This window comes from Lonchura striata, chromosome 4 (genome assembly GCF_046129695.1).
Source record: "Lonchura striata isolate bLonStr1 chromosome 4, bLonStr1.mat, whole genome shotgun sequence".
In the NCBI taxonomy this organism is placed as follows: domain Eukaryota; kingdom Metazoa; phylum Chordata; class Aves; order Passeriformes; family Estrildidae; genus Lonchura; species Lonchura striata.
The window spans coordinates 19,173,029-19,245,117 of NC_134606.1; the positions used below are offsets into that span (position 1 = coordinate 19,173,029).

The 72,089-nt window shown below is 36.5% G+C and overlaps 1 long non-coding RNA gene across 1 annotated transcript; it reads left to right on the top strand.

Moving 5' to 3' along the window:
• Nucleotides 1-2,467: 2,467 nt before the first annotated feature.
• On the top strand, nucleotides 2,468-40,160 carry LOC110484012 (uncharacterized). The gene is made up of 4 exons (XR_013339799.1): nucleotides 2,468-2,581; nucleotides 28,623-28,716; nucleotides 29,778-29,901; nucleotides 39,852-40,160. It is a non-coding gene; the product is annotated as an uncharacterized LOC110484012 (long non-coding RNA).
• The last annotated feature ends 31,929 nt before the right edge of the window (nucleotides 40,161-72,089 follow it).

Genomic DNA, 72,089 nt, shown 5'->3' on the forward strand with positions numbered 1-72,089 from the left:
AGGAGATGGGAAACCTGAGGAGGACTTACTTGTAAAGAGCCTGTATGGATGGTGGGGTTTAAAGTTATGAACCCTTGCCAAGATAAAATATAGACACACTTAGAGCTCATTTAGATACTGGAATCATCTAGTGGGCTTTGAATGTATTCCCTTAATGCTAAATCATGAAACAATTGAGAAATCATCTTTTAGTTAGAAGGTTAGACTTCAAAGTAAGAGATGTCTTTTCATGTCCTGGAACCACTCTCTGGTGGCTTCAGGTAAGCACATTTTCTTATTTTTGTTTTTTGTGTGTTAAATGGAAGCAATGATTACTTCCTGAACTGCAAAGTTGTTGAAGATTCAAGACACACAGTTCTGGGTGAGGAGGAAATAAAACCTCTGAATGAATAAAAATGTGTTCAGAAAGGGAATCAGAAAAGACATGATATGATTTCAGAAAAAAATGAAAAGAGATGCAGAGAAATTAATGTTTTTTATGTAGTAATAAAACCCCTTATATTTGCCCCTGAAATATTTTTAGTGTGTGTCTTTCAGGAAATTCTAGGAAATTCTGAAGGGCTTAAAAAGTATCCATGTGTATTTAAATTAGGGAAAAAAAGGGGGAAATTATTATTTTTCAGAGTAAGAAGGATTTACATTTTCTATTTTTATATTTATCTATATATTTAGCTCCTAAATCTAAATGGAAACATGATAGGAATCAGACTGGAAAACTAGGGTTGCACCATATTGACGCATGTTCATGCACATGTATGTTACCATGCAGAGCTCCTTGAGAAGCAAATTTCCCTATGCATCACACCTTTTCTGTTAGTTTTTGTGTCCCATCTTTTATCACCAGAAGAGCCAAATCAAATGTATGCTTACAAAGAGGGTGTACTGAGTGATTTACACATGAGCATCCCATGAGCAATAGGAAGCTGGGCTCAATTTTACAGTTTTCTAGATATCTTTTCTGAGATTCTGAGTATTTCCATTTTCTATAGAAGTTGAAGGGAACGGAGCATGTTGTCAGCATGAGCTAATTGAAATGTAGATTTGTAAGATAGGGAAAAAGCAACTCATGCTGTAAAGTCCTTAAGTATTATAATGGAGATGGATATTTAAAAGCATTGATTAATGAGAAACTAATAATTGCTCAAGGGAAATGCATCAAATATTTTGCACCATCAAGGGCTGAGCACAGATCATAGTCAATATTTTTAGTGTAAACAAAACAATCAGATTTTAAAAGTAAATAACAGCATTCTCTGTAAAAAAGAAAAGCTGTAAAAGTAACTGAATAAATCCAACACGAGAAATAGACAATTAATATTTCAAAGCATACTTTGTGACATTTCAGACCCATATTCCCTTAGAAGGATCATAAATATTCCTGTAAGATACTACAGCATTGCAGTTACAAAATATGGCATCTTATATATTTTGATTTTATTCCTGATAGAGCTTCATAAGAATATAGGAAGAGAAATGACTGAAATGCTTTTCTTTAAATAACTGTGATATTTCCTAGAAGTCAATATAAAATAATAATATTTTTTTTTCAGCTGGAATTTCAGATAATTAAAGGTATGCTTCTGTTCTTACACTAATGAAAAAAGATTTTTGCCATGTAAAATTCCAGAATACCTAAATGTGGAAATACCAAATTTTAGAGAGTAATAAAATATTTATTTTCTTGGAAATAAAAGATAAATTACCAAAGACATTTCTTCTGGTCTTAAACAAAGCTTTCCTTTTTCAGCTTTTTGTGATTTTATTTGTTTTTTTTGATAGCAATTTAGTAAAATGTAGAACCAGGAGCTGCACTTCCATTTAAATGCAAAAAAAAAAAAAAAAAAAATCAAACTTCTGATTTTATAGCAAAACTTTTGCTTTTCTTGGACATTCTACAAATAGAGGAGGAAACCTAATCCATTCATTATGACATGAGATTGTGGTATACATATCAATGAAATCTATTGAAAAAATACATCTTTATACACATAGCCTTGCAACCTCTATTAAGAAACTGGAGAAGACACATTATATATGTCCAGATCATGGATGTATTCCATCAGCAAAACCTAAACTTTATTTCAAAAGTACATATGTGGGTTTATAAAATGTACTCAAATATACAATATAAACATTAATTTAAAAAATAATATAGCACTACAAATACATTGCCAAATCCAATGCAGAATTTAAAGCTGATATTCAAGATGATTAATGATTATGAAGATTTCAAAAGAAAAATATTAATGGAAATATTTATTAAAAAGTTACTTAAAGATAACTTTGTCAGTCTCAAGATGGTATCTGTAAGTTAGTACACACATCAGCATTCTGCAAAAGCTGAGAAGAAGAGAAATAAAAATAAATCAAAATTATGTTCACTGTGTAAGTGGTGAAAAGTAGTAACCAGATTGTGAGCTAACACTAGAGACCTATATAAAAAGGCTTAAATGTTCTAAATTTATCTCCAGCTATCATAAATTAGACTACGCCAGAGCTGTACCAAGAGGAAGAAAAATATGTTTTCTACACCCTGCCTTTCATGCTGAAGATTCTGCAATCTGGGTTCCAGATAAGCAATGTAAGTATATTAAACCTGAATGCTCAGTCCTCTAGTTGTGCTCGCTCTTTTTTTTTTTTTTTTTAAAATATCTGATTTATAAATAGAGTGATTTGCTGCCATTGATGGAAGAAAGGTGTAGTAAAGTTTTGAAGTGAGTAAGAAGTTTGCATGAACAACAGGAGAAAAGCTGCTGAGATGACAACCAGCTCTTCCATGCACCTTTGGATTAAGTATACTACTACTTTGCCCACTGGTATATGGTATGAAAACAAGAAGCTGTAGAAGAGAGTGTCAGGAATAAATTCAAACTAACTGACATATCTGTATTATCCATATTGTCTGATAAGGAGAGGAAAAAGAAGATATGGCCATAAATCACCTCTGCGACAGAACAAAATATATAATTTAATGTGTGTGGGAACTAAATATAGCGTACACTGACACCACGACATTCCACAGTGCATGAAATGAACAAATGTAGACTCCAGTAGTGTGAATAAAAAACTAATCACACGGAGAGAAAATAAAAGAAATAAGATCTATAACTAATTGCAAAAGAGGAATGATCTTTCTAGTTTACTTAGCTGAATGCACAGGAATGCATAACTGCTTATCGACAGGTGTGAAGCAATATATTTCTCATGGTGCTTTAGTTCATTACAGAGGCTTTTTGACTACTTAATCTATATATATTTTTCTGCATCTCTTGAAGACTCTGTACTAGCCATAATGGCATTTTGAATAAATTTAGAAGACGTGAGCATTCCCAGGCTATAATGAATGTTATTGGACAAAGCAGATGGCCCAATAAAGGACCTGTGTGATGAAATCCTCCTAAAGAGATAATTATTACAGAGTTTTAAAGCTATATTAATATTGTGATTAAATTTGTGAATGGGGCTACTTTTCTAACAAATTTTAATTTAAAAAATTGTATAACAGTATCTCTTTAAACTCTTGAAAGCTTCAAAAAGGTGTAAGCAAAGCTCCATATGAAACAAAAAGTTGTTTGTCACAGTATTTGAAATAGGTAGGATCACTTGCTAGGTAATGTGTGAAGACAGTAATGTTTGCCTTCATGGTTGACAAGTAGTTGACTGAAGATGAACTTATAACCCTTGTATGCATGGATGCTACAGAAGAGAACACTACCTCATTCCTATTATACTATTTTTCCCTCCTTTAATAAAAATTGTTGTTTAAAACACTAGAGAGTAAAATACTGAGAAAATAAGATGGAGTTTGTCAAACAATCCTGGTATTCAAGATCAGTCTATCTTCTAATGAAAAATATTTTGTAATTCTTGATGGTTAGGAACTGAATTCTCATCCCAAGCTCATACATAGCCCCCCTGCTAACATGCAAAATTCATCCACATTTAATGTATTTGAACTGAAAGACAGTAGCTACTCTTTTGTGGTGACTGTTCCTTGTACTAGCTATGCAATTTAACTTTGCTGGGATAGGGAACAGAAGAAAAAAACACTCACACCTTAAGCCATGATCTCAGCTGGAAAGCAGGCACCAACAGCTGTGAAACTAGTGCAAGATGTGCCCCTTGTCAGAGAAATTCCTGACTGAAGGAAAGCTTCTTGACTTTATGTCAGTGCAATATTGAAGCCTAAGCTTCCAGCTGTTTGCTCTGAATGGAGCTGGGCAGAATTTTAATCTAAATAGGCTTCCTTGCTTAGCTTTAAAATTATCTCCTTCTGTAATAAAGAATATGATTTTTTCCAAAACAGATCTGATAAATTTCTAATTTTGACTTGCAAGGTAGAAAGTGGTGATTGCTTTTCTGAAGTTGCAATTTTCCCTTTGGAATATACACATCTAACTTTTGTACGCATGTAACTGGTTGTAGGCCTGTTCGCATGCACATATATTCCCTAACTTTCTGATTTATGAAATAAGGGGGAAGGACAAAAAAATTTTGATCTGAAATGTAGAACACAGAAGTCCAAAACCAAATAAGTAATCAAAACATTTTCTGAAAAATGTTTTCTACATTTTTCATTTTCTGAACTTAGATATTGAGCTTAGTCATACCCAAGGTATTTCTAGGATAATTCCACTGACACGGGTGTTCTTCTGTCTTTGTACTTATGAGAATGAGTAAAATTTTGTCTCTAGACTTTTTCTCTGAAGTTATTGTTTCTAGAACAAAAATTGTGTGACATTTGCTATTGGCCAGAAACTACTGTGAAGTGGCTACTGAGCATATTTGTTTGTGTTTGTTTTCCACATTTTCTTGCATTCAGCATATTTGGGCTTTTTTTTTTTTTTTTAATTTTCCTTGCTACTTGTGAAAATTTAGTTGAATATATTACACAGTATTGGACAATTTATTAATCCCATGTTATAGGAAATGAGCAATCTCCAATGTCACCTTCTAGCATACTCATGTAGGTCAATCACAAATTATACAAACAGCTACTGTCAGGAAGTAATTTTTGTATATACTAACAAATACAATGCAGTCTGAATACTGATACCCTGGAATAAAACTGTGTTCTCCTCTGTAGTTTCATTCTTTTGTGTTAATACCGTTATCAGCTTGTTTTATGAAGGAATAGAAGTTGAAAAAAAAAAAGAATGCATTAGCTTACTTTACTGTCTGGACATATGGTAAGCCATGGGATCATTAACAATAACACATTAGCCCCAATAATGTTTTGTGAAAGCTCACGGGGATTTAATCTGTTGTTGCATATTAAAGGTATGCATATTGTTTCCTGTCACCTTACAGATCATACTGAGTCTACAAAAATAGCAGCCAAGTTTTATTCACCTGGAAATTTACATGGAACAGCTGCATGCAACAAGCAGATCATTTCTGTCAAAATGTTCTTGATTTATCCATTAGAAATATTCTCCCTCCCATAAGGCAATAGCCATTCATTCACTCTGAAACTAGAGGATCTAACTGTGTTCTGATCTAGCTGTAGGGTGTTTCCATAAAGAGGTTTATTTGTATGGATAGATATCCAGGAGGAATATTAGGTTATCATATTGTTGTTATTCCAAAAAAATACCAGGATTGACTAAGTGGTTGAAAAATATATGCTACTGTAACCATTAGATCAAAAAACAACCTTGTTTGTTGGACTTAACTGGTATTGCCAATGAGTTACCTCAGCTCCCTGGCACAGTTTGGGCATGGTAGCACAGGCTAGGTAAGTCCTGTAAAGGTACTACAGGTTGTTAACAAAAGGTTCAAATATTTTTCTGCTACTTTGGGTTCTGCTGTGCTAACACATTCTAGATATAATGGCTCAAAATCCCTAAAAATGGGTTGTTAAATATAAGGAAAATGTATGGGAAATAAACAATCATGGAATTTATATAAAAAAATATTGTGGAAATGAGAGGAAGATTCAGCACTGGGGAAAGATTAAAAAGGGACAGAGAGTGACTGCTCCTGCTATAGTATATTCTTTCCTGGGGCTGGGCCCTAAATCTCTTCCTATATATCAGTTATTTGTAAAGTTATGTTTATCAACAGCTAGGTAATACAGAGGCATACAAGGTTTCACATACTCTGTCTTTCTGACAGATAGCAAGAGACATTCTCTATTTTGGCTGTTCATTCCTCCCTACATCCCTCTCCCTCCCCATCCTGTTGTTTTTTCCTTAAACCAAGATCATGGCTTTCACTTGGTATACAATCATATGCAATGTTTTTTTTAACATATACACACAAACCTACACAAATGTTCTTACATAAAAGTTATGTAAAAAACATAGAAATATAATTATAATATAGAAATACTTTATATATTTATATGGATTCACTGTGGTAATAAGTAGAAATACTTGGACAATTGAACTGGTGGCAGATTGTAACTGATGAGTGGGATGATGGCTTCTTAAATCAGCTTCACCACCAAGAAAAGGTGAATGGAACTGCAGTCTGATTCTGAGTATCTCATCATGAAGTGATCCACAGAGCTAGCTTAGCACCACAGGTCCAGCAGATGAGGTCAGATGAAAGAATATAAGATGGAAAGAAGTTATTATTTATAAATGATAAGATTCTTGAACATCTGTCAATTTAACACACAATAAAATACAATTCACTCAAGGCATTTATTTAAAGTGCAGTTTTTTGTCTGAATTTCACTAAATCTATGATTTTCTTTAGTACCTTTAATTTCTTCCATAGGGACTTTAACTGGCCTGCATGGTCATAAGGTATGAACTAGAGAGTGGTATGTGGGGTACAAATTCTGGTTAATGAAGCATTTCAGATTGTTTCCATGAAATCTTCTCTTCATGAATTATTTACCTAAAACTAAGGCTAGATACCTGGTATCTTTCATGATAGCTGGTATCCCCTTTGAAAAAGTATTTTTAAAAATCCTTTAGTGTAAGTTGAAAGTTACTATGCTGAAGTAATTGAAGCTAATTGGATTAAATTATATAATGAAAAATTTTTATTTGAAGTTGAATGTGCAATTTAATTGTATTTTTCTTTCCATTTAGAATTAACTAGACAAGCTGAAATTAGTATGTATGCACTGGTATCAATGATATCTAAAAACCTACATAAATGGGTGTTGACTGTGAAGATCAAAATACTTATTAGGCAGGACAGCACTTCCCAGTGATTCATTGCACTTCTTAAATCTGTGGACAGCTTTCCATTAATTTTAATGGAGCCTGAACCAGGCCCTTGTAGAATTATATAAACACCTAATATTCATAATTTCCTAATTCCTGAGAAACCTGTGTTTACCAGCTATTTCACTTGAAAGCACAGAAATGCTTTCCCACTGCTTGTAAATTAAGAATGACCCAATCTTGCGGATGGTTGTGATAATAAAGTGAGGAATAATAGCATAATGATATTTACAATTTTCAGTCCATCCACAGAAGTATGGCTAGAAATGTCAATACAAAACTATCTATATTTTGCATAATATCTTTTTAATTAGGTTGCTAACCTAGGAAGTAGAATCTGGCTTCCTAATCACTGTTTCAGCCTGAGAGGCTTTCATTCACCATTCAATAAGAAAGAGAGCCACAATGTTTATTTACCTGAATATATGACAGGGAGAGACTCATTTCTAATACCTAAATCACTGAGCACTAACCTTCTACTACCTTCACATGGGTTTATGTCCTTTAAACTTATGTTTTCTTTTCTGTGGGAACTCAAAATGTCTCTCAGACATTTTTAGAGGTTCCAGGCCTTGGTCAGAAGCATTCTAGACCCTGGCAGACAGCTGAAAAACAACTGTGATTTTGAGTTTGAGCCATGGAATGAATTACCAACTTTGGAGGTGGAACGAGCAGTCACAAAAGGTTAGATAGTATAGTAAAAGTAGTTACAAAGTAGAGGGGAAATTTTTTTAGTATTGTACAGGGGGGTTTTAGCACATGTACAGGGGGGTTTTCACTTTGTACATGGGGGTCAGAAGTTCTAAGATGGAGGAAAGTGGGCTGAACCCATCCTTCTTCCTTCTTCTTCCTTACCTCCATGTTCTTGGTGATGTTGGCACTCACAGATTGGTTTAGAGTAGAAAAACACTTGGCAACGTAGGTAGTAGGTATTGGGGAATAATTGTAAACATGTTATACGTAATATATCTTATAAAAGATAGCAGCAGCCCTGGGCGGAGAGAGAGACGAAGAAGACAGCAGACAGAGAGGATGTCAGGGGGTGTGTGTGCCTCTACCCAGGCCGCTGATCAAACAGCCGCAGTCCAAGAACATAATCTGTTAGATAACTAGCAATAAACTGCCTTGAGACTGAACAGCTAAGCCTGCGGAGTTTTTCTTTGGAAGCACGGGTTGGAGGAGGAATTTCACCACCACATGTGGCCCCAAAACAAGGCTGGGGTTCTCACACTTTTCCATTATGTGGTCTGGGGTAAAGGAGGATGAGGGAAGACCTCATTTCTTTTTATAACTACCTGAAAGGAGTTAGTGAGGTGGATCTCAAGTCTCTCCTCCCAAGTAGCAAGAAACAGGACAAGAGGAGATAGCCTCAAGCTGGGCCAGAGGTGATTTAGATTGGATATTAAGAAAAATTTCTTTATGAAAAGAGTTGTCAAGCACTGGACCAGGCTACCCAAGGAAGTGATGGAATCACCATGCCTGGTGGTGTCTGAAAGATGTGTAGGTGTGGAAATTATGGCCATGAGTCAGTGGCAGACTTGTCAGTGAATAATGATTGGATGATCTAAAAGGTCTTTTCCAACATAAACAGTTCTATGATTCAATGAGTGCTGTGCCTGAACTAGAGGCCTGCATCCTGTCAATGGACATGGAGGGACTTCTAATCACTATAATACTAAATGAGCACCATCCTTAGGAATTTGTTTAACTGAATAAGTGTAGGGAGAAATTTCCAAGATAAATGCTTAATAATTTGCAAGATTTCTTGCATCTTGCTTGGTGTTCTCTCTTATTGATTTGAATATCATGGCTTTTCACATGATATATGCTGTGTCTGGAGAGTTGTTGCTTTTCTCCCTCTTATATCTCACATCTACTCTAAGAAGCCTAGTCTGAGAATTTGGTGCTATATATCTGACCACTAGGTGCTGTCTTGACTAAGGTAAACTTTGTAGTCTGGCTTTAGCTGGTTTTAAAGCACTTATTCTAGTGACTATCAGTTTTACTGTTTTGCTGATCCTGGAGGTTGATATAAATATTGAATTAACCTCTTTTAACATCTGTTTCTTATGCCAATACATATGAATAAAAATACACTGTCTGCCACAGGGGTTTTTTTGCCCTTTCATCTTCTTTTTCACTACCAAATACTGCCTGTCACCATCTTAGGTTAGGCATGCTTGCAGCTATTTTGCATTTATGTAATGAAAAATAAATATGTAGGCCATTGTAAACTGTTCTGTTTTTTTCTTTTAAATCTAAACGTAGTGAAATAAACTTTGATGCTTATATCAGTTGCATTAGTTTTACCCAATTTTTTCAAGCCCAGCTCCAATTTCAAAGTTCATAGTGTAAGAAGGAAGTTACCCTGGGGAAAGTTTCTTCCAGTTTGTGAGATAATAGCTGTTCAGTAATTATTATAACTCCTTAACCTGTTTTGAAATCATTTGGTCTCCTACTGCTCACTTGGTGAAAGTAGCTATAAAGTCTTTTTCCAGCAACAATATTTTGAGTTAATCATTTTCATTGGTTCAAGAGAGGATTGTGTTAAAGCTTTCATAACAATTAGTGTCACATCCCAGGCTTGTGCATATACATGTATTGGGATTTTGGCATTGTTAATGTTTGTATTTCTTCAATGATAGTCATAATTAATGGGTACAAACTAAATTTACTAGAGAATGGAAGTTGAAGCTGCAGCTAAATGAGTTCTATTAAGCCTAAGCAGAACAACATGAAAAAATTATACAATGCAATTAAGAATTACAATTACTTGACTGGTTCTAGGTGTTTGTTCTTTTCCCAGACAGAAGCATGTAGAACTTTTGTATTTCCAATGAAGATGTCATCCAAAATTTTACTTTTAATATCCCAAAATTTTACTTTTTTTTCCCTAATATTTTATTCCCAAATTGAACTTTTCCATAAGCCTCACATTTTGTAAGGCTTTCAGGGTTTTTTTTCCCAATATATTCCTGAATCAATGTGGTATAGAAATACTTTGTAAAATATGAGTGGGAATAAAGTTCTAGTTGAAACATAGTAAAATTTATCAAATGTTTTCTTGTAGTTCCTTAGGAAAAAAAATATAAATTCTTTCATAGCGGAAGAGTATCTGAAATAGACTTTATGAAGGTTGTTTTATTTTTTTATGTAGCTTTCTCTTTTGTGATGCAAGCAATGTTCTCCACCATTGCTTGAGTAGAGTGATGGCAAAATATAATGTAGAATGCAAAAAGACTATATGAAATATGTGATATTATATTAGATATGCTTCAGTGTGTGCATCATAGTTTTAGTATTTTCAACTGTTAAAACTTGGTATCCACAAGTACATTACTCACTGCAGCTCTTTATTTCATTTTCTAAAAGACAGAGGAATAAATTCTTAGAGCATAGTGAACAAAAGTAAACAGAAATATTTGCTCAGATGGTTACCAAAGTTATTTTTTGTCATTACTGACTGGCCATGAACCCAGTAGTATTGCCACTGCCTGTAACTTCTGCAGGTATTTACTACTATATTGAACTGTAAGTAGTTATATACTACAAATGTGTAAATAATAATTTTGCAGAAATACAGCTAAGTCAGCTTCTACTGGAATTTTGGCATACTCACAAGACCCCATGTTTCTTTCAGTTACACAATACTTTTAATTATCCACTTAATTACAGCTTTTAAAACCTTGAAATTCTGTGGTAAAATGGAATACGATAAACCAGCTGAATGTCAGTAGATCAGGCTTACAGGGGGCATACATGCTTTGATTATTTTCCTGCTGCGAAGGATCTTAGGTTTGAAAGTTTCTAGAATTACTTCATAATTTTATCAGGTATTCTTTGAAGCTCTTCACTATACCTCACTGCATATTGCTTGCAAAAATCTGCAGTCTAATGTGCAATAATCTTGTCAGCTAAAGACTGACAGATGATATTCCTTCCTATTCTATAATTTAGTGATAGATGTGCTTTATATTGTATAAACAGCTGTAACTTTCTTTTAGCACATTTCATAGAATCACACAATTACAGAATGGTTTAGAAAGGACCTTAAATGTCTAGTTCCAAACTCTATACAGGGGATATCACTGATGAGTGTAAGAAAGCAAAAGTTTTACCCACTTACAAGAACAGTACTGAGGAATATACAGGCCCATTAGCATTATCTAAGTACCTGGAAAAATAATTGTGAGTCCTCTGTTGAAAAACTCGAAAAATGAACAAAGCAGATGATTAGTAAAAACCAGGATGGATTTACCAAGTACAAATGAAAAAAAAATCTGTTAGTGTAAGGAGAACTGTAGATGTTGTTCACCTGGACTTCAGTAAAGCATCTGCCGTTGTTTCACACAGCCTTCTCCTGGCAAAACTGAGATGATACTGGATAGGCAATCTGCAAGGTGGGTAGAAAATTGACTGTCAGGCTACACTCAGAGAGTGGGTTTTACTCAGACTGGCAGCCTGGTACAAGTGGGTCCCCAGGACCACATGCTGTTCAGAATCTTCATAAATAATGTGTATGGTGGGATTGGAAGCACCCTCACCATGTTTACTGATAACATCACACTGGGTGGTAAGGTGGATGTGAGTACTGGTTTTGCATGGCCTGGTTTTGGTAGCAGGGAGCTACAGGATTGGATTTTGTCAGGAGGTCCTGGAAGCTTCTGCCATGTCTGGCAGAGCTAATCCCTCATGGCTCCAACAGATGGATGTGCTGCTGGCCAAGTCTGGGCCAATTAGAAATGGTGGTAATGGCTCTGTGATCACATATTTAAGAAGAAATCAAACAAAAAGTTGTTATGCAGTTTTAATTTCAGCCTGAGAAGACTGGAGTGCAAACGTGAGAGAAATAACTCTGCAGGCACCAAGGTCAATGGAGAAGGAGCAGGAGGAGGTGCTCCAGGAACCAGAGCCAAGATTCCTCTGGAGCCTGTAGTGAGGGAGCTGTGTCCCTGCAGCCCATGGATCCACGGGGGATGCACAGATCCACTCGCAGCCCACGGGAAGCCTGCACATGCTGGAGCAAGTGGATGCCTGGAGGAGGCTGTGGGAGACCCATGGAGAGAGAAGTGCTGCTTCCAGACTGGAACAGCCTGTCCCTGAAGGACTGCATCCTGTGAAAGAGCGACCCACGCTGCAGCAGCTTGAGGGGGCTGTTGCCTGTGGGAGGGGTCCCACTGCAGCAGTTCTCAGGGGCTGCTGCTCGTGAGAGTGGGCCTGAGCTGAAGTTCATGGAGAGATCTTTTCCCTGGGAGGCACCCCACAGTGTAGCAGGGGAGCGACTCCTCTCCCTGAGCAGTGGGAGAAACCACAGGGGATGAACTGACCAGAACTCCCATCCCCTACCTCCTTGCACCACTGGGGTACGTGGTAGAGCTGGAAAGAACAGGGAAGTAAAAAGGTGTTTTGAACCATTATTCTGCTCTGATTTTCTTAGTGATAAATTCACTTCATATCTCTAAGCCTGTTTTGTCCTTGATGGTATTTGATGAGTGAATTCTCTCTGTCCTTATCTCTACCATGAACCCTTCATTAAATTTTCTCTCCTCTGTCTAGTTGCAGCAGGAGTGAAAAGCTTCTCTGGGTGCCTGGCATCTGGCCAGTGTCAATCCATGACAATGTGTCTGAAGAAACAGACATCTTACAGACCTGGACAGGCTGGTAGAGTGGGCTAGAAGCAGCAGCATGAAGTTTAACAGAGGTGGTTAAACTTCATGGTCCTGCACCTGGGACAAATAGCCCAGTACTGGCTGAGCTCTGTGTGGCTGGGGAGCAGCCTTGCTGAAAGAAACCTGGGGGTCCTGGTGAACAGTGAGCTGAACAGAAGTCAGCAGAGCGCTGCTGCAGTGACAAAGGCAAATCACACCCTGGGGCATTGCTAGCAGAGGTACAGACATGGTCATTCCACCCTGCTCAGTGCTGGTTGGGCTACATCTGGAGTAATGTGTGCAGTGCTGGTCCCCACAATCCAAGAACGACAGGGAGAAAACAATAGGATCCAAAGAAGGGCCATGAAAATGATCAAAGATTGGATATCTGCCCAGTGAGGAAAGGCTGAAAAACTTAGACCTTTTCTGACTGGAGAAGAAAAGGCTCAAGAGGGATTATCTTCACAGTATTCCAGTACTTAAACGGTGGCTACAAAGAGGATGGAGGCAATCTCTGTGGAAAAACCACATGAGGATGACAAGGGGCAACAGGTATCATTTGCACTGGAGAGGTTTCATCTTGACATAAGAAAGAATTTTTTTTTGTAGCTAGAGCAGCCATTCACAGGAACAACCTTTCCAGGGACATGGCAGAAAAATTGGTAGGTTTGTTGTTAATTTTACTATCTGGAGTGAGTGCCCTGTAGTACAACTACAAAGATCTTGGGATATGCCTTTACTTTCATTTAAGGACATCTCTGCAAGTTCGTAGTCACAAACACAGCATAGTGAGTCTGGGAAAAGCAAGGCATATTTCAATACAATTGACTTTAAATAGTTGCAGGAACATCGAAACAAGCTTACATGTATGTATAAAGTCTTATCCTACAAGAAGACATTCTCTTTCACTAGATTAAAAAAAACAAAAAATACACCTAAAATATTTGCTAATATGAAATTAGTTTCATTTAATTGTAACTGGCCCCATTTTCAAACATGAGGTTCAGCAATACTGATTTATGAAAACCAGTAATAAGGTATTAAGTGGTCCAAGGTTGCATGTCCAGGATCAATTACTAAAAAGTTATCTCTTTTCATTAATACTAAATTACTTTAATACTTTAAACCAAAGCATGTATTACAAGATAGGTAATCATTCATGTAGAATCTGATTGGGGCACAAGGGTATGTGTTTGGCTTTCAGTAATTCACATGGGTCAATTCTATCTGCAGTGAAAGCTTTAATGAACTTGGCTGCACCTAACAGATCTCTTGACAGCAGATAAAAGCTGGTAGTAAAAGAGACAAAAAAAAAAAAATCCCTGAAACATCAGGGAGAAATAAAGGACTCAGACTTTGAACATAACACCAGGAATGCATCACACCCAAGATTAATGCAAGACCTTGTGTTATTATATTGAGTTTTGTGAACATTCAAATTTTCAGCACATTTTCAAGTCTCTCATTTCTCACAGTTATTTTTAATCCTTACCCTTTCCAAGAATGTCTGTTAGAGGATACCTGGAAAAGAGTATCTTCCTTCTATTTTTCAGTTTCCACTTTGCAACACAGGGGACTTTGAAATATTTATTATTTCCCAGTGGAATTTTTTCTTTGATTTTTTCTCCCTGGATCTCATATATACTTCCATCACAAAAAAAGAACCTTTGACAACAATCTCCTAGGCTACCTGCTGTGTAAATTATTAGTTTTAGTTTTAATTGTTATTTTTGTTATTATTGTTGAATCTGTTACCTTTCTTTGATTCTTCATAGTTATTTTATTGTACAAGCTGGGGAACAACCTATCCAGTCAGCTCATGAAAGTCAGATCTCATACACCATACTCTATATTCTTTTCAGTCTGTGCTATAATTAATCTCTTCTTTCAGATTGAAGAGTCCTTAGTCTGCTTAGTAATTTCTTGCACAGAAGCTGAATGTTATCTTTGAACATTCTTGTCTGAAACTTTTACATATTAGCTGTCACTTCAAATGCCTTTGTCAATTATATCTGAGGTATTTTAATCCATGAACTAATGCTGACAAATCTTTTTTATTTCATTGCTCAAGCAGTGCTGACCGAGTGATTCTTTCAAATATTGAAGGACTCTTCCTTCATGACATCACATGATAACATTTTTAGAATTTATTGTTTAAACTCATCAGAGACACCTGAATGAAAATCCAACCCCCTGTCAGTTTTTAAAAGGCTAATGCTTTTTAAAGCATTACCTCTTCCAGATCCTGCCCACCTCACCAGCTGTAGTTTTGCTTAAAATATTATCCTACAGTGATTTAAATTAGACATAATCCATTGAATTAAATGTATTGTAATAAGTCCACTGATTTCAAAATAGACAATGATCTGAGCTGTTATTCATAATATATATGACAAATTCAGTATTATAAGAGATTCAGTATAAATGTAATATGAATACATTTATGTTTGCCATTTTTAGCTATGTAAAACAGTCAGTGCTTGAGTAAATGTTGCACTATTGTGTTCTGGGTTTTTATTGTGTGACTGTCCTTAATCTCAAGATTATGACTAGCTCATTTAAACTCCTGCCTCATAATGGTTATTTAATGTCTGTGCTACACTGAAAATATCCAATATGAATGAATTAGCGAATATTAAAAATGTAATCAATTACTGAAGTAGGAAGACTTCACCTTTAGTAGAGAATAATTTTTACACAGCAAAATACAGTATGTGGAAAGGGTAACTTAACATTGGAGTACAGGAGAAAAGTTTTATTAAAGCCATTAAAGTTCCATCTCCTCTTACTGCAGTGAAAAGAATCAAAAACACAACCTCCTTTTGTCTAGGAAAAAAAAAGAAAAAAAGACTGAAAAGCATGCTTGGATCTATGGAATGGAGAGTTGATGGACAGGTAAAAGAGGAGTTGGAAGCTAAAAGAAAAGAATATATTAAGTATAAAGAGACTGCAGGGGAGAATGTGAAGGACGTACTGAAAAGAAAATGTTCCTGCACCAATACTTTGTGATTGTAACAAAAGTAAATATATGGCTTTTGAGAATGAAGAGGTCATATAAAATATTAGTTTGTTTTGCTCATATATTTGAAGGATGTAATTATGTATTTCTGTTTCATGAGTCCTCCTAGATTTGCCTGCCTGACTGAGAAAGTCATTCTATAACCCAAAATGGCAAACAACGAGTCACATAATGTTAGAAATTTGTCATTTCAAATCACTAAAAGAAAGTAAGGAAAGAGTTTTAGAAATCACCTTATCCCTGGATGAGAGGGAAAAGGAAGGAACATGGTCAATTTACAATTGAGGGGTTTTTCACTCTCTTCTTTCTGGAAGGTTGCTGTTCTGTTACATGCAGTATGCTGAAGACCTCATTTCTTTCTATACCTCATTACTCAACATATTTTTTTTAGATCTATGTCTTATGTACCAGGTATGGCAAATTAGTTTAAAATTATTTAATATCTTAAAAATAAAGCATATAACATTTATTACACCTGTGAAGGCAAGCATGTGTAAGCATATCTTTCTTAAATGGCACAAATAAGCCAATTGACAAGGTTGTCTGAGGGGGCCAATGTCACTTGTGCTAGAGGATTCATTTTGGAGAGAATTAAAAAGGGAAATTTAGGATTTACATCAGTTTCTATGAGAAAAAGTAAGATCCTGTTTTCCCCATAACTAATTTTTGTTTAGTTTCATCACAGTGTCACTTTTTCTCATCATGAGTCCATAAATGTTATGCACTATGTAACCAAGAATGGGACAGGCCCTACTGAAACCTGTCAGAGAGCTTGTTGCTTTTCATTTGCCCAAACATTATTCTGGAGTCAGAACAGTCACTGTAGCCATTGGTATTGTGCCAGAATGAATCTGAATGAAATTATGAGATTTAACTGAAGGTTTTTTAAGACAGTGAGTCCATTAGTCTAACACAAATCTGCAGAGAGATTTGCAGATTCATCTTCCTTTGAATTAAAGGAAGAAAGGGAGCAGACAAAAGAGAAAGTTATATAGCTAAAATTAGATATGATGACAGATAGCAAATCTCTAGACTTTATCAAATAGTTTAATCCTCTTTCCTGATAGTATTTAGGCTGTAAAGAGAACTCTCTGCCTTAGGAGCAAAATTATGAATGCATTGTGTGGGGGGATTATGTTGGAAGTCTGGCATCTACGTGATAACCTCATGAAATTCAGCCAGATCTGTCCCATTCAATACTGACCAGGATGAAAGGACTATAGTTCATTTTCAGGGATGGATTCTAGGGACTTAGTTTATGCTGAATTAATTTTTTTTTCATTTATTTTATTCTTTCCCTTATTTTCCTCCACTTTGGCAGTTAAAAGCAAGCAAAACTGAACATATGTTTTCACCTTACACATTTTCAAAACTCTACAATTTTTCAACTAGTTGAAGTCTGCAGGTTGATTTCTTCTGAGGAAGAAATAGTCACATTTTCTGAAAAAATTCAGAAATGTCAAATTTCTGAAAAACCTTTTTTTTGATAGGCTATTCTAGAGAAATAAGTGGGAAAAAAGGGAAATCCCAAGAAAGACAAATGTAAAGAAAAAAAAATAACCCTGAAATGTATGCTTATTTTGGCAAAGGCTGTTGTTATGTCAAGTCACAGTAGATGGTGCTGATGGGCTGGAAGGCATAAATTCATTCTTTTGGGTCATACTCTGATGAGGCTGTTTTATGGAAACATATATAAATAAGCACTATTTGGTGTAAATAACAATTAACTCTATATTTGCTATTCACACATTGTCATTACTACATCTGATATTCCCTGTATTTTAATTGATTCAGCTGGTATTAATGAGGATATCCTACTACTCAACCTTCCCTAAGAGGTTTTTTTTTTTTAACTAGAGGAAGGTATCAGTGGGAAAATTATTTTTTATTTCCCACAGTAATAAATGAAAACAGGGAATTTTTTTTTTTTTTTTTTTTTTTTTTGTATATGGAGGGAACTGTGTGTAGTTTGATGAGAAAACTGAAAAGCATATTGATAGTAGCATTAACTCTGCTGGTGCTTTGTGTGTTCCTGTTGCTGTTCTTTGCATTTATGCAGCTGATTTGGTCTGACAGAAGGGGATCTCTCTCATGTTTGCTGTGCCACAAAAATGCTGAAAACATCCTGCTGACCTAGCCAGTTGGTAACAGCATTACTGGATATCTACCATGGTCTCATTGTATTAATTACATCTTCTATCCTGAGATGATGACAAGGGAAAAACCTCCTTGAAATCAAATTAGTTTGGCTGCAGACTTATATTTACAGCTCAGTGAAGCTGAGTAAAATGTTCAATCTAAAGGCAAAATCTACCTTCTGGAGCACACAAGAGAAGTAAAAAAATTAGTACCATAAGCAGGAGTAACTATGAATACATACACAGAATTTATGCTGGCAGATACTAGATAGTTCACTTTATAAGTAAAATATATTAATATAAGAAGCTACTGCACATGTATTTAAAAAAATGATTTTCATATTTTCATAGCTGTTACTGTTTTTTCTCATGGGGTTATACCAAAAAAGAAAATTAGAAAGCAGAAATCTATTAACTGAGCAAAATTACTCTGCTAGACTTTATTTCCTTGTTAGATTAAAAATTAAATACCTTTTCTAATTAAGACCCATTGTAAGTAACAGATAACAGCTAGATTTTATGAGTAACTTTTCCTTATCTTCTTTCTGGAGCTGGCCAAAGCCAAACTCCTGACCAATTCATCAGAGGGATTTCAAGTCCTCTTAACTCATAGAAAAGAGTGCTCTAATGATGGAGATAACTGTACTCTTGCATGGGTCTTTCACCTGTGCAACTTCTTGCACTGTTCATGAACTCTGACAAGTAGTTGCCCAGGTTTTACCTTGATAAGAATTTAAATGTAAAAAAACCCCCTTTTTTTTGTGTTATCAATCAGGTTGTGATAGAAATGTGAAGGGCTTTTTTTATGTCACATCTGTCTGTTACTTCAGCTTGCTTTTTTTTTTGTTTTCCTTTTTCCCTTGAAAGTAGCATTGTGTAAGTACGTGCACTAGACTGGGACTCTGGATATCAGTCCTTACCTTTTGTGAGACTTTCAATGTCTAAGACTCTTAACTCAGCCTCATTCCCAGCCTTTCTGCACTTTTCCCTTGCTGAATGTTATGTTGGTAAGTCATTCAGCTCAGGAGTTTGAAATCTATGAATGCAAAGTACTAAATAACTCTGTGATAAAAGTAAAATCCAGTACACTGTAAGATCCACTGCTGTCACCTTGGTAAGACAACTCTATATCTTAAGTACGTGCACATTTGCAGCAGTGCTTTAACTATTAAAGACAATAAAGCTGAAACCAGGTCGTATATTATATGAAGTAATACTTCCTCTACACTTGCCTTCTGAGAGTGATAAAAGCTATTAACTTTGTGTGTGAATGTCATTTAAATTTCGCATCCCTTTTTTTATCCCCAGTGATCAACAGTAAATTAAACCACTATGTGGCTTGTTTTTACAGATGAAGGGAGAATTGAAAGCAGTGCATGAGAGAGCTTAAGACCTCACAAAAGCCAATTTCAGTGAATGAACCTTCTAAAAGAACAGTAACAGAGCATTTTAAATGTATTCCTCTACAACTCTATCTGTATTTTCTTAATCTGATTTTATGAGGATATTATCATGTTTGTACATATATGAGAATAAATGGGTTCAAAATTACACAGATTTTGCTCTCCCTTCTCAGCTAGTTGTATTATTTTTAAATTAATTAAATACAGTGGCAGGCCACTAAGTCTGAGTGTGATATTTGTCTTTGTCAGCAGTTTACTTATGTCTTTCCTAATTAATTAAATGGGAAACAGTGAGTGGCTGATGCACTGCTATGCATAGTATGTAGGACAAACCACACCTGCCACTGTGTATAAAATCTGCTTAATGCACGTGATGGAAGCACATATGCCCATAGCATATTGCGCATGTGTGTAGATATTGTGAAGAGTTAATTCCTTGCCAAGGTATTTGCAGCTTGTCTTTATTTTTGAATACACTAGCCCTTATCTTGCATTTTCTTCAGTTTATTTACAGAATTTTTAGTCTGCTTGCTCTGGCTTAAGAATCTCCTGAGCAAGCAGACTGAAAATTCAGTAAACAAGCTGAAGAAAGCTTGAGATAAAGTGCAAAATATCTAGAAGAAACAAGAGCTGTACAGTTCAGAAGACTGAACTAAACTTTCAACATCGTGGATTTTACACAGTGTGCAAAATATTTTTCCTTATACTAAATGTATAGCTCTACTACTTAGCTTAACATGTATATTTCTTAACGTGCACATTAAATACTAACACACCCTAAAATGTTAGTATCCACAAAAATTTGACCTCCCCACTGAACATTTCTCACCATCTGCTTTACATCTTCACTTTATGTATCCTATTGTCTACAATTAAGCTTATCATTGTAAGCCACAATGCTTTTCTATTTCAATTGCATCTCAGGATCTGCATCTCAGTTTCTTTTTGTCTTGAAAACCAAATGAAGAGGTAGCATAGTGCATTGGTATTTCCTGATTCAGTCTCCAATTTCAGTTTTCTTTTGCCTTCTCTACATGCAGGGATGAAAAAGGTTTTTTTCTACCCTTTGCGTCAACACCTTCCCATACCCTCACTAAAATGGCTCAAGTAAATGATAGCTCAAAAAAATGCCACTAAAATTAGCAATGCTGAGAAACCTCCCTAACTGCCATTAATGCATTTTGTAAATGCAAGCAACTAACAATAAAATGGTTACTTCTGTATGCAGACTTCTATAAGCATCCTCAAGTCCAGCCTTGGCCAAGACCTGAAATGGCTTCTGAATAATGCATTTATCTCTCAGGGAACACCATTCTATTTTAGAACAGAAGAAGCCACGTGTACTTATCACACTGCCCCTTCCTTCACAATTTTTTTCCTGCTTGACATGTCCCCTAGGCAGATTGTGTGAGACAGACCTTTCTGCTCTAAAATTCTGCCATTTTTGGCAGCCTTCTGACATGTACTCTATTCATTGCCTGCATTTATTGGATCTCAGCTGAACCATTCTCAACTGCCCATATTTTGCTGTTACATTCCTCATCCTTCTATCACCCAGCTCTGTAACTCTATCTTGTGTAACAAAATATTCTCACTTGTGAAAAAGAATGGTATGAAAAGAAGCATAAACAGGCTTTCCCTCATATCTTTACATAACTCTCTTGTGTAAGAGCCTGGGGGGAGGTAAGAGGTGCAAACACATGCCCTGTGGGCGATATTCCAGCCTCCAGGCTGGAATTATGACAAGGACATTTAGACAGCCTGCTTGACAGACTGGCTCAACAAGTCTCTTTAAATGCAAGTAAAGCTTTTGAATCATCCTACAAGATTTTCTCTTTTTCCAGATCACCCTTTAGATTTAAATATTTATTGCTGGTCTCTCTGTTCTGCTTTCCTTTCCCAGGTCTTGTCTGAGCATCCCGTCCTTTATCATGGAAAGTGAACATGTGCACCTTGTGTAGACCTTCTGGACAGTTCTTGTACTTCTAAAAAAAAAAAAAAAATTCTTTCTATTTAATAAGTTGTGCACATTTTTGTACAATTTGTCTCTAGTGTTGAAATTTTAGAGCTCATTGTGTTGAAATTTTAGAGCTCATTGTGCTGGGATATTGTGACTATCAAAAGTAAATTATATTAGAAAAAAATTAGACAGATTTAGGGAGTATAGTACACATGTAGCTAGTAAGTAAGGCAGAGGCACACTTTCTAGTTTAGAAAGTCCTCAAACTTTTGAACAACTGCAAAAGCCAGGTTGCTCTAAGGGACAGTTCATTCTGAGCTTTCTGCTGTTCCTTTTTTCACTTGATAACTTAATAGAAAAATTTGTAATATTCTGCTTGATGAAGTGTTTACTTAAGACTTCTCCAACAAAGAAAGCATGAAATTTAATTTTTAAAGATGGTATTTTAATGTGAGATTTAGTAAATTTAGACCATATTTCAAGGATTTACTATAAAAACTACCAGTAATACTTATTTTAAACATAGGAGCTTTAATATAGATTGAAATAGAATTGGCTGTACAGTATTCATAGATGCAGATATATATTTTTCGTTCTGCATAGGCTATATAAATGGATACATCATGCATAAAAAATGATAGTTGTTTTCCCATTACTCATTATATGGCAGTGTTGTCTAATGGGAATAAACTAGGTTAGTAAACTGCTTCTTCAGCAATTTACCTTCACAGTTGATTCCAGCTGCAACAAAAAGATAAATCATCTGCTAACATTTCCAGATAGCCAAATTACAAGCAATTTAGATTTTTCTCCTTAGAATTGTATATCACGTTTGTAAGATCTTTTTTCCATATTGTAGTCTTCTGTTGTAACTCCTTTGTGTAAAAGTTATTCTAACCTTAGTGCCTTGCAAGCAAAAATTACACAGAGGACATTTCTCCTCTGGAAAATGAGTTAGTGTTTTGACCTCGTTTTATTTATCTACATCTTTTTATAAAATGTTTTCAGTATGGTCACCTGATTAAACCCGGAGATCATGACCTGCATGATACTTGTATTTTCAAAACAGTAGCAGAAAATATCAAGCTGAATTTATTATCTGTATAATATGTATAAAAATGTGCATACTAGGAAAACTTATTGGACATACTATTTAAAAATATTTTGAGATTAAGGCCATAATTCATGAATACTTTCAAATCACAGATACTTTATAACACAGTGTATAAAATTCTTCTCATTCCTGCTGAAGAAGTGTTATTAATTGTAGACTCATAAATATACTTTTTAGACACAATGCTAGGTACTTTTGAGACACTCATGTAACTGAAGGATAATTAATGTGAAAAATAGATGACTATGTGCAATACCACTACCTCCACAAACTTGCTTTATGCACTTTGACATAGAAAGTGACGACACAGAACTCCTTTCCCTCCATAAAACTTATATGACTCAGGTTATAATAATCTCAATAAATGCTGTCCAAATCACTCTCTGAAACTGGGTTGCCATTATGCATGCTGGGAAAATTCTCTCTTCTAGGAACTGTCCTCTGTCCATGCTCTTCCCTGAGCATTTCACCAGCATTTTTCAGAAGATGCTATTTGTCCGTACACACATTTGTCCATAGAGTAAATAAAGCCCTACAGCTGGTGTCCAAGATCAGTTTGCTAATGCAGCTGTAGTCCAACAAAGCTCCAGAGGCCTATCTTTTGGACATAAAATGGAGTTGTAAAATTAGAAACTTTCTACACTGAGTGTTTGATATTCCCGGAGGACAAAGAATCCTGAATTCTTGACCACTTGTGATTTTATTTACTGATTCTTAATGCAGAAAGATAAATAAGCCATCCCCAAGAGGACAATAGAACCTTGTTCCCCCTTCCTGTCTGAGAACAGCTTAATGTCTGGCTATATTGAATTTTCTCTTGCACATCTGCTGACTGCTTGGCTTATATATCCTTATGTAGCCTTTCTGCTTTAGATATCCTTATAAATCCTTTCTAACTGGTGGTACAGTTTTAGCTATACAGAGTAAGAAAGATGTCCCTGTCATGTGAGTTGCTGCTGTTCAAATAGACCACGATTTTGTGGACAGAACATTTTCCTGAGGTTTTTGAGTTGTTTTGAGACCCCTCTGAAACTGATGGGAGACTAGGATAGACATTATTTACATCCTGGAGGAACACCTAAAGTTACAATGAAATAAGTAAGAAAATAAAAATTAATTTCATAAAAGGTTTTCTTGCTGCCTTCAAGACTGGTTTGTAAATAATGGAGCATAATTGGACTGTGAATCTCAGTCTCATTTAGTTTTAAGCCCAGATGGGGGCCTATTCCCTTTTCTTCTGCATGTAGTGAGCTTTGGCTTAGACGTGCTCTGAACTACTATCTAGTTGATTAGGTTGTGTAAACATGGACAATTCCCATTTAAGTGATTTAGGGATCTAGAGGGAAATTTAGATCACCAAAATCTCCTGTAGGATGTTGTATAACATTAGCCATGGAAATATTTGGACCCTTTGCTAAATATCAAAGCTGTGTACATATTTAAACAATTCAATTATTTTTAAGGCTGTGCACAGCATTATTAAAATCTACTCATCTACTTAATTCCCTCAGGCCTGAGTTATTCCTTTATATGGAGCTACTACACACTGGAAACAGCTGCTGTCAGCAAAAACACCCTATCTGAAAACCTACAAAGCTTCACAAGCCTTAACAGCTTAACAGACCACTACAGAACAGAGGTGTGAAGTTTACTGAAGTCCAATTGATTAAAGTCACATGCCAGTCTTAGCTGGAAAGCAAAGAAAAGAGGCATTTATAAATATTTGGAAAAGTCTTTCAAACAGAGTTGGCAAGTACAGCTTCCTTGAAGATTTCTCTGTCTTTGTTGTGTTGGGATAGATCTGTAAGTAATTTAAGATAGTACAGATCCATCATTTTCAAAAGTACATCTGGGCTTACAGGAGCTGAGACTCTCACCCTGTGAATTTTAGAACACAGCAGGGGCTTATTTTGTATCCCTAAAATACCCTGCTGTGAAGTTAAAATTATTGCTTAACAATCATGTGTATTTTTTTTTTTAAAGAACCATTTGGCTCATGACTACAAATTTACCAGAAATAAATTTAGCTAGGGAAAATGTTTTGATGTAAGTAGAGTAATTGTCCTTTCTGGAAATTTGAAATAAATAGCAAATAAAATAAATAGCAACTAGAGACTATGATAGAGCATGATACAGTTTTTCAAAACTTCCAGGTAACTAGTGAAATCCTGTGTTGAGATGCAAGATTTTCTTTAATTCCAATCACTTGAATCAGAAGTTACCTTTATATATTTGCATTAAGGGTTGCCATGGGCACCATTTAATTTGTGGAGAAAATGGTGCAGACCTTCAGAAGAGAAGAGCCTTTCACAGTCACACCTGGTTCTCACCAAGCTCAAGGTATCTAGCTGGGGGTAGATGTGACAGCTGCAGCACGAAGAACAACCAAATGAGATTTTACTTTAAAATTATTAAAATAATATTACTTTGCAGACATGGAGATTTTAGATAAGAGAATACAGAGTGTGGAAACCTTAACAGGTATTCTACAGTAATTGCTGACTGATAAACTGCAAATGTAAGGAAAAAGCTCTTTCCTTATAAAATCCTTCCTTTAATAGACAACTTGCTTGAAAACTTCCAAAGATATTGTGCGAGAAAGGCCCTAGATGCAATTTTCTTCCTCTTCTTTATTTTATTTTTTTTTTTTTTTTTGGTAGAATTGGTTTTTAAAAGACTTCAAAACTTTATCTATGCAATACCAGATATTCAAACAGTGAATTATTAAAGTATTGATTTATTATCTGTAATTACTTTCATAACTCTGAAACTGAATATGGGTGAAGGTTTGTATTTCATACAAATAATTTGGAATAAAGAAATAGGTTAGAAATTAACAGAAATTACCATTCTGATATTTAGGAATCCTATTGTTTTTGGATTTTAGCTCCTTACTATAAAAAATTGGATAGGAGGCAAAATTATGAAATGAAAATAGTTTGTTACAGTAGCCTTTCATTATGAAGGTTGAAATAGAAAGAAGAATGATGGCAAACACACACTTTGAGCTTGCACAAAAAGAAAGACGTGGTGTCTGCTCTGAATTTAAAGGCTTTAGGAGATGATCTCAGGTGTTTTTGCAAATGCAAGCATGATTCAGCTGGTTGTATTTCCTTTCCAAAGGGTCCTGGGTTTGTGTCTCTTTTGTAAAAGTTAAATTGTGTCATAAGTGGTATTGATTAGTGTTAGATTGATCTGTGATTAATCCAAATCTGTGATTAATCCAAATTTGTGATTAATTTTGCTCCTTCTATAAAAATGGTTCTTGACCTGAAGGTGTGTCCTTAAACATTTGTGTCACTGCTCACAGTGCATACTGACACAGACAGTGTAAGTCCTATGAAAGAAAATAACAAGAACAGAGATTTGAGTTTATCCTGCAAAAACCTTTATTCTTCTCTCCTTTAGCAGTTTTAAGAGCACAAATTTAGTTTATTGTTTCATTTTGTTTTTAAAGACATAGTTGGATGGACAACACACATAATTTTGGAAGTACAGGAAACGAGGAAATTATGATGCTTGGGTGTATCCAAACAAGACAGCTTTTGTAAATGGATGAAAATATTATACACAGATTTCAGCTCAGGTTGCAGAGGGAATATGCTGATTAAGGTATAGCAGTAGAGCTAATCAGTCTGTCAGAATTTAATAACCAAACGTCCTAAATTCTAGATAATGGAGAAAAAACTCTTTTATTTTTGTTTTTAGTACTGTCTCAGGGAGTTTTGTGCCCCTGGCTACACAATGATAATAATAATTTGATGAGGCAGCAAGTTGAAATAGGAGTTATAGTTAAGGTCCTTCAGGCAGAGATAATAGATCTTACAGTTGCTGGCAGCCTGACCTTCCTTTTACTTGTTATTCAAAGGAAAACCACCTTGCTCTTCTTCCATCAATATGTTGGGGTTTTATAAAAATAAAATAGTTATGACTGCTGAGCTTTGCATTAATGCCCTGTCTCTATGAAGGAGATTAAGGCATTTAGCATTCATATCATGCCAGACCCCCTGGATAAGGATGAAGGAGCCAGGGGCCTTCCTTGGCTGACAGAGGGTGGTTTTGGGCATGGGCTGAAGCTGATCTTTAGAGATCATGGGAACTCAAGGGCTGCTCAGAGCAGCACCTGGAGATGCTTCTGTGACTCTGAGGTAAACAGCACTGTGGAGCAGGTTTTCCTATGATATTCCTGGACATATACAGTCTGTTAAATTCTCACAGAGACAAAATGTGGGTGGTCTGGATCCTGTCATAGTATTGTTAGCAAAGAAATTATTCTAAAAGAATGACTTACTTAGAGTGAGAGCTACCTTGTTTGTCTAAAATTTAAAAATCTATGATTTGAACAAATTGTCATTTTATCTTCCAAAGAACACATTACCTCTGCCGTGTGGAATACCCATATGATCTGCACTGTCAGATTCTATTATTATTGTGACAGATACTGTAGCATATAAATTTTAAACTAATGAAAAAAATGTCATCTATCTTTTGGAACTAAATGTTCAAAGCACATCAGCTATTCAATTTGATAGATCATTCTTCAGACAGTTTGAGAAGAATTGCATATTAAAAATACAGTGAATGGGAGAAACCCTCACTTTTATCCAGCCTCACATTTCTTAAACTAATTCTTGAGAACTCATGAGAGGTCTACTTCCAGAAATGTTGCTTTACTCAAAGTAGCTGGGAAAAAAAAGGTAAATAACATATTTCTATATTAAAATAAATTTGATTTGAATAAAAAAAAATAAAGCAGGGTATTAGAACATACTAATGCCAGTTTTCTGTTTATTATGGTCTCCTGGAAATAGCTGAAAGGGGAAAGAATAACTGCAATTTATTGCTTTGATATTGTTCTGTAGGTGAATGGTATCAACATTTATGATTCTCTAATAAAAGAACACACACTTGGGTTTTATAGGCTAGAGCAGTTGATAAATTCCATTAAATATTTTAATGCAGACAACTTTTCTTATGGGAAAAAAACAAAAACCTTTGCAGGTTCCAGATGCAACAAAATTTTGAATACTTTTAAAAGCTGGACAGAAAATGAAGAGCTTGAAAGCTGAAACCCTTAGATAATTTCAGCTTGAAAACACTTGAACACAGGGACAAATATGAATCTAACCATGAAATTTCCTAGATTGTTTTGTTTGCATGTTCATTAGCATTTTCATATTAGCATATTCATTAGCATGTTTCATAAGCATTTTCTTATGTTTCAAATGATTCATTTCATCAATTAAATCATTGCTTAAAATATCAACAGGTGCCCATTATTGATGAGTGCAAAAACATCACACTCTATTCATGTATGACTTGTTACTCTCATCTTTCCTTTTTCTGTTACATACTTTTGGAAACCATAAAGTTTGTTATCAAACCATAGAGGATATAAACCTCAGATGAAATTACTCAGATTGAAGTTACTTAGAGTATAATTTCAACAAAGGTTATATTATTTTTATTGTAATTAATTTACAGGGACTCAGGAATGTAGTAGCTATTTACCCCCTTCCTCATTTTCTGAAAGTCAACATTTGAGGAATCCAGCATTACAGTTGGCTTCCAGGTGTTTTCCATTAATTTACTGGAAAAGGTTCTTTTACTTATTGGAAAAATAGGAAAAGAGAAACATTTCCTCAGAAGTTAAACAATCCTCACTTAGAATAACCTGTAAGGCTCCTCCTGTCAATGGAAATTTGGTTGCTTTTTCAAATGTGTTTCATTCTATGTTCTCAAAAGACAGAATGATACAAGGGCTTTTCTTCCCATCTTGTGTATGGTTTTGGTGCCTCAAGAGCCAATGCACAGAGAAGAAATCAGAACTTTTCAGGACTTATTTGGACAAAACAATGGGAACAGGAAACTTGTCACGTCCATACTCAGCTTCCTTCCAAACAAAGCCCTTGTACTGCTTTAGCAGCTAATGCTGAATAATAAATCAAGTTATAGGGGATAAGCTGAAGAATGGAAAAAACCAATTTTTTCACTCTAAAAGGGAAGACATTCTAATGTGAAGAAACTTTTCAGTCTGAAAAATCCATGACATTTAAAAAATAATCCCTGCAGTCTGATTAAATATGGAAATGATTTTTAGACAAAGGGAACACTTCACAATTCTGAGCTTGATATTTTTTTATTTATCTCCTACAGATTCAAACAATTTCAGAGGATATAACTAAACCACCTGTGGTTTACCACTGATCTTTACCATAAATCAGAAGAATGATGAAAATTATGGAAAAAGGTCAGTGAACTTTATTCCACTTCTCCTTCACTTATATCTTCTGTTATTTAAAATAAATAGTATTATTTTGTGCTACAATAACTTCTTGTTTTGGGGGGACAACAAATAATATCTGGGATGTTATTTACTTTCATTCCATAATAGAGTTTTGTTCATTTTCTGGTATGAAAAAGCCTCAGAGAAACACAGCAGGAACTCTAACACCAGATATTAAAACTGTTTTATTTTTTGGGAAAGCAATAACAGGCATTATTTATTTGATTTCAGCTTCATTGCATAAATAAGTAGTAGTTATCCTTTGCATTTTAGTGGAAGGAAAAATATCTAGCTTTGCTAGGATTTCATTATCAATGCAATGTAATAAGTGAAGTATTTTTCTTTGTTTTTTCCAAAGAAATATTTTAGAATGGGCTGAAGTACAAACACTGGGAAATGAGAAAAAGGTGGAGCCTTCTCCCTTACTCAAAGCTGCACCGGGTTTTTGTCTGGGACTTCATCCAGTATTAATCAATTTTTAAAAAATGTTTGTCCATCAAAGACCAATCTGAACATATTTTTTTTCTTTTTTGAAACATAAGAAGTGTCCAATTCTTAGAAATACTCTGCATAAAAGAAAATCTTCAGTACAATATGTTCAACTTCTCCATAAATAATTTTACTGTATGAAATCAGAGCTTCTTATTATATTCGTTTTGATGTGCTGTGATTTTCCTGCTTCATGCTGTAGGTCATGCTGTGGGATTAGTAATACAGCCATTCTGCTACTGACTAGTAACTGACAGAAGCTGTTTTCATAACCTTTTTTGAAGATTGCAACATCTATATTTGTATTTCTGTTTTCCAGCTTATCTTGACTTTTCAAAATACTTGCAAGCTCCTTATCAGTAGAGTTGCAAAACTTGTAGTAAGGAATAAGTTCATTTTTTTAGCTAGCATGCTATTAGTTCAGGAAAAGTCACTTAAAAACATGAGCAAAAGAGTTTCAATATGTTCAAATTGTAACCTTGAAAGAAAAAGAAATGTTATCTTAAATAATCAAGCCTAATTATTCCGGACTTTAGAGATTATTATCAAACCTTCAGAGTCAAGTTAGATGTACTAGATGAGTCTGACTTCTGGATGGACTTCAGAAGATCCTTGAGAGCAAGATGCTTTGGCAGGCTGACCTTCGTCTGAAACACACAGGTACATGCACTCACCCAGCTGTGTGCTTGTGAAATGTTTTGTACAGCAATAACACTCCCATCTAATTTTTTTCCCTAAATCAGAGCATTGGACTTCACAGAGGAAAGTTTTCTTTATGCTTTAACAATATAAATATACAAAAAAATTGTACATGATATAATCTTGATTTTCGTGAACAGCGTAGAGTACGTATTTTTATGCATGCGCCTAAAGATGAACCACCTTTGCAGGATGGAGAGAGTAGCATTGTGCCTGGGTTTCATGTTGCTGCCAAAAAGCCAGTTAAACAGATTAAGAGTTGTAGAAGCAGTATAAATTCTCAATCTAGATTAAAAAAACACAGTAGCAGTGGCCTTAGAAGTGATGAATCAGTGTAGTAAGGAAAAAAGCTCTTCCTGTACTTTCTCAGTTTGTAGTATGAAGGTGTGATCTGAAGTGTGAGTTTGAAGGCTTTTCCTGGATTTTAAAACATATTTTATTTTCTGTTGTGTTGCAATCCAATTAGTGAGAGGTGCCTCTGCCCAAACTAAATGCAGACAGATCACATGCCACAGGCAATAATATGAATTTTATTTAACAATTAATGTGAAGTAGATAGTAGAAAGGAATAGAAAAGGGGCCTAGGGAGAGAGAGAGTCCAAGCAGAAGAACTGCTGTGGGTCCAGGAGTGTCTCTTGGCCCTTCTTCACCCTGGATTTCTCAGTGGTGGGAGCTCCAGAGCCTTTCTTCTGTGGGTACCACCTTTATACAGTCCAGGTTTTGGTACCCATGGGGTGGTCACAGATGCTGTTCTGGATGATACATGCCTGGACAATTGCTTGCTTTCCCACAGTTTGTCACAGTGGGAATTTTTGTCTGGATGCATTAAGCAGGATATGCTAAGCAAATTGCCTCTGCCAGGCCTGGATTTAGTGCCTTTCTGTTGCAAATTCCTCCCTTCTGTGCTTATCTCAAATACCTGCTGTGGTGGCTTATCTTGTGACAAGATCCTTCTGCGGCCTTGACAGTGTTTGAGACAGGCAGCTGAGCTCTTTGAGAAAAGTATATTTGATGGTGTTTTGGCATTTGGAATTAAGTATTTAATATTTAGTGTTTTAGTAGATGGTTTGGTATTTTATAATTTAAGGTTGACTTCAAATTAGTTTCTTTTTTTCTACCCCTGAACATTGTTATTTTAATTCAAAATTTGCTACAATTTGACATTAATATGATATATTAACTATAATGATAGTATAAAGTCTTATGGAGATTATTTTTTTACACTGACTAATATAGCACTGTATTCTACTGTATTCTAACAAATAAACAATATGTTCTCAATATACACCATTATAAGCCCTACAGCTACTTTAAAAGAAAAGCAAAGCACAACACAACACAGAGAATTTCAAAGGATATCTAGTCGGATAAGTGCATGGTCTGCCCATGAAATACATTTTGACTGGAACTTAAACATAAAATGAAAGTTGAATTTCTGAAGGTTCATTTCCACTCTTAAGCAAAACAGAAAGGACATGGAACTCCTCATGCAGTAAAGGAAATTCATATTGGAAGGGGCAATTTACAATTGTTGACAGGTCTTGCATCACTATTTCTCTGACTTGAACAACCTCATTTAAATACTCAGTGAAGGCATGATGGACTTTGAGGAAAATCTTGATAGACAGTGAGTGTTTTCTAATAATTTTCTTTTGCAGCCTCAGTTGAAATACTTTGCCACTAATTTATTTTTTGTCCTCCATCATTTTCTTATTTGAAATATTTTGTCACAAATTTTCAGATTAAATCAGTCATAATACAACTCAATATTAGTGATTTTTATTCTATGTGAAATAGTTTACAAATAGGAAAATAAAAACTATAAACATATACTAAGCAAATGGATTGTGTAGGAAAGAAGAAAGAGAAGAAAGGATGTATAAGTCCTCAAATCAAATAGTTTCAGGTTACCCATAAAGATCCATTGTCAGCTATCTGCAGTGTGGAAAGGGTGAGTTATGAACCTCACAGGAGCTGGCTTTTGTATTTTGTTTGCCTTGAGATGTGTATGTCTCAGCTAGTAGCTATTCACACACATTCTGTCATGCAGTGATGTGTTAAGGGTCATGGCAGGAAAAATTATAACAGATTCATTAGAAATCATGCTCATATTAATCTAAAACTAAGATACATTGCAAATAATGAATGGGCTCTGCCAAGTACTTCAAATGAACATGGCAAAATCTATTCAATAAATAATTCAGTTATGTGTGTGTTCTATTTTACAGAAACTTCTAAAGTGCTATAAGAAACATTTTTCTCAAAAAAAAGAACAAACTTTTGAGAGTGAGGCAAATCTCTCCAGCTGTAATGATAAAATACTTTTTAAGAACTATGACATGGAATACTCCTTCCACTGTATCTTTCAGAATTGTTTATTTGATCACAAAATGAGAAGAAAAGTTGAGGGCATAGATGTTTTAGGGTTATACTTAATTATGCTTGTCATTAAACATGTAATCTAAGGCATATATATTCCAAAATGGAAGGCCTCTTGTTATTCTTTACTTTTAAAAATGGGAGATATGTCATACCTGTGAGCTAAATACCTCCTTTGAATTCACATCTCTGAGTTTCCTAGAAATACAATAATGCTAATGGAAGGTAGAGCATTTAATTTCAAATTTAGAGGCTTTTGTTGATAGTGTTATTTAAACCCAGGAAGGTTATACTTAATTATAGATATGGCAGTGTTTTTGACAGTTCAACCTCTTTAATGGATTATCTTTCCTCTTTTAAATATAAGAAGTAGGAATAATAAAAAAAATGAATCTACAAATTTAACAAGCTTCTTTTTATATGCTTAATAACTATCTTTGAAGAAGAATATACACCACACTGAGCTTTAAAAAACTGACAATATTTATTAAGCCACAAAAGAGCTTATGTAGCTTTGTGATTATGGACGGGAAAGAATTTTAAAAAAGGCAAAGTTAGCAAAAAAAAAGCTTTAAAGTAAGCAGAAATTACATGTCAGTCATAGACATTAAAGCTGGCTGTTTTTAAACTCCAACTGCTAAGCCCTGGGCATGAAACAAGAAAATGATGAGGTAGGCTGAATGAAATGCACACAAATGCTAATGTTTAGAATCTTACCTAAAGTTAAAAATACAAATGCTTGCTTTAAGGAAGAGGTTTCAAATAAAATAAAAAAATCCATCACATATGTCTGTATGAATACAAATACGCTGAAATCCACACATACGGAATATGTTAGACTTTCCTTTTCTGTTGAGAAATTTTCCTACCGTATGCTCTAAAGGATACTGAATTTTGCTGTTACAGGAATGCAAAAATAAGGCATTTTACTGAATAAAACCACATGATTTTACTGGGGGAGGAAGGAACCTGGCAGTCTTGAAGTGGAGTAAGACTATTATCATTGCATACAATACAATCAGCACCAATTAAGTTATTTCCTGTTTCTTTTGGATGCTTGCTATGGTCAATCACAGCATTTGCTGAAGAACTCTGCAGAAAAATATGGCCTGAGAATGTTTCTTACAATAATTGTCAGGTATTGAAAAATTAAGTACTTGATTTAGGAAACCACATCTTAATTTGCTTATCTATGGCATTAGATATATTTACATGTGCCTACTATAAATGCACACTTACATGAGTGTGTGTTTTTGTGTGTAGAGTGTTGAAAAAATCAGTTTTGTTTCAACTGTGTTCATGTGCAAAATTCAGCAACATAATAAAAATTACAAAATAGATATCTATCATAAAAAACTCCAAACCAACAAACTACAAAACATTTCAAGTTAGAACATTACTACTTCTCTTTCCTGGCCCAGAGTCCTATTATGGATTTTCTTAGACTTCAAGAAGGGAGCACTGAGAAAGCAGTGGAAAGGGCAAGGATTCCCAAAACTTACAGCTACACTTACAGGCTACACTTTCCTCATTGAAGATGGGAAGAATCGCAGAGGAATCAGCTCACATATTTTCCAATGCATTTGTATTCCCTTCTCGGACTCCTCTGTCCTACAGACATTCTTCCACCCCAGTCTAATCACCTAGTGTGCAGCTGAACTGCAGCCAGTGGACTTGGTCTCACCACTTGAAGCAACCCTACTTTAAAGGGAAGAGCTGATGAAACTGTCAAACTCCACCAGTCTGAACAGAAAAATCTATAGTCTATAGGGGATCTGTCTCCCTTTTGTCTGCATCATGTTTTGCCTTAAATGATTGTTGATTTATATATCTAGAGTCAGCAGGAATACGTGACTCATAATAACCCTGTTATGCCATTGGACGTGCTATTGCTTGCTTTTGTTACTGCTACCATATTATTTCTGCTCACTCATAGTGTTTTTTTTATTACAAGTTCTTTTTTCCATGGACCTGGCTGTGAGCAGTACAGTCAGGCTGAAGCACTGCACGGGATCTTTGCATCCTTCCATCACAGTGATAAGCACTAGCTTTTGCAACATACAGTTCCATTTTCAATTTCCTACTATATGTGTTAAAATTAAACATGTTCAAATTAAAAGGCTGTTTTGAGTCTCAGCTAGGAGATCTGTCTTTATTGGAACACTTCATTAGTCAAGACTGTTTTTCAATTATTTGCAAATAAATGACTGTTTTTCATTTATTTGTCTTGTGTGTGCATGCATTTTTGTGTGTGTGTGCGTGCATCTTCAGAAATTACAATAGAGTATGGAAACAATGGTAACATCCCATCCAGAATGATCTCCCTAAGATATCACAAGAAAATAGTTTTAACAATAATAGCTGGCCACATGATGGACCCTTTAGTCCATTATTTTAGTCAAAAAACTTGAATAAATAATTGAATTTGTCCTAATAATAAGACAATAAATTATGTGACTATTGTAGATAAAACCTTGTGAAATATAAAGCCTTGATGTGATGGCAACTGCTCAACTCGTACCTTTGAGGAAAGAGCAGCACTAGCTGTTTGACTGAAATGTTGCAGGCAAATGTAAACTGCAAACAGCAGTTCCAAGAAAGTTGGAATACCAGAATAAGCTTTATTCTTCTATAAGAAATACCATTATGTTCTGAAAAGGAATACCATTATAAGGTAATCAATACTTTTTTTTTATACGAGACAGATAAAGAACAAATAAAGCTCTTAATGTTGTTGTCTGTGTCAAAAATAAGTACCTTTATCTTTATAAAAGAAGTGGAAAAACAAAAGTCAACATTTAAAATTCCAGCATTCATGTCCTTTCATGATCTGACATGAAAAATGTAATTCAAAGGCCATCTAGCAAACTCCATAGCATTTTTGCATTGGGAATTCCCAAACAGACCTACCAAGGTCATGTGTCTGCTTTGTTTTACAGTCTGTTCTCCTGTGACACCACCAGTTTTTTTGCTATTAATATATTAAACCAAGTGCATCAATACAGTTGCCATTAGAATAAAAATCTAATCTCCATTTTAAGAGCTGATGTGTTATAAAATAAAATAAAAAATATTTCTAGACATTGCCACAAATAGCACCTCAGGGATTTCATGTTTCTGAGCAGCAGCACTTAAAATCATGAACTCAGATGTCATACAGAAGTTACAAATACATATTTTTAAAGTAACAAGTACAGTAGCCAGGCACTTCACTGTTTTCTGTGCTCCAAGCCCTTATTCCCAGCAGCAAAAAAAACAGTGCAGAGATGCAGCACGTAATAGGTTCAGGAAAGGTGCACATATCATTGCACATTCGTTGTCACTGGAAATGGGCTAGGTACACCAGTGGAACAATGTAAACTTGAATCCTGACAGAAAGATTCACACTGCAGGTCGTTTTTCACAAGCTTTCTGAAGGTGACATTTAATCTCATGAATTTTCATCAGAAAATATATTTCACTCCATACAGGTAAAATCTGTTGTCTTAACTATATGCAGTGAATACTCTTATCTGAAATTTGCAAGCATTTATCAAGTCAAGAATAAAGGTGTGCACTCTGATGCATCTGTCACAATTAAGAGCTGTATCTCAGCCACCAAGTATTTGTGAAGGCTGCATATTTGTGAAGAAGTCTATGCAAATAAAGCATGAAATTTAGGAAAAAGAAAAAAGGAAAAAATACACCAAAATGATAATATTTATTAATATGGATGTAAGAGAGATATTGGACACAAATCCAAAAGCTACTCCCACACTAGTGAACGAATTAGTGATAGAATATATTTTTTTGGCTAGTGTCAAAGACCTGCTGCTACATCCTTATCATTAAGTTCTCACCCACCAAAATTCTTGTGCTTATATATCACATTGGATTTTTCCAGGGGAGCATAGGAGGCAAAAAAAGTAGTAGTGTCCTTGAGCTTCTTGTCATGAATGTAGGTGATGGCTTTCCAGTCCTTTTCTTTTCTATCTAGAAATATATTGTTTATTTTTATGGAAATAGTGTGAAAAGCTAAATATGCAACTATGGTGGATGTTAATTATTGCAAATGCTGCTTCATGACAGTCAATTGTATACTTTATTATAATCTTCAATTCAAAATGGTTCTAAGAAGTGGTCAATTCCTATTTTCAAAAATGACCCTAAGACACCAGGAAACAGGGTTCACTAGCTGCAGGGTGTATACATGTATTTTTATTCCAAAATGTGTTTTTCTTGAATTTTTACTTACAGTATTTGAAAACTTACTTACTTACTTGGTGTCCTGCTGTGCTATGTACATGACAAGCTTCAAATAGAGATAACAGTCCTGGAACCAGTCACTTAAAAGCTAAAAATAAATGGTATAACTTAAGGCTTAAACAACCAGAGGGAGAGGAAAATAATTAGAAAAATTAAAAAGAAGAAAAAAACTGCTATGGACATTGCTCAGTGGAAACAAATGATATAAGAGCTATATCACTGAATCTGAACACAGCACAGAGCTTAGAGACAAAAACTATGAACCCATTATTTTCAAGAGAAAAACTACTCCATGGATTCTATAAAAATGTCTCTTCCTAACTGCTTCATAGACATTTACAATCAGATGCCAGAACACACAGAGTGTGAAACAGTATTTTCTGAAAACACAGAGGAATCCCCTTCTAACAAACTTCCTTGCTTTTGTCTTTACATCTTTCTATAGGCAAGTCCTCTCTGAAAAACAGTTACATTCTTTTGCAAAACATTCGCTTGAGTGTCAGGAGCAAGACACAGTGAAAAAAAAAATTATCTGTTTGTCTGCCTTTTTCTCATCTATCACGAAAAAGACAAAACCATGTCAAGGAAGCAGGAAAAACGGAAGATATTTTATCACCATAATATACTGTAATACTTCCTTTATGATAGTCGCTTATTTATGTCATTTTTAGATTCTCTTACTGTTGAATATTCAGACAGTTTACATATGGAAAGATGACTATTTTCAGATAAATCTGTTTAGTCATCATTGTTAATTTATTTTCTTTCCCCTTTCATACCAATCTGTGATTTCTCTCTCCATTCCATTCATTTTGGCTGGAAATTTCAGGTGCATAGCCTTTTCCTTTCAGTAATTATTTCAAAAATTCTTTCATATTAGCAGAGCTAGTGACTTTTCTCCTTTACTGTGAATCACAAAAATCTTTTTTGTTTCCAAAGCTAAAGAGTTTTGATCACAAATTTGATGAATGACAGAATGAGAATACCTTTAAAAATTATTATTCTTTCTTTTCCTTTTGCTTTAGGAAATGAGAAATATCCTGTAGTTTAAAACATAAATAAGCCATACAGCTACTTAAAAAAAAAAAAAAAGTCCTGTAGAGATTTGACATGACCAGTATCATAACACAAATTGTGCCATTTCAATACTTTTGTGCAGAGTTGTCGGTAATGTAGGTGAATAATTTTAACAGCTAATGCAATGGATCAGAATATTCCTCCAGGATGAGCAATGATGGAAATTGTTTGGGTCAGGCAGTCCTAAAGCATAATGTGTATTCTTTCTAAAATCTACAAGGACTGAAGAGAGAGGATATGTTAAACCTGCTTCCCAGTGGTTTTCAGTTTCATTTGAATATATTTCTGCACATAAGTCCATAGGTTTTAGTTAAAAAGACTTCTTATTTTTCTAGTTTGCTTACAATTTGTGCTTGTAAGATCATCTTAAATTAGAACCCATGCTGGCAGTATAAATGGGTGTATTTCTTTCTGCAATGAAACAAAGCACAAAAAAAGAAAAGGGGAAGTATCTTATTAAAACAGTAGGTATATCATAATAATTAGGTATATAGAATCAATGTGTTGGATTTTAATAGTATCTCAAGGGTTGTTAGATTAATTTTTCAATTGAACAAAGGTGAATTTTCAAAGATTTAACAAACATAGAATATTCTTTTCAAAGTGAAAATTCTTTCTCCCTCTTCCTCAAGTGAACTCCTTTGCTTAAGAAAACAAGAACTTGTTAAGTCATAAATGCAATTGTATTCTCTCAGGTAAGGAAAATGTGCAGACAGAGAATCAGTTCAGACTGTGAGCTAATGCAGCCTCCTCAGTGTGTCAGAAGAACTGTAAATCCTATATAGAAGATTTCACCCAAATGAAATGGATTTTAGCTATGCTCCTGCCCTGGATGGGTACTCTGAAGGTACCCATGAACTCTCTATTATTAATCAGAAAATTCACAGAGAGATGGAGACTCAGCACCCAGAAAATTCTGTGGCATTTCACTGCCCCACTTTTGCTGGAGAGAAAATTGTTATTTTGTATGGATTTTTGTTAAAGTGCCAATCACTTTTTAGTGATAGTAATACACCAGGAACTCTAGTTCCCACAGTGGAAATACAGACAATCAGAAAACATCCTACACATCTGCATCTCTACTTCATAAGGGAATAATTTTGAAAGAGAGATTGAGTCAGCATAGTATTAATAAATCCCAATTTTCTATCATAGCACAATAGAGAAATGTTAGCGGCTCATATTGGTAAAAATGTTTTAAAAACACTTTCATGGCTAAAATAACAGGATTAAAAAAACCAAAAACCATACAGGAATCTGTTTCTAGGTATTGGGTATCTTTCACCCATTCTTTATCTTTTGAGAAAATCACCACCTTCATTAAATGAGTCTCATTAATATCATACTCCAAGATATAAATGCTTCCATTTAGGCTGAAATTTAGTTAGCAAATGTATTTTGGTCCATATGGAATTGGCTTAATTAAGACAGACTAATATTTTGGGCCAAACTAATTAATAGATTAGGAGTGGATTCAGCTTTAAGATTTTTAGCAGTCTCTTAAAGTAGAGTCTCTCAGAGGGAGGCAGCTGCTCATCATTGACATGCAAGACTAATACATTCAGCTTGAAAATGAACCTGAGTAGTTCCAGCTGAGCTTTGCCACTGCAGGTATTGGAAATCTTCCTGTCACCTGAGTATTTCTAGTGCTTCTTTCATCTAATTAGCTCTCATATCCTAAACTAAAGTTATAGGAAAACTGGTGTACTCTTGCTGACTGAATTTGTAGTGGAGTAGAAAAGATCAAAGAGCGGAGAAGGCTGAAAACAGTGTCCTGCCATCTCCCATGGAACTGCAGCACTGCCACCCATTTCCAGAGACTGAGCAGGTGAGGTGGATAGGGCTTCCTTCAGGAGGGAGGAAAAGATGAAAGAGGTATAAAATAATATAAATGGGACCTGTATTACTTTCCTTCTTTTACTACTGTTCAGGTTACAAAACTCATCTAGTCTCCTGACTGTTACTGACCACTGTTTGTCACCTTTTCCTTCATTATGTTGCATGCATAATCACATCAACAGTATATTATGTTTATTTTATACTTATGCACTTCCAATAACACACCCAAGCCACCTGGACAGGATGTAGGTTTATAAAAGCTCTAAATCTTGAATTTGCTTACTTGAGTTAAAACCAGTCATGACAATATGATATTTTGAATTAGTTATTTAGTCCTTCAGTTTGTAACTTCTGAAATTGTTTTCTTTCAGATATAAGAATTGTACATGACCTTGCATCTTGTCTCAACACAGTGTTCTACTTTGGGAAAAATGTCTTCTTGGGAGTTGAAGATCAAACCCTCAGTGGATCAAGTCCTTGGACAAAAATTGTGATGGTATAAATTGCTTGAAATCCTACAATTATTGTTAAACATATCTAATCATACATATACATACTACATATATGTTTCTTGTGTGTATAGGCAACGAGAGTTTAGAAACAAAGAAAGCAGTACTCAAAACACACTACAGCATATGAATATTTCTATAGCAATTTTTTTGCTTTGAGTAACATATGAATGCTTCCTTAGAGTAGCCATATCATTATAATGACTCTTCTGATGTTTGTAAATTATGCTAACAATTATCTTTTTTACAAGCAAACATAAAAATTCACCACTATGTTAACACTGTGGTTAATATAGAGAAGGGATTTCTAAGACATACAGGTTTTAATTTACTGCTTTTTTCCTCCCGCTTTATTGTACTTACCTTCCTTTGGATAAAGCAGTACAAAAATTTGCTAATTATTTTTCTCACTGCAATATGTTTGTAGTGCCACCTTTTAGTTTTTGTCCAGATTTCTTTGTGGAAGCAATGTTTCTGAAAATGGTATTCTTACAAGTTAATAAGGAAGGTATTACCTTAATCATATGTAGTTTCTTCTGTGAAATCAAGATGAAAGAAAAATATTTGAAGAGTTGACAGCTTTTATATTTTTGTGTTTTCTTGGTCAGAGCTCCTGCTGCTGCACAGCTCTCAATGTAAACAGTTTGCTAGAAAAACATTGGTGTTTTCTTTGTATTTTATTTCATTTGGAATTGATCATGCCTCTGCTTCCAGATCTACCAAGATTAAAAGTGCATCTGAATTAATGTCAGCTTTAGATATCTATTACAATGTCAGTAGCTTGAAATCTATTATATTAGTGTCACATATATCTAGTAATGTAGGAACACAAGTCTAGGAATAGGGATTTTTAGAGATCTGACCTGTTTATCCTCTTTTCTGTAATTTTCTGCCTGAAAATAAACAAACATTTGCTGGTTCACATTCTCTGAAATACCTAAGTGCCAATTTGTCATTGAAATCAGTTAGTAATTTCTAGCTAAGAATATTTAAAAGACATCAGCCTCAGTCTGCTGTCTGTATGATGGTTATTCAGTCGGGAGGTATCTTGAGATATCTTAACCTCAGTGTGCTTGCAGCACTGAAGGCCAACAGTGTCCTGGGCCACACAAGCAGGAGGGCTACCAGCTGCTCAAGGGATGTCACCCTTCTCCTCTAAAAAGCACTGCTGAGACACGTTTGAACTGCTGTCTTCTTTGTAGGAGAGAATTGGACATTCTGGATTCTAGCAAAGGGTCACAAATGCCATCAAGGAATGGGAGTGTCTGTTGTATGAGGAGAGGTTGAGAGAGGTCTCCCAGAAGAGAATGCCCTGTAGGAGCAATATCAATGTGTATATGTTTGCATGCTGTAAATATGAGCCAGTCGTAGCCAAGGAAATGACAAGAGACAATGACCACAAACTAAGATACAGGCAATTTAATTTAAACATCAGAAAATCACATTTACTTGAGAGGGTAAGACACTGGCACATGTTACCCAGAAAGTCTCTCAGCTGAAAAAATTCTCCAAAAACATACCTAATAGGCAGAATTAATTTAAAATGCAAGATACACACTTCTCCAAGTATGCAATTGAACTGTGTAGCACTGACTCACAGAATAAGCTGAGTTAGAAGGGGCCCATTAGGATCATTGAGTCCAGCTCCTGGTCCTGTGCAGGACAACCCAAGAGTGACACCATGTGCCTGACAGCAATGTCTAAACTCTGTCAGGTTTGGTGCTGTGTCCACTTCCCTGGGGAGCCTGTTCCAGTGCCTGAGCTCCCTCTGGGTGAAGAGCCTTTTCCTGATATCCAGCCTAAACTTCCCTGATACAGCTTCATGCCATTCTCTCAGGTCCTGTCTCTGATCACAGAGATGAGATCAGTACCTGCCCCTTCTCTTTCCCCCACAAGGAACCTGTAACTGCAATGAGGTCTCATCTCAGTCTCCTCCAGAGTGAACAGACCAAGTGACATTATCTGCTCCTCATATGGTTTCCCCTTGAGGCTCTTCCACCATCTTTGTTGCCCTGCTTTGGACACTCTCTGGTAGCTTAATATCTTACATTGCAGTGCCCAAAACTGCACACAATATTCAAGATGAGGCCGCCCCAGCTCAGAGCAGAGCAGGACAATCCCCTCCCTTGCCTGGCTGGCCACGTGTGACTGATGCCCCCAGGACATGCTGGGCCATCCTGGCTGCCAGGGCACTGCTGGCTCATGTCCAACTTTCACTGACCAGGACCCCCAGATTGCTTTCCAGTGTGCTGCTCTCCAGTTCCCTATACCTGGAAAAGCATGTGAAATCTTGAGAGTTCCACATATTTCTTATTCATTAAAAGATCTTGGGATATTCTTTTTGCTCACTCTCATTCCCTCCTGATCTCTCAAAATGCTGCCATGCATCATACTGCAGAGGTTATATGTATTGTATAAATATTTTAGTCAAATCAATAAACAACTTAGATATGAAACAGAAACAGTGGGACACAGAATCATTCTATGAGCAAGGAATAAGATATGCTTCTCTGTGAAAATGCTAGGCCTAGAGCTCTTCAGATTTTCCTAAAATGTTAAATCACATCTGGATGGTTACATCAGAAGCTATAGTTTTATCATATTAAAAATTACCTCCTTTGAACAGAGAGAGGTTTGATGTTTATGCAGAGGGAATATAATGATCGATTTAACTTTAGAACAGACACTGGGCAAGACTGTGCATCATCAGCTCTGTTTACCTATTAAGGAAAAAAAATCATCTCTCAAAATACAAAACTTATTGTTAGAAAACTAGACAATATGTATGCTCAGAAATAAAAAAAATCAGCACAGCTTTTCTTATGCTGTAGAACAATTGCATAATTTTAGAAAAGCTAAGAAAAATTAGAACAACTAGGAGGATAAGAAATAAATATTTGCTGAGAAATAGAAGAAAAAACTGGTTACAACTGAAATGATGAAATTGTTATCATGTAAATATGAAGATAAAATGTACTGTAATGCTAAAGTAGTACTAGTCTTTTTAAGGGACTTGAAATAGAACTTAGGGAATCTATAGAGGTCTGGAATTACTACTGCTTCTTGTGGGAAGCTCACTCAGATTTCAAAAAGCAAAGTTTTCCTCATAGAGTATGAAATGAAACACATGCAGGTATTTGTCCTCAACATCTTTGTGCTTTTGAGACATGAATATCAAAGGAAACAGGACATTAAAAAGATTTTTGCTAAACTAAATTATTACAGATGAATGCTGTGAGTCAGTTATGACTTTTTCATGACTAAAAATAGAAGAGAAGCATCCAGGCATGAAAGACATCATTTGGTCTAATATTTTGTACCACTAAGGTGATCAGGTAAAGAAAATTCAGTTCTGTGAGGCCTGTATAGGCAAGTTACAATAACCTAGCTAGCCCTGTGGCACATAACAATGTCAGTCTGGTTGTAATGACATGACAGCTACTACAGGTTTGTAAACGTGCTTTGATAATATGAACAAAGAATATGTATTCAATAGAATATGCTAATTGGCAAAGACAAAAATCTGTGCCAGGCACCATGCTAACAAATAGATAGCATTGCACATTTCAGTTTGCTAGCATTGATACAAGTGTAGGTTCCAGCACCTGTTCAGGTGATTACTAAAGATGTCCTGGCTCTGAAGCATTCTGGTCTGTGCTACCCATACATAGGTACAGATAGCCCAGAGATTAAAATCTGGCTATCCTCCATACCTGGTCAAAAAAGTGTTCTCTCTTAATTCTGTTATTACACCATCTCTTTTATTTTTTATCCCACAAAGCCCTTATTCTCAAGTCTAAATTCTCCATTGTGCTGTTGCTTATTATGTAATATGTTTACTGGACCCCTTTTACTGAATTCTTATCTCTTAACTCTGAATGGCATAAAATGTACAAATGTCAGGTATCTACGTCTCTCTCAATTCTCCCAGAAAGTCTGAGCTTGTGAACTCTTGCTTTTCAGCCTTTGCCATCTTCTGCTCCCCATTCACTACATAATGTAGCAAAAATTATCTTTTTTTTTTAAAAAGTCTTACTATTAGTGTATCAGAGCTTCCTCCTTTCCACAGTAAGTCACTCCTCCATTGTCAAGGAGCTGTTGTAAATTGGTTGATCCAAGTTAATCCAAGATGGAATTTGTGACCAACTATCATTCTCCATTGGAAGATGGAGGTGTGATCAACAGCAGTATTCCTAGACACTTTAACAACTTGATATGCTTTATCTTGTGTTTCTGCAAGATATGTTGCCTGTTTGTCTCATCCTTATATAAGACATTCTTTAATTTTAAAGAAGCTTGGACCTGGTTAGAACTGTCCTTTGTTGAGATTATTAAACATTTTCATATAGCAGGTTTATTATTATTGATTTACAAGCTTTTCAGATTAAAAAACCTTCAAAAACAACCCCGAAGTGATCTACCTAGATTCACCCTGAAAATTCTAATTCTTAATTTTTTTAACACTGGAATTTCAGTTTTAGCAGGTAAAGAAGTTTGAAAGGCTATTCCAGGGGGAGAGGGGAGATAGAGGGAATTTTATTTACTTTTTAACTTTAAAGAAATTGTTCCAGTTTTTTTTTTTTTTTCCCTTTCTGAAGAAAAGCATATTGCCTAGCCTGCTGTAAAAAATGAATATATTCTTTTCAGTTATAATTTATAATATTCTTACACTCTTGACTGGGGCAAGATATAATCCAGCAATTAGCAATTAGTGTGCCTCACATTACACCCATGGATGTGTAGCCAAGCTAGGCTGAATGATCAGGGTAGACATAGAGCATCTTAATTTGGCTCAGTAATCTGGGCCAATCATGCCAAAAGATGGGCACCAGGAGTCTCACAGACTGATCTGGCTGCACTGAACTAAAATGCCAGGCTAAATCTGCAGTGAATCCTCCTGCCTCCACAAAGTGGAACAGATCAGTTTGTGAGCTACACAGTCCTTTTAGTAGTATTTCATGAAGTTACTGTTATTACAGTCAGTTCAGTTATTCCAGACTTTCTCCACTTTTGAATGTTTAAATTTTTACATTTCAAAACAGAAAAGTAAGAAAAACAAGCAAAAAAAAAATCCAACTTTTTAATTGAAAAAAAAAAAAAGCTAACAATAACATTTTTCTTAATTAACCACAATTTATGACAAAAATTAACTCCTGAGTGAATCATTATTGTAATAAGTTATATCAGGAAATATTTATTATGGACAAACTAGCATGGGCTCAAAAATTTAGAAGACTGTCCAGCTATGATAGGGTCATTCTTTAAATTAAAAAGAGACTATACATGTAGACAAAGGAAAAAAAAGTCAATTTCTTAATGTTGTTGTTCCATAATTAGGAACAACAGGAGCAGTGGGATTTAACACTGATGGGATTTACTATAAATGGACTTAATCCATAAGAATTCATAGCACCAAGGTTTCTGCTAACATCAATTAGGGTCCAGAGATTCACAAGTATTTATGAAACCTCATTATGAGATTTTGGAGTGCTTCTAATCTGTAACTTTTGGTGCTTCAATTATTTTTGAAAATCCAGTCTCTCTTGCTTTGACTTTTCTTACAGAATTATCATCTGGGCCTCAAATGTCTCCTGTAAATAAGTACATGGGCTAGGCAAGCTCTAGGCATGGCTTTTGAGCTATGATAGTTTAGCTGAGCTGTGGACACAGTGAGCAAAAGCTACAGCCTAGAAGAGCTTTTAACTGTACAGCAAGAAGCATTTAAAACTCCCATTTCCTAGGATTGAATAATGTTTTAGATTTTTTTAACTCAAAGTGGATTCCTTTTTCTTTGCTCACTTCTTAGTTAGTCTGTTTCTTCTAGATTTTGTTTATATTAATAAATTGTACCAGACTCCTTTTTGCCCTACTTAGGCATAGTTGGTAATGTTCCTTTGTTTTTAATGTTAGACACAGATTTTTCTTTTCTCATCTTATTACTTATCGTTCATATTTAATGCTGCACACAGAATTATCTTTTAGACTCTTTTTACCTTTTGATTTCTTGTATTTAATGACACACCCAATTGTTTGATATCCTTTTTTTCCCTAGGAACCTGTCACTGCTCTCTATTTAGCTGCTTTGAACTAGCTTTCATCTTTTAGTATTTAAATCATCTAAGTTCGCATGTATCATACTGCATTGTTCCTCATTATTTACTCCTTCTGACTATAATGCCATTCTCTTCAAACTAGTGTTACTTTTTTCTTTGTTTCATGCTCTTTGCTTTTAATTTTCCAAGTCAGATTTACGCTCATTACATGACTCCCACACCTTAGCTATTGTCATTAACCTCAGATGTGAGACTTTATCAAAAGAGTTTTCAGAAGCTTGTCTGAAGTGTCTTATCTACAGCAGCTCGTTTGTCGTCTGCGACCGAGGAGAGTTATAGAATGACAGAAGGCTCCTCTCACTGGAAGCTAAGTGCCCAACCCTCTGAGTCCTTTGTTTGAATGTAGGTCTCCAACATGGCAGTCTACAATAGAAGCACTTGACAAAAGGATTGATTTTTACATCCAGCACTGGAAGAATGCATATAATTTCCATGTATTACATGGTGTATGTACTACATAATTTGAAACTTTTTTTTTCTAGCTGCACTGAATATCCTGTTTGAAGCCTGGGCTATCTTGAATATGATTTCTATTTTAAATAAATGGCATTAGCTTCAGAGTTAAACACTCAGTACTTGCCATCACTGCCACAGAACTTTACCAGATATTATGAATTGTTTGCTTGCCAACCAAAATCCAAATCTAAAGTGCAATTCCAAATCTGAAATTATGTTTATAAAGTACAGGTCTCCGTAGAAAACCTAATTAGAACTGGATGAGTTTTTCCTGTAGAAACTTCAAAAAACAAACTTCACAAAATATGTATTTACATTCAAAAATGTTTTAAATCCTGATGATTCATAAGGATCTGTAAATAAGGAAATAAAGTAATGCCTTCAAGAAAGTCAGTGCCATATTTTGATCCTAAATACTCTTAGTAACACTATTCATTCCATTTCAAGGAAAGTATTTCATCACTGATGAAAGATGAAAAGGGAATATGGAGGAAGTCTCGCCTATTAGTAGAATGGGGAAATAATGTCTACAATTACAAGGGTGCTTATATGATAAAAGCATAAAAAAATACCCAAGTAGTAAAAACCAGGAGATCAGGAACATTTGATCTCCATAACCTGTGCCTCAGAAATAGGAGACATTTCCTAAAAGGCAGTAAATGAACTTCAAAACTCGTCATCGTCATATCTCAGTGTCTGTAAAAATGCTAGTAAAAATCTCATACTCATACCAACAGAGACCAAATTGAGACCTTTTGGAAACAAGGGTCAGAAGGCATCCTTCCACCTCTACCTACATCACATTTCTCTAATGTATCTATTACTTACTATCATCTGAGACTACAGGTATCACTGATGACTTGAATGGCACCTTCTGTTGGTTCTCACTGCAAATTGTGTTAATAGGAAATAAATTAAATCCATTAGAGCTGCTGTCTTCATAGCTTACTTTAATTTAAAGCTGCTTTGAATCAAAACATAATCAAACTTTAGCCTTGAGGCTTCACAATCAAGTTAGACTGATCAAAGGGGGGAAGTTTTGTGTAATGTTCAATCTAATATAATTGAGGACCTAACACAGGTGCTTTTGCTCTCCTTCTTGTTATCCTTCTTCATATCATCCCACCCTTCTTAAATATATGTGTCGGTTTGTTTGACTGAACTTTCTGATCTAGCTTGTTCTGTATTTCCTTATATGTTACATCTGATAATAACCAGGCACTGGAAAACACTGTGGGTAGGAGATCAGTTTTGAACTGGATTATGCTGGAAATGCACCCTTAGGTCAATTTTTCTTCTCATACCAATTTGCATGTTATGTTTCCATTTTTTGACAGTGTGCTGGTTTGGCTGGGGTAGATTTAATTTTCTTCACAGTGGCTGGTATGTGCTATGTATTAGACTTGAGCTGAACACAGGGTTGATAATATAGAGGTTGATAATTCTTATTCTTGTTGAGCAGGACTTACACAGAGCCAAGGCCTTTTTTGCATTTTGTACTGCTGTGCGGGAAAAGAAGTTGGAGGTAAATGGGATGTTGGAAGGAGACATAGCCAGGACAGGCAGCCCAAAATGACCAAAGGGATATTCCAGACTATGTGACTTCATACTCAGTGTATGAAGTGGAAGAAGAAAGAGGAAGAGTGGGGCATTTGGAGTGACGGCATTTGTCTTCCCAAGTTACCATTAATGTATAGGAGTCCTGCTCTCCTGGACATGGCTGAACACCTGTCTGCCTATGGAAAGCAGCGAATTAATTTCTTGTTTGACTTTGTGTGCACTGCTTTTACTTTCCCTATTAAACTCTCTTTATCTCAACCCATGAGTTTTCTGGCTTTTTCCCTTCTGATTTTCTTCTTGATCCTGCTGGTGCAGGACTCAGCAAGCAACTGCATGGGGCTTGGTTGCTGCTTGATATTAAATCATGACAGACAGCTAGAGTGGTTTTATAGCCCAGCAGTTGTTTGGGGTTTTTATATATATGATTCATACCACAGATCAAAATAAGTAAAGTTAATGCAAGAAAATAGCAAGGAAGCCCTGGTGAGAAGGTGAGGGTAATTATGGACAGAATTACCCTTTCTAATAGCTGCCTGATTTAGCTTGATTTAAGCTGACTGTGGAGCTATCGAAAGAAGCCAAATTCAGGTTCCTCTAATGAGCATATTTCATACAACCTCTCAAAACAAAGTGAAATAGGTCAAATAGTAATCACAGTCTCATATTGAAAAAGGTTTTCTGTCCTAGAGAGTTCAATACTAGCTCTGTTCCTGATCTGAGAGCCTTGGATGACTTGAGGCTGTATGCAGAATAAACAACATAGTGAATTGTACCCTGAAATAAAAATGTAACTGCTGCAGGGCAGAGAGCAATCATTAAATATGTTCCTCACAATGACTCAGTTGACTCCAAAGATGAATTACTCCTGTTAGCAGTGGATTACATTTTCTTGCCAGGTGTTTCTCTAACATAGTAGGATAACCTGTTTCAGTAGACTTTGGGCTGCATGGATGTGTGTCCCTGCTTTCAGTTCAATCTCAGAGAAGAATGCTCAACCTGTATAAGGAAATAAGACAAGGAGATTAAGAGAGAAAAGGCGTATTTACCATTCTGAGGGCTAAATATGTCTTACAAAACTGTGACAGTAAAATGTATTGACAGAGGTCAGTTAAATTTACTCTGTAAAAAATACATCACCAACAAAGTTGTGCAGATTCTGTCTTTGGTCCTCAGTGTCATTTCTATTCTGTAGCAAAGTCAATTATCGGGAAATCCCATACCTGCCTTGCTAGGGTGAAATGCCTCTATGTTTTATACTCTTTTAGCCAAGACACCAAAATTGCTTCGAATATTGATGACAATACAAACTTAGATGTTGCTGCATTTTTGTTTTACTACTAAAACCCAACCTAAAACAAACCAAAATACCAAGCAAAACAAAAATAAAAAAGAGGGAGGAAAATTGCAAGATAATTTGCTAATGGAACTCTTGGAAAGGGAAAATAAAATGTGAGTCCTTGTCATTCTGAAAATTCGAAGCAGTAAATTTAGCAGATCATCCTAGCCAGCCCAATAGAGAACTTATCAAAGACTAAAGTGGTTTTGGCGATATTTACTGATGAAGCAATTAAAGTGTTTTAATGAACTTTGTAAAATCTAAGAGTACAAAATTGCTTAAGCAGGACTTCAGTGGGCAAGGCAGGGTAGCATTTGGACATTAATTGATGTGAGTGTTGGTTTCAAAATATTTTTTTCTCTTTTAGTAGCCTTATCATCCCTTGTTTATAGGTATTTAAAATCTGCATTTCTGAAGAACCATATCAAGCTTCTATTAATTGTTCTGTCCTGTACTAGTTAGGTGTAGCCAGGACTACCTAGGGGAAATATGATCATCAACACAGATTCTTTAGAGTTCATTTTCACTGCTGTTGCTCAATGACTACTTGGAAACAGATGCAGGAGTTAATTATTTTCTTCTCAGCTATCCAACAGTATTCATGCCCACACTCATGGCAAACAGGACCTTTTGTTCCTACTTAGCAGTTTGCTGAAGGGCTAGATACAATCTGACTCAAAAATACCCACCCACACTATGTTAATGGAATTGTGGCCACATTAATAGTCATCTCATCTCTCTCCTTCTTTTTTCTGCATATATACATATGTGTGTGTGTGTGTGTGTGTGTGTGTTTGTGTGTGTATTACGTGTGCCTATAAAAACACATAGAAACCTCTAAATTTTATGTATTATATACACTCATATCCTTATAATATAAACCCATTTATTTAAATTAAATATTTTGATGATGCAGACCTAACATATATATGAACATAATACAGATTTTTAATTGTAAATCACCAATGTGATTTGTAAGTATTTATGAATAAAAGTTTACTAAAACCATCTTTCAATATATATTTTAATCAAAAGGTTCTTTCTCAGGTAGTAGACAGATGAGTTACTTAATAATTCAGTGGACCCATAATAAATAGCTTCAGATCCCACACGGTGGTGAAGTTTCATTAATTTGTTTCTGCTTATATTGAACTCAAACACCTGAAGTTCTTGTAACATAATGACACACTGACAGGGAAGGGACAGCACAGGAAGAAAAGGAAATTACATGATTATTTTTAGGCAATTTCATCATTCCCACTGGAACTGAGTCACATTATAATTGTACTCATATGCACATAAGAATGTAATTCATTTTTCAGTGCATTAATAACATGAAAGTATCAATAAGTCTCATAGTAAGAGGTTAAAATTAATTGCATTTATTGTGAAATGAAAATTGTATCAACTTTCAGCAGATACACTATTTCTTTGATGCTCCATGCCTATTACAGTCATCATATTGTGTTACATACAGTACCATAACACAATGTGACCCTTCAAACTGGATATGGCTCACATTTCAAATACTGAGTTGGAGAATAATACAGGGTGACATGAATAAAGGGTTTTGAGTTTGGTTTTGAACTGTTTTACATTTTTGGATATAACTCAAATCCTAAAGATAAAACTATTATTTACTCATTATCACTGACTTGAAAGTTTTAAAGAAATCTCTGCATATCTTAACTATTAATTGAATGTGAAGAAAAGAATTAATTGCAATTTGAATTTCTCAAGTCAGTGAAAAATTGGTGTTATTAATGATGGTGAGAACCAGAGGCCAAGAACCTGAGTCTACAAAGCATTTTCATACTGTAGGCATTCTCTTGTGGTGGTTTCTTTAGGAATATTTTACAGGAGCTGATAAAGCAGGAGATGTCTGAGATGTTGAAATATCATACTGAGAAGATTTGTATGGTCCTCAGACAGACATTTTGAATTGTAAAGCCTTATTTCAATATCTGTTACTGCCACCTATTACCTTCTTAACTCCACAACACTTTATTACATTGTTGTGAAGCACTAGAATCTGACTTTGGTGTTTGTATGTTGACAGCTGTGATCAAATTGTTTTCTTGTATCATCAAACTGACACACAGAAGGGAGGAAAAACTCAGAAATGGTATAAAACATACCTGAAAGCTATAATTGAACTTAAGTACACAATCTCTAAAACAGTCTTCCTTTATTATGCTATGTCAGATGTTAATTTAAAATTGAGGCCATATTACATTACTTTTGCTTTATTTCTGTATCCTTTTGTTCCCCTGTATATAGTTATTGAATGAAATTGTTTATAAAACACTGTTGCCTGATATACTTGGGAGGGATGACCAAGACACCTAGTTATTCTTTTTGGCTGGGTCTGAGAACATGACTGGAATTTTCTTAGTCTCTAAATATTGAACACTGATTTTTTCTCTCTCTCTCTTCTTATAGTTTCCAGTAAATACTCTTCTTTTAGTTTCCAGTAAATTTAAGTTTAATACATAATCTCTGATACTGGACTTCTACACAGTTTCCATAGTCTGTAACTGTGCTTCAGATAGATGGACTGTTGCTAGCTGGAGGTTTGAAATTTTTTTAATGAAAAAAAAATGTATTTCATACATCTTGGTTTTGGTTTATTTTTTGTTGTTGTTGTTGTTGTTTTTTTTTTTTTTTTTGAGAAGGAAGGTATAAATTCTAGTAATGGATAGTAAATCCAGGTTATATGAAAAAGGTGTAAGAAAGGCAATCATCAAAAAGAATGCATCTTTTAAATGTTATATTCATGAAGCAATCAGCATGGCCAAATTGTATGAATGCTTAACATCAGAAATAGAATTATCTATTGACAATTATCTAATGACATTATCAAATGTCATCTTTGAGAATTCAAGAAGTAGGCTGGGTAATTTATAGAACTTGTTTTTATAAGTCTCTTAAGTAAATACTATATATGAGATCAGAGGAATACTTCAATAAGTCCTTTAGCACCTTGAGGAAAATTGCAGGCAGCAAGAGTTCATAAGCAAGAAATCATGTTAAATTAACTTGCTCTCAAAGAAAATTCAACAATTTTCTACAGAAGGTAGGGTTAATGCAGTGAGCATAATAGGCACTGTTCAAGTCCTCTGACTTCAGTAAAGATATAACCTATTAAATAAAGGGTGAATTTGAAATATTTTTCAAGAAATCACCAGAAGTGTAGTATATATAACAATGAGTAGAATGAGAGCTTAAAATAAATAAAAAATGCCATTATCTTTCATTATGATTAATCTCTGATCAGATTTCTTTTACTTGTCACAGTAGTGTTACAAATGATCTACATATCCCAGTGCTGTCCAAATCTCCTTGAACAACTTCATGAACATACCAGCAGAAGGTAACAAAAACAGAGCTCAGTAAATTATGTAAGGTAAAGTATCTTTCTTTTTGAGAAACATAACTTTAAATATCATCATCCAGATTTTGTGCATAACATTTTTTTATTTATTTCTGTCACCCTGGAGGAAAAAGATTCTAACAGAAGCAGATTCTACAGAAATCTGTAATACTGGATTTCATCAGGTAAAGATGTGAAATGGCACTTACGTTCCAGGTTATTTCTGACTAAATTTCTTGCCCGATTGAAGAAAGGAGAAATTTATAATATGGTCATTGATTGAAGAACTTCAGGCATGGAGTTCTGGAAAAAAAGATCATTAAAAGAGTTAAACACACATTGTCTTCACCAAATAAAGGTTAGAAGGGGTTATAATGACGGGTCTATGAATATTTGAGGGAGCAATGCCAAACAGGGTCATAAAAAAGAGAAGGAGAAGGCTTCTTGAAAATTACCTACTAAATCAATAAAATAATGAAATAATTTAATGTGATTGTAAATGCAATATGGAGATGTATTTTATGCTGGCAGAAATTTGGACTAATGACAAAGTTTATCTTTCCTGATTTTAGATTTTTTGATTCTCTGAACATTTATAGGCTAAGAAGATTGGGTAAAATAGCTACTATCTGAGATTACTTGAAGGATTAGAATAGGGATACTGGAAATTTCTCAGAGTCTGAAAAGCTTACTGGTATTGGTATAACTACCCAAAGTGAAAAGATTAAACAGTGATTAGTAGTGATTCCTGCTCATAAAGTTTATTTAATATATTCATTTACATGTGTACATTATTATTCCTATATATTTAAATATTTGTGTCTATAACCTCTATAATCAAAAAAATATGCACAAAGTAGAAGCTAGGAGGTATTTTAAATTTATCTGTGAAATTCCAAATAATTTTTGGAGATTGAAGCTCTATGCCACTGTTTCACTTAGAAAACCTTTGGGATTTCAAGATTTGAATGCTAACTCTTTCTTATTCCAGTTTATTTTACTGAATAGTAGAAATTAAGAGGTCACCCTTAAGTCTGCATGTCTCCAGTCATTCATAATTTTACCAGATGTCTTAAGAAGTACAGGTAATACTTGTTATCTTGCAGGTATCCTTATCAGAGAACTTTATCAGAGATGAGCTAAAAACCTAAAACAGTAGTAACAGTATCACAAGGTCAGTCAACAGTAATATCAAAAAATAGTGTTCTTTGCTTCATAATTTCCACTGCTTTCAGATACCTCTATATTGTTCAACATATACTTGCCTCCTAACACAAAAAAAAAAGAAAAAACACAGAATTTTTCATCTGAAAATAAATAAATTGCCTCGGGAATCTGTTCAAAGAATTTGTGCATCTTCTAGTGATGCAAAGTAATTAATAAATAAACAAACCTGTATGGCATTTCAATGGGAAGTAGTGTGTTTGAAATTAAAGCAGTCAAGGACCATCAGCTAGCAGGCTAATCTATGCAAATATTCCATTCTGTATTGAGAAGGCACTCACAACATCATGCTGACTTAGTGCTTCATTACAGGCAAGAAGTAATATCACTGTCCATTGGTGCTAAGATTTTGAAGTGACAAAGTACCACATCAGAAGAAAACTGATGTGACTGAGAGCACTTTGCTGATCAGAGGACTGCAGATGAGTTTTAGAGTTCCTGGCTTCATCAGTGACAGACTTATTAGTTGTAGCTGGAGAGGCTGAGCTTGAATACAGAGCTGAACTTCAGCCATAAACTCAAATTACTCTAGGTGTCTGCTGACTAATCAGTACTCAGCAGCAGTTCTGCCAGGGTCATCATCTGCTCAGATTCACTTCTGTAATTGGTAGTGGTCACATCGTTAACACAGCTCAGCCAGCACCCAACCAAGGGTAAATCGTGCAACATTTTTCATGGCTTAAGTAGATGTAAGACAGCAAAATTCCAGTCCCACAGCAGCAGTTCACACTGCTTGCTGGAGTGACTTGGTGTCACTCATTTCACTCTCTAAAAGTTAGTCAACTGGCTCAAATTAGCCTATCTACTGTTTCCCTTGAATCATCAGAGAAAATTGCATCTCAGAAATATTTAATCAACAATAATGTAAGGGTGTATGAAGAAATGAATTGCCCCTTGGGAGTTGCTTCTCTCTTTCTGTTGACTAAAGAGCAATAAAGCCTAGATAACTTAGAGCTGAGGCTATTCATCAACCTTTTAGAAGCCTGTGTTACTCAAGATATGACTTTAAGGCCAAGAGCAAGAGCCTCAATATAAAACTGAACTAATAAAACTGGTAGGCTCTAATGTCTCCTGGGTTAGCAAGCACCTGTCTGCAGTGCTTGTCGCTGGATATCTGTCAGGTCTAATGGAACGATTTTACAGGTTAAACATCCCACTATTTCTGATACAATGCTATTTGTTATGAACAAAACAGCCTGGCTGGGACACTTGGCTCAAACTAAGTACTGACATTGAAATGTTAATTAGCTAATTGCTCCTGGAAATCACCTACCCCCCACAATAGTGAGACCAGTGGAATCATGGGAGGGGGTTTGGGGGATGAAAATACCCCTAAATGGAAAGCTGGGCACAGTGGACGGGGCTGGATGGGTGTTGGAACTCAAAATGTCTCTCAGACATTTTTGGGGGTTCCAGGCCTTGGTCAGAAGCATTTTAGACCCTGGCAGGCAGCTGCAAACAGCTGTGATTTTGAGTTTGAGCCATGGAATGAGTTACCAACTTTGGAGGTGGAACAAGCAGTCACAAAGTGTTAGATAGTATAGTAAAAGTAGTTACAAAGTAGAGGGATTTTTTTTTTTAATATTGTATAGGGGGGTTTAACACCTGTACAGGGGGGTTTTTGCTTTGTACATGGGGGTCAGAAGTTCTAAGATGGAGGAAAGTGGGCTGATCCTATTCTTCCTCCTTCTTCTTCCTTACCTCCATGATCTTGGTGATGTTGGCACTCACAGATTGGTTTAGATAGAAAAGCACTTTGTAATATAGGTAGTAGGTATTGGGGGAAAACTATAAACATGTAATATGTAATATATCATATAAAAGATAGCAGCAGCCCTGGGCGGGGGGAGAGAAGAAGAAGACAGCAGACAGAGAGGATGTCAGTGTGTGTGTGTGCCTCTGCCCAGGCCGCTGACCAAACAGCCGCAGCCTGCACAGACAATCTTTTAGATAACTAACAATAAACTGCCTTGAGACCAAACAACAAGAGGCTGCAGAGTTTTTCTTTGGAAGCATGGGTTGGAGGAGAGATTTTACCACCACATGAGACCCCAGATGAAGCCTGGAGTTCTCACAGATGTGTGTGCTGGTTGGGGAAAAGAGAACCACATCTCTAGTCTGTGTTTGACCTGTCACCATAACCTGCAGAGGACCAGACTGGACTGGGCTGTGGGAAGCAGGCACAAGGAAAAGACACTCTTCCTGGTGTTACCAGGAGGGCAGGAGAGGGATAGCTGCTGCTGGACCTCGGCAGCAGGCTCTGCACATCCCCCCACCCTTCGGCTACCAGTGTGCCAGGAGGAAAGGAGAGAGGATGGTCTGCTGGGACTTCAGATACAGACTGCACACCTCTTCAGTTCCAGCTACCAGTGCCACGGAGACTCCAGGGACAGACTCTGCAGCCTCCTCACCCTTTGGCTACCAGGAAAGCTACAACAGCGGGGGCGAGCTCCGTGTTGAGCCCGCTGCAGAGCTGACTTTTTAATAAAGAGCTGAACACTAATAAAGGCATAGACCCTGTTCATTTCACTATTCATCAGCCACTCTTTGCAGTTTGCATTGTACACTATTAAGTCGTAAAATAAACTGCTTTTTAGGCAACAAATTCTGTGCTATAGGAATGACTGTGACACTCCTTGACTTTATTTTCCTATCCAAAGTTAAATCTATGTACCTATTTAGACACTTTTATACTGTTAACACATGATTAGAATGTGTTAAGTAGATATAGTAAAACAGTGATGGTCTATGTAGAAATATTTTAATCATGCTTCCCTGGATCTGATGCTGTCCTTGAGTCAAGTTGTTGGGTCAAGTTCATAACTGCCATTAAGCCAAACATTTGATTTTTCCTTTAACAGGGCAAAAAAAAGGTTTTGTCAGCTGCACAATGCTGTGAAAAGATCTTTGCATGTTGGTTACAGTCCTGGAGGCTGTATGAGTAATAGCATGGGAATAGAAAGCATTTATACTGCTGCTTGATGTCTGTCTACCTAGCTGGCAAAGGAGGAAAGAAGGATACTTATATTCCCTGAGTACAGTGCTAGTCATTCTTTTTCTTCACCAAGGTGAGGTAATCCATGCGATTAAAAGGGAATTGCTGCAAAAAGTTTCCTTGTTTCAAGTAAGAAAAAATAAAATAAAAATGGAGGTGAAGAATTGAGAATAACTACCAGAATGCAGGAAAACAGAGTGTGAATTGATGGCATGAGATATATAGCTAAGTAGGCCACATAGATATCAAAATAATAAAAAAAATTAAGTTATAGCCCCACTTCCTAGGAAAACATAGGTAATTCTTCAAAATAGCCCTGGCAATATGTTTGAAAAGAAAAGAGAGATTTGCACTTTCAGCATAATGGTAGGGTTGGAGGAATTTGTCGCAGCCAACTACAGCATTTCTTCTGTTTTTGCAGCTTTGGAATATAGCAAAGACCCCAACATGCCCTACTGTGATCAGGGTCTAAATACTGCGAAATTGACCTTTTATCATGCTAAATGTGAAGTGTGAAAGACTCTAATGTGTAACATGGAGAAAGACTAATTTAGAAATTTCCATGGCTACAGGAAAAAAAAGGCTCAGAGCAAACCATAAACTCTGCAGAAGAATACAGAGTGACATGCTGCAGAATGGCAAATACCATATTGAGCATGTACAGTATAATGAGAGGAATTAGGTCAGGATAAGGGGGGAAGGTAATTAATTTTTTATCTCAGTGAAGAATTGGTGAAACTGTATTTGAGTGCTTTACACTGTTTTGGGCTCCATAATACAAAAAAAGATTTTGCTGAATTGGAAAGACTCCAAAAAAGGATAACAAAAATAATAAAAAAAAAATTTATTAAGAAAAGAGAATTTGCAAAGCCTGGGGAAAGTAGGACTGAGGCACAACATGAAAGCTAATTCTAAATACCTGCAGGGGATTAACACAAAAAAAAAAAAAATGACTGAGGGTAGAGTAGGGAAAGAAAAAGTATTTCAGCAATCAGTTCAGGTACAAGAAAATAATTACCTCAAAATAACTTTGAAAAAGAGAAAATAAAAGGTGTCTGTGTGCAGCTTGCAGTCAGTCTCACAAGTCAGTTAAGTCAGTTCATTGACTTTCCAATAGGGAAACCTGAGGAACCAGTTATTTGTCAGTGGGAAAGAAGTACTTGTCAATGTGAATAAGGGCATATTCTTTTTTCTGTTTCTGGAATTCTGACTATGGGCTGAAAGAATTTATCCTCTTTCTTTCTTTCTCTCTTTCTTTCTTTCTTTCTTTCTTTCTTTCTTTCTTTCTTTCTTTCTTTCTTTCTTTCTTTCTTTCTTTCTTTCTTTCTTTCTTTCTTTCTTTCTTTCTTTCTTTCTCTTTCCTCTTTCTCTCTCTCTCCCTCCCTTCCTTGTGAGAAGAAACATTATTTTCTTCCCCCCATACTTTTAAATTATCATTTCACTCTGCAATGGAAATGTATGACACTGCTCAATAAATATCAAAGCAAGCTGAATCTTCATGAAGCTCTAAGAATTTCTGAAATTCTCTATCTTTGCATTAACGAGAATCTAAAACCAGATGAGCAGAATTTGACTGCTGCAAAGTTCATTTTCTTCATTAGCTGTTATGGGGCTGTGTTTTGGATTTGTGTTTTGATAGCAGAGGGGTATTTTAGCAGGTTCTGAGCAGCGCTGACACTGAGTCAAGGCCTTCTCACCCCACCCCCAGTGAGGAGGCTGGGGGTGCACAAGAAGTTGGGGGGGAACACAGCTGACCCCAACTGACCCAAGGGATATTCCACACCCTGTGGCATCATGCTCAGCACACACAGCTGGGGGAAGGAGGAAATGGGGATGTTTGGAGTGATGGTGTTTGTCTTCCCAAGTCACTGTTAGGTGTGATGGAACCCTGCTTTACCAGATGTGGCTGAACACCTCCCTGCCCATGGGAAGTGATGATGTTTTACTTTGCTCTTGCACAAGGCTTTTGCTTTTTTCCTTTTAAACTGCCTTCATCTCAGCCCATGCATTTCCTCACTTTTACTTTTCTGATTCTCTCTACCTTCCCACCAGGGGAGTGAGCAAGCAGCTGTCTAGGGCTTAGCTGCTGGCTGGTGTTGAACCACAATACAGAAAAAAACATCTTGCTGGTTGCTATATATCAAGCTGCACTTGGTATATAACAGCATATACCAAAAGAAAATATTTACCTATATTAATAAGAGAACAGGAGGATTTTACATCAGAATGGTGGGCTCTTTGTTCTGGGGTATTTGTCTGTCTCTTTATTTTGCTTTTTGCATTTATTTTAAAGTGGTGTTTTTTGTCCTTTTTATTTGGGTGTTTTTTTAATATTTTTATTTTCTGTTTGTCAGTAAAGGACTGTGATGAATCATCTCTTCAAGGCTGGACACCTGAAATTACCACACATAGCTTCTAATTTATATAGAAAAACATACAGATTGAAACACAAAGCTACATAATGGAAAGATATTGAACACATGAAATCAGAAAGTGCAAATTACACTCCCATGAATAAGAATGCTTTAGAAGCTGGCCCCTGTTTTCCTAAGTAGTGAAAGAATTTTAGTTGAATGATTTCTCTGGAATATAATGGGAACTGTGTGGCTTAATTCCCAGACACTATTACAAAATCTTGAGGTCTAATTACCAATTTCAGTCCTGTGCTTTACATGTTTAATTATATACAGTAGCTATATGAATGCATTGCAGATCTGAAAAATGGTGAGAGAAATACACTTTTACTTTCTGGAAATACGCTGTTGGCACTAAGCAGATAATGCTTATAACAATAAAATGAAATATACATTCCTGTTTTAAATTTAGCTATATTTATTAGGGATGAAAGTATTCATGTGCAATTTTGCGAAAAGGATGAAAGAACTCCCTGTTCTGTAGTGTACATTTAAATTTCACACAACACCACCTCCAGCTAATTGTTAAACTGGGTCAGAATTCTGATCCATTATGTTAACTCTTCATTGAGAATTTAGTACCTTCTTGAGTCACACACCTAACCTCAGTCCAGCAGTGAATGTACCAATCCATTTTACTTATTCCAACTAATTTACAATAATTTTGTAGTAAAAATTATTTGTGGTCAATATGGTCTTTTCCTCGATCTCACTGTATTTTTCCCTCTCTCCTCAATAAAAGACAAAAAAAATGAAATCTTGTACCTTTTTAAAATCTATTTCTCAGGAAGAACAATCAAGTATAATTTCTTAGGTGTGCTAGCTGTTATAGCAAATTGGCTATGTTAAATGAGTCCAGTGGCTTTAAGGCAATGAGTGTGTCTGGAAAAATCTTTGCTGTGCTAGTAAAAGACTGCCACAGCACAGCTACAACTATCTGTTCACCTAGAAAAGCCGACAGAAGTACGTGCTCTGTGCTGCAGTTCTGTTGCTTTCATTTATCATTTCAAACTGTGTTATTTTGATAGCTTTTCAGTTTCAGGAGTACCAGTGCTGATGCAGAGATAATGAAATACTGAAAGCATCAAACAACAGGGATGTCTGTAACTGGTAATGGGCATCCTTCCTCAGTTTATTAACTCCAGCTGTGCTGTTTGACAGTTTCTGTGAAGGGATACAGCACAGTGTGAGAATACTGAATCAGGAATGAAGAAGCTAGTGCCAGGAATTAAACTGCATCACACACAGTCTCTATGAGTAGAATTTCAGAAGGTAAAAAGGATCATCATCTTTCAAAATTATGACCTCCATCTTCATCAGACCATGAATTGACAAGTATAGAGATCTTCAGTTCAAGTTTCAGCATACAGCAGTTTTACAACAGTGCAGTTATTTTTTGATCTGAAATACATTTCCAACACTTTGCATGTTTACTAGAGAAAGTCTTTTATAATAGTAGGATTAGGTTGGACTTTTGGACTTAAAATTATGCACATCACTGCTTCTGAGAACAAACTAGTTGGGACTCATAATTACTAAAACTTTGCTCCGAATAATTTGTGGATATTGTTACATAGAGCACTGGGCACTGAGAGCTGTTGAGGAGCAAATAAAAGCAGCCTTATATTGCAGATCGTCTTGCTTCTAATTGGTGATTTTTAAGGGTTTTAAGTGTTTGAAGCTGAATGTGCCAGGAAAATGGAAAAAGCTGTGAAATCTTTTTCATAATGTACACTAAGTGGAAGTATTGCACAGTGTGTTCTCAGAAGTGTGTTAACTTAGACATACCACAAAGATCTGTTTCTCTGTGAGTGGTTGTGGACGAGACCCACAAGCAATCTACAGGTATGGATGGAGAAGTAGTTGTCAGAAAATAGCAGGACAATTGCAATGAAGGCATTTGCTCGGAGCTGTTGCTTGAATGTATCACCACAACAGAGTTTTGGAGGGCAGTGGTTCTGTTGAATCTACAAGAACTGTTTAACTCAGGACACTAATTGTCCATCCAGGGTCACTCACACACTAGCACCAACTGATTGTATAACTCACATCAATCCTGCAGAATTTTATATATACATCTGAAACATCAACATTTTGAGTTGGCTTTACAGTTGTATTACCACTAGCAGGGGATAGTGTTTTGGGTTTGGGTGGCAACCTTTTGGTAACAGAGATACAGGGTTTCTCCCTCTGAGAAGTTTCTAGATGTTTTTGCCATGCCCAACAGAGTCAAAGCTGCTGGCTCCAAAACAGACCTGCCACTGGCCAAGGCTGAGCTCATCAGTGATGAAAGTAGTGTGTCTGGGATAATGTACATGGGAGGGGAGAAAAAGCTGCCAAGAGAGAGAAGTGAGAGAAAGAGCTCTGCAGACACCAAAGCCAGTGCAAAAGGGAGCAGGAGGTGCTCCAGGCAGCAGAGCAGAGATTCCCCTGCACCCCATGGTGAAGACTGTGGTGAAGCAGCTGTGCCTCTGCAGCCCATGGAGGCCCATGGCTACACAGAGATCCATCCACCTGCAGCCTGTGTAGGACTCATGCCAGAGCAGGGGGGTGCCTAAAGGAAGCTGTTACCCTGTGGGAAGCCCATGTTGGAGCAGGCTTCTGGCAGGACTTGTGGACCCATGCAGTGTGAAGCCCACACTGAATCAGGTTTTCTGGCAGCACTTGTGACCCTCTGGGAGCCTCAGGCTGTAGCAGCCTGTTCCAAAAGTACTGCACACTGTGGGAAGGATGCAGATTGGAGCAGTTCATGGAGAACTCCAGCCTATGGGAAGGACTCACATTGGAGAAGTTCATGGAGAGTCATTTCCCATGGGAGGGTCCCCTTGATGCAGCCAGGAAGGACTGTGAGGAGGAAGAAGTGACAGAAACAATTTGTGATGAAATGACTGCAATTCCTGTTTCCTGTCCACCTGTGCAGCTGGGAGGAGGAGGTAAAAAACATCAGGAGTGAAGTTGTGCCTAGGATGAAAGCAGGGCTGCGGGCAAAGTGGTTTAAGAATGAGTTTTTTGTTCTCATTTTTCTACTTTGATTTGATTAGTAATATATTAAATATACATTTATATGTTTTTACCATGATAATAATGAGTGAGTGATATTTACGTGTTCATATCTTGACCTACAAGCTTTTTATCACATTTTCTCTCCTTTGTCCAGATGAGGAGGAGTTCACACATTGGCAAATCAGTATGACTTCCCTTCCTGTAAAAAGCTGGCTTTCCAGCTGTTACTGCAGCTGCATTCATATGAGTTTGTGTGACAAAGTAATTGCATGAATCATGACAATACTTATCTGCTATTAATAAAAAAAAATCTTAATAATGAAATAATTAATTACACTGGTTTTGGCTGGGATAGAGGCAATTTACTTTAGAGTGTCTGGCCTGGGGCTGTGTTTTGGATTTGTGCTGAACAGAGGGTTGATAATACAGAGATGTTTTGGTTATTGCTGAGCAGGTCTTAAACGGACCTGAGGTCTCCTGCATTTGGTAATGCCACACCAGTGAAGGGGCTGGGAGTGCATGGGAGGCTGGGAGGAGACAACACCAGGACAGGTAACCCAAACTGATCCAAAGGGATATTTCAGACCATGTGACATCATGCTCAGTGTATAAAGTGGGGGAAAGAAGAAGGATGGTAGGGCATTTGGAGAGATGGCATTTGTCTTCCCAAGTCACTGTTATGGGTGAAGGGGGCCTGCTCTCCTAGGGATTGTTGAACACCTGCCTGCTCATGGGGAGAACTGCATGAATTTCTTGCTTTGCTTGTGTGCACAACTTTTGCATTTTCTATTAAACTCTTCATCTGAACCCATGAGTTTTCCAGCTTTTACCCTTTAAATTCTCTCCTTGATCTTCCTGCTAGGGGAGTAAGCGAGCAGCTGTATGGGTTGTTGGCTGGGGTTAAATCACAAAATTAATAAAAAGTGTTCTAATCAACTATGATCTGTGTCTCTCCTGAGTCACTTTCCTACCACACAGCTTTACACAATTGAAGTCCTGCAGTAAGAAGCCAGTGGAGGTGTTTGAAGGACCACCAGTCCCGGTGGGTGCAGCTATAGCACACAGAACCCTTCAAGAAGTAGGCTGGTGTTTATATCTAATGCAAACGCTCAAATCAGCTCATAAATATGTTCTGTTTTTAACAAAGTCTGCCATCTACCTGATGTCTTCATGGGAAATTGGTGGCTGAGGGCAGGAATGCAAGCTAGTGTGAATGAGTGAATGAATGAAGAAATTAATGTATCTTCCTGATTTTGTTTTAGTTTTTTTTACGTTCATCATTTATATGAACTGTTACAATAACACCAAAAGCAGTAAGTTTACAGTGTTGCTGCTGCTAACTCTCTTACCCGAAAGTGCTTTGATGTTAAGGTCAATGTAATTAATAGGCTGGAGTCTGCAGTTGTCAAAGTACAAGGCTGCTTTCACTCACACCCTGGGGTTTTCTGTCACCAGCTCTTCCTACCAGCAACTTCGTGGACTGACATTTCATTTTTAAGCCAGAGGCTTGAAATTTTTTGCTATTACTGCAACTTGTCAAAAAACCAAGGAGGTGTCCAGTGCCTGGTTGTAAACCTAAGCAGTGAGTACAGGTGAAGGTTACAAGAGATGAAATCACGTTCAGAAAAGCATTCAAAAGGCATTGCCAAACCTGTTTGCAAGGTGTAAAAAAGCACAGATTAGTAAAACATGCACTTTGGCTATGCCATAGCTGAAATGGAGGTTGAAATAGGGCCTGTTGGCAGGTTTTAGATAACTTTCAATTACAGGCTTAGGAGTGCTCCTGTAAAGTGGTCTGAGTGTGTATGTATATGTCAAATCCTGGCATTTTTATGTAACTAAATAAGAAAAATATGTGGAGTGTACTGGATAGAGATAGAAAAAATGGTAGAAGCATCATTGTATGCTTTTATCTGTTTGGAAAGGAGCAAGTGTGGCAGCATGCCAATTCCAAGACCCCAGGACACAGCAGCCCTGCCTATTCTTGGATGGCAACTGCTGCTGAATTGTATACACTAGCTGCCAGGATCATTCTAGCTCAACCCACAGACTGTGTTTTCTTGGAACTGTCATACAGGGCCAGTATGTTAGCAAGTCATGTCTTTAATTCTTCTGGAAAGCTCATATTCTGCTGTTGAAAAAGAGAAAAAAGGAAGAAAATAATATTTTTTTCCTGACACTAAACAAGATCCTAAATTAGGGTTGATTAGCCTTTTACATCTTCCTTAATTAGCTGGAAGGCTTGAGGAAGCTGTGAATCAAAGTGCTGGTGAGCTGGACACAGACGTACTGCCTAATGGCAGTTCTACTTTGTTAAAAGAATCCTACTTGTTAATCTCAATACTCCATTCCAATACTGGGTCTGGTATTTGGGAAAGGTATTATTAAAAAATAATCCACTTCCCTGTTACCACTTGCATGTGGCATTGGTAACATCTGGGAGTAAACTGTAAATGCCCCCAAAAATGCTATAACTGTGTGACAAGGAGAATCATATAAGTCAACACATAAGAACATGTTCTTTTTTGTGCTCCTTCCTCATAAATTGCCTAGAACACTTATCCTAGATTTCAGTAAAAGTAGCACTAGTAAAAGACTAGGCATCAGGCTATGTTTTAAAGGAACCATAATACTAAAATAAATGTTTAGAAAATAATCCAGCAACAAAATATAACATTGGGTATAATTTAGTTCAAGATTGGCAGGTATACAAATCTGTTGTTTGCAGCAGAACTGACTTGTATCACAAAAGCCCAGTATCTAAAAGCTGAGAATTTTTAAATTTCTCCTCATGGTCTGGGAAGCTCCAATTTTTTGACTGTTTTGCTTTGGTCTTCATAGTGTCAGAAAATGGGGTTTTGTTTTAACTGTTGTCACTGACACCTTGACAAGTCTGGAGCCACAAGGCAGAAATGGCAACATAGTCCCTGATACACCACTCAGGAGCTGGCCTGGACAGACACTTCATACTGATGCACCAGGTAGTCCTGGGCTGGCAGCCCAAAGGTGAGTTCAGCCTACAATCAGTGAAAGACGGCCACCCAAGGGTAAGAGAGATGTTCCAGCTTATACCTGAATCTTGGTCAAATGTCAGTTAGTCACTTTGGTAGTTTAAAATCTGCTCAGTGCATTGAATCTCTCTAGATTACAGGGAAAAAAAAAAAAAAAAGAAAAAAAAGTCAGCAGTGCAATTTTCAAAATAACTTATGCCTGGTCAAATATTGCTCTGATATATATAGTTTTATCTTGCCCTTGACCCAATGTCTTTCTTGTACTCTGTCATTCCCTTCCTCACTCATCTCCATAGGCTCTTTCCTCACATGTATATGTATTGGACTTTTTTTCTGATTTTCTCCCATGTTTTACCTCATAAAAGTTAAATCTTTTTGATCCATATTATTACAATACTCTGCAAAAGAAATAACAATACACTATTTTGAAGCTGCCCACTTTGAACATAGAAAACTAAATGCCTCAGTTTGATAAAGAGAAAAAAATTCTACAGAAATGAAATGAAAACCTTTTCTTAACTACCCACACAATGGCTTACTCAAGCCAGTGATATCAAGTTTCTTTCTTCCATCATGTCTAAGTGCCTGCACAAAGGAGAAAAAAGGAAAATAAAAAATATATTACATGCTCTTTGTCTTGATCCAAAGCCTGGAAAGACTGTTAAGGAATCTTTTGTTGTTTAAGACACTCATACATCATGCAACATATCACCTTATTCTTCAGCAGTCACTTTTCCCACTAAACGCTAGTATTTTGACTATGAAAAATGTGTGTTTTTCTTCTTGGATTCTTACTTTCAAATGGTGCAGGATAAAGACTGGCAAATAGTTTTTACCAATTGTAAATACACCAAATCAAAGTATATTGTGCTTGTCCTTGAAAGTCAATACATATAACTGGGTTCTCTATAGTAGTAATGACACCCCAACTTTCAAAGTTCTTCTTACTCTTCTGTGATGGAATGGCTGCAACAGTCAACAAGGGAAGACAAACTGATGTAATCCACCTAGACTTCAGTAAGGCCTTTGGCATGGTTCCACATGAGATTCTTATTTCCAGACTGAAGATACATGGATTTGAAAGGTGGACTGTTCAGTGGATGAGGAACTGGCTGTGTGGACACTCTCAGAGTTGCAGTCAATGGTTCAATGTCCAAGTGGAGACATGTGACAAGTAGTGTCCCTCAGGACTCTGTCTTGGAACTGGTGCTCTTCAATCTCTTTTTCAATGACATAGACATTGAGATCTAGTGCACTCCCAGCAGGTTTGCAGGTGATGTGAAACTGAGTGCTGCAGTTGACACAAGAGGACAAGGTTGCTGTTTAGAGAGACCTGGACAAGCTTGAGAAGCTGGACAAGGTTGAGAAATGAGCCAATGAGAATGTAATGAATTTCAACAAGTCCAAGGGCAAAGCGCTGCACCAGGGTCATGGTGATCTGAGATGTCAGCATAGATGGAGAGAAGAACTAACTGAGAGCAGGCCTGCCAAGGACTTGGGGGTGCTGGTGGGTGAGAGACTGGACATGAGATAGTAATTGCAGTGCAGAAAGGCAACTGCAGTCTGGGCTGCACCCAAAGTAGTGTGGCCAGCAGATCAAGGGAGATGATTCTCCCTGTCTCTCTGTTCTCATAAGAAGCTACCTGAAATATTGCATCCATCTCTGGGGTGCCCAACACAAGAAAGACGTGGACCTTTTGGACTGAGTCCAGAGAAGTGCCATGAAGATGATCAGAGGGCTGGAGCACCTTTTCTGTGAAGACAATGAAAAAGTTGGAGTTGTTCAGCCCAGAGAAGAAAAGGCTCCGAAGAGACTTTGGAGGAGCCTTCCAGTACCTAAAGAGGGCTTCAAGAAAGCTGGAGAGGACTTTTTGTAAGGGCATCACACAAGTGATAATGGTTTTAAATGACAAGAGAGAAAGTTTAGAGTGGATATGGGGGAAAATTCCTTACTGTTAGAGCAGTAAGGCCCTGAACAGGTTTCCAAGAGAAGTTGTGGATGCCCCATCCATGGAGTTCAAGGGAAAGATGGATGGCATCCTGAGAAACCTGGTCTACTGGGTCGCCACCTTGCCATGGCCTTTTAGTTCCCTCACAACCCAAACCATTCTATGGTTCTTTAATTCTATGATTTATTATATAAACTTTAGCATTGGTTTTCTGTGGGAGATGCTCATGGGGAGAACAGCTCTGGGATGCCTTGGGAGAACACTCTTGTTAACTTAGAGTAAGGAAGTGACACAGTTTTCCAGAGCTCCCTGCATCTCCTTGCAAATAAGCTCATGCCTGTCATCTGCAGTACACTCCCATGATCTGGAATGTTCTATGTTCCCGGTTCCCCATTGGTTCCCCTGGAAGACCAGTAACTCCCTTTTTCCTCATTGGTTATGTTCATGTCACCCCATCCCAACTCCTCCCCTGAAGCCTCTCCTCACTGGTCTGTTTAAACCCCGACCCCTCCTACCACTCCCCAGTTATATACCCTGGACACTCCCTCAGCTGTTGCTTTCTGTGGCTCTCCAGCCTCAGGACCCTTCACCAGTGGTTGTGCTTTCTGTTCTCTCCACCCTTGGATCCCTTACCCTTGCTCCTGGCCTGCCTCCTCTGACCCTCAGATCCTCCTTCAATAAACCCTGATGGATTTACCCTAACAGAGAGTCCTCCTGTCTCTGGTGGAACATTTATTACCTCATCCAGGCACTGTCGACTGACCAGCAGCGGGTTACCCTGTGGGATGCAGTCCAGGGCAGTCTGCAGTTTTCCATGGCAATGTTTAAGTACAGGGTGGCTACAGATGTGGCTGCTGTGAGAAGACACCAAAGCTTCCCCCATGTCTGAGAGAGCCAGTGCCAGCCAGCTCCAAGATAGACCTATCGCTAGGTCGAGCCATCATTGATGTTTGTACCATCTCTGGGATAAGATGACCAAGAAGGAAATGAAGTTATGTCAGAGAAGAGAGGAGTGAAAATATATGAAAGATAGAGCTCTGTATACACTAAGGTCAGTGAAGAAGTGGGGGAAAAAATGTTTCAGGCATCACAGAGGGTCCCGTTCAGACTGTGCTGAAGATCATGGTAAAACAGGCTGTCCCTCTGCAGCCCAAGGTGGCCCACTATGGAGCAGAGATCCACCTGCAACTACATGCTCGAGTAGGTGGATGCCCAAAGGAAGCTGGGACCACCAGGGAAACCTACACTGGAGCAGGTTCCTGGGAGGAGCTGTAGACCCATGCAGAGTGAAGCCCACACTCAAGGAGATTTGCTGGCAGGACTTGTGACCCATGGAAGACCCACACCAGAGCAGCTGGTTCCTGAAGAACTGCAACCTGAGGAAAGTTGCAGCATTTTGTGAAGGACTGTAGCCTGTAGGAAGGACTCACACTGGAGAAGTTTATGGAGGACTGACTTCCTTGGAATGGACCCCATGCTGGAGTAGTGGAAGACTATGAGGAGTCCTGCTTCTGAGGACAAAGTAGCAGCAGAGACAGTGTCACAAAATATGGTAACCCCCATTTCCCTCCCACCTGCATTATTGTGGGGAGGAGGTGGAATTCAGGAAGTTTAAGCCTGAGAAGGAGGGAAGGGTGAGAGAAAGGTATTTTTAAGATTTGGTTTTACTTCTCATTACTCTGCTCTGATGTGATTGATAATAAAATCAATTAATTTCCTCAAGCAAAATCTGTTTTGCATCTGACGAGTGATCTCTCCTTATCCTTATCTTGACCCAAAAGCCTTTTGTTGTATTTTCTCTCCACTCTTCATCTGAGGAGGGCAGTGACAGAGTGGCTTTGGTGGGCACCTGACATCAGTCAATGTTAAGCCACCACAAGCTTACAGTGAATTACTTTGATTTTCAGTGCTGTGAAGACAGAAAGTATGTCAGGAACACCTAGTGAAACAACTTGCCTCAAATCAGAACTAATCCTTAATATGAAATGAAGCAATTTTTTTTCTTCTAAGGAGGAGATACTTTGAAATGTATGTTAGATTTTTTTTTCCCAGAATCTCTTTTCTGATTGTACCTTAGTCCATCAGGGCAGAAATGAAGAAATTATTCACAAAGAAGAATATTTGACTTAGCAGTCCTGGAATTCAGGGAGCTAATCCAGTTTACACCAGCTATGTCCTCATCCTGTATAGAGGATATAAATGCAAAATCCTCTAAGTGGTGTAGGATTTTGCCACGTATTTTTTTCTGAAAGAAACCTGCTATGCTGCTAAGTAAAATATTTTTCATCATTCCTTCAGTTGATGTTGATCCAGTTCTGGGCATTTAAGGTGTTTGGTCTGAACACTTCAATTCCAGCTTTGCAAAAAGGAACCTTCCAGATAGATAAGAAAATCAGGATTTTTTTCCTGTGTTAGCAGCTTAAAGTTATTTTTTTTCCATACTAGTTCCAATCAAGCTTTTTTTCTTCTGGTCAGTTGTCCTATTTACCAATAAATGTTCAAATTAAAAGGTGGAGAATCTAATAAGCAATAATCATGAAAATATACCCAAAGGAAGATAAAACCTATGCTGTTTTCAGGGAAAACAGACATTTTAATTTCTTTAAATAGCAGACATGAAGACAGTGTTACTAACAAATACCTTTAGTATTGTAGACAAGGGTCAGTCCTGTTTTATATCCCTTTGTAATCAAAGGAGATTGGAACCGCAGCAATTGACTGTATCTTTTGCTTAAAAATTTTATCAATAGTGATGATCTAATTTAAACAACCTCTACTGACTGAACTGCCCTCAGCAGATGTACATACTTGTGTGTGTGGAAGGATTATAAGTAATTTCTATTTGGCTGAATCGTAGCTAGGTGCTGGCTGGATTAATTAGTTAATTTATTTATTAAATTACTTGAAAAATAATAGTTGAGTTAGATGCAAGCTTTCTGTTTCAAATCTGTAACCACTTTACAAAGTATGAGTATTTTCTGACAGTACTTTTCATGAAAATTACCACTGTGAATCACTGGAAGTTGTGCTGCTTCTGACTGACAAGATAGTGACTTGCATAGACATTTATTACAACTTCAGAGAAAACTGCTCATAGACTACACTTTTGGGGAGAGAAATGCTCAGTACAAAAGTAAATAGCATTTAAAGACTTTAAAAAACTATCTATCTGGAATAACCACAATAATAAAAATATTCTTATATTTTTTATTTCTCTAATTGGAAAATTGCCAGCCAAAATCAGAAAAATCTATCCAGGTAGGGAAATCTGAAGCATTTTTTGTGTCCTCCTACTTGATACTAAAAGGAATTCCTTAATTATCACTAGTTATGTTGAAAAGATTTATCTATCTTCTAATTATCTGAGTCTCTAGGCCGTATGTATATGCAAAGGATGGATAAAGAATTTCAAATACTCAATTTCTTTCTGCAAGTGGTATTAACAACCACAAGTCTGAGTCCAAAACTAATTTATTGAAGGAATGATGTTAATGAAGAAAAGATGAGACAGGCAGAATAGAAAGGCCAAAGAATAAAAGACAATAATAAAAACTACCTCAGCAAAACAACACCCAAAATTATTAACAGCTCACCCCCCACCCTGCCCCAATGTGAAAAAGAGAGCAAAAAGAAACAACAAAACAAAAAATAGCAAAATAAGGAAAACAAAAAAAACACACAAAGGCTGAAAGTGTTCCCGGTGCTGAAAGAATCCTATGAAGCACTGTAAATGACAAGGAAATGTGGTGTCTTTGGCAGTTTTCCTGGACAGAAATGTACAGGAGGAAGATCCATTTTTAGTAAAGTTTTCACCTTGAAATCAGACTTTCGGCAGCTCATGGGGAATCTGAACTATGTAACTGGGTCTTTACCAGAGGTCTCCTATGTTCTTGTGGAGCCCCTTGATTTCACACACAGCTTCCCTATTCCTGATAGGAAGAGAGCCTCTCTGATTACTGGGTATAATATGAAAGCTGTTTTCTCTCCTCTTATGGTATTTCTAGAATTGTTGAAGGAAGTATTAGTATTTTAAACATCTCATTTCATTTATATTTTCTTATTTTAGTGCTGCTCAAACATTCAGTACAAGTATTTTTCTGCTTCCTTGGAGGCTAACTTTCCAGCAGACTGATAAACCACAGTATACAAAAACATAAATTTCATAACATACTCAGTTGCCAGCATCCAAAATCCACATGTAGGTAAGTGTGTGACAGTTGACTACAAGTAATAGCCCTATGGTGTAGTGAAAATCACCAGAGCTGATGAGTTCCATATACTTAACCAAAGACGAATGTAGGGTATTTTCTTGTTTTTTGAGTGATGGGAACTGGGCTTGCATTTCATAACAGTTAATTTTTTGTATATAGGGACTGTGAGGCTAGACTCAGACAACTGGCAAAATAGGTCTGAGTCTTTCTAATAAAAAATGGCTTAAGGTTATTATTATTTCTCAGAAAAACATGTAAAAAGGCAAAACAGCAGTATTCTCTGGCATTCAGCTCATGGTTTTGATTTAGAGCCTTTGTTCTCGTGTACAAATCCACTATCAGAAATATGCTCTCTCACTGCTTGAAGCAGTGAAGATATCCATTTCAGTTTTATAGGGCCTAACGTCTTGACGGCAAATACATAACCCTGTGTGGGAGATAATTATGTAAAAGTA